This window comes from Vidua macroura, chromosome 29 (genome assembly GCF_024509145.1).
Source record: "Vidua macroura isolate BioBank_ID:100142 chromosome 29, ASM2450914v1, whole genome shotgun sequence".
NCBI lineage: Eukaryota > Metazoa > Chordata > Aves > Passeriformes > Viduidae > Vidua > Vidua macroura.
In genome coordinates, this window is record NC_071599.1 from 799,635 (window position 1) to 860,582 (window position 60,948).

General features: G+C 54.6%; 12 protein-coding genes across 15 annotated transcripts; 4 read left to right on the forward strand and 8 right to left on the reverse strand.

The window, feature by feature from the left end:
* Window positions 1–5,047: 5,047 nt before the first annotated feature.
* LOC128820274 (keratin-associated protein 21-1-like) lies at window positions 5,048–5,401 on the forward strand. Its single transcript, XM_054000928.1, has one exon. The coding sequence runs from the start codon at window positions 5,048–5,050 to the stop codon at window positions 5,399–5,401; it is 354 nt and encodes a 117-aa protein (XP_053856903.1).
* A 14,046-nt stretch (window positions 5,402–19,447) lies between these two features.
* On the reverse strand, window positions 19,448–22,872 carry LOC128820549 (claw keratin-like). Of its 2 annotated transcripts, none has more exons than XM_054001323.1 (2): window positions 22,807–22,872; window positions 19,448–20,305 (listed from the first exon to the last, which is right to left on the reverse strand). In XM_054001323.1, the coding sequence occupies exon 2, from the start codon at window positions 20,282–20,284 to the stop codon at window positions 19,901–19,903; it is 384 nt and encodes a 127-aa protein (XP_053857298.1). In that variant the 5' UTR covers window positions 20,285–20,305; window positions 22,807–22,872; the 3' UTR covers window positions 19,448–19,900. The 2 variants fall into 2 exon arrangements, with proteins under 2 accessions (XP_053857298.1, XP_053857299.1); XM_054001324.1 differs by lacking the exon at window positions 22,807–22,872 and adding an exon at window positions 22,118–22,183.
* Window positions 21,931–22,601, forward strand: LOC128820561 (claw keratin-like). The gene has a single exon (XM_054001334.1). It carries the CDS (start codon window positions 22,168–22,170, stop codon window positions 22,501–22,503), a length of 336 nt encoding a protein of 111 aa, XP_053857309.1. The 5' UTR covers window positions 21,931–22,167; the 3' UTR covers window positions 22,504–22,601.
* Window positions 22,873–24,609: 1,737 nt separating the features above from the next.
* On the reverse strand, window positions 24,610–25,379 carry LOC128820521 (claw keratin-like). The gene has a single exon (XM_054001296.1). It carries the CDS (start codon window positions 25,377–25,379, stop codon window positions 24,912–24,914), a length of 468 nt encoding a protein of 155 aa, XP_053857271.1. The 3' UTR covers window positions 24,610–24,911.
* A 3,211-nt stretch (window positions 25,380–28,590) lies between these two features.
* LOC128820520 (claw keratin-like) lies at window positions 28,591–30,531 on the reverse strand. Its single transcript, XM_054001295.1, has 2 exons — window positions 29,779–30,531; window positions 28,591–29,381 (listed from the first exon to the last, which is right to left on the reverse strand). Exon 2 carries the CDS (start codon window positions 29,358–29,360, stop codon window positions 28,893–28,895), a length of 468 nt encoding a protein of 155 aa, XP_053857270.1. The 5' UTR covers window positions 29,361–29,381; window positions 29,779–30,531; the 3' UTR covers window positions 28,591–28,892.
* Window positions 30,532–32,571: 2,040 nt separating this feature from the next.
* Window positions 32,572–34,512, reverse strand: LOC128820519 (claw keratin-like). The gene is made up of 2 exons (XM_054001294.1): window positions 33,760–34,512; window positions 32,572–33,362 (listed from the first exon to the last, which is right to left on the reverse strand). The coding sequence occupies exon 2, from the start codon at window positions 33,339–33,341 to the stop codon at window positions 32,874–32,876; it is 468 nt and encodes a 155-aa protein (XP_053857269.1). The 5' UTR covers window positions 33,342–33,362; window positions 33,760–34,512; the 3' UTR covers window positions 32,572–32,873.
* Window positions 34,513–43,977: 9,465 nt separating this feature from the next.
* LOC128820518 (claw keratin-like) lies at window positions 43,978–44,940 on the reverse strand. Its single transcript, XM_054001293.1, has 2 exons — window positions 44,864–44,940; window positions 43,978–44,466 (listed from the first exon to the last, which is right to left on the reverse strand). Exon 2 carries the CDS (start codon window positions 44,443–44,445, stop codon window positions 43,978–43,980), a length of 468 nt encoding a protein of 155 aa, XP_053857268.1. The 5' UTR covers window positions 44,446–44,466; window positions 44,864–44,940.
* Window positions 44,941–47,666: 2,726 nt separating this feature from the next.
* LOC128820527 (claw keratin-like) lies at window positions 47,667–48,387 on the reverse strand. The gene has a single exon (XM_054001301.1). It carries the CDS (start codon window positions 48,385–48,387, stop codon window positions 47,968–47,970), a length of 420 nt encoding a protein of 139 aa, XP_053857276.1. The 3' UTR covers window positions 47,667–47,967.
* A 1,120-nt stretch (window positions 48,388–49,507) lies between these two features.
* Window positions 49,508–50,747, forward strand: LOC128820516 (claw keratin-like). Its single transcript, XM_054001292.1, has 2 exons — window positions 49,508–49,861; window positions 50,259–50,747. Exon 2 carries the CDS (start codon window positions 50,280–50,282, stop codon window positions 50,745–50,747), a length of 468 nt encoding a protein of 155 aa, XP_053857267.1. The 5' UTR covers window positions 49,508–49,861; window positions 50,259–50,279.
* A 1,477-nt stretch (window positions 50,748–52,224) lies between these two features.
* LOC128820506 (claw keratin-like) lies at window positions 52,225–55,870 on the forward strand. 2 transcript variants are annotated; one of them, XM_054001281.1, is made up of 2 exons: window positions 52,225–52,852; window positions 55,429–55,870. In XM_054001281.1, the coding sequence occupies exons 1-2, from the start codon at window positions 52,394–52,396 to the stop codon at window positions 55,831–55,833; spliced, it is 864 nt and encodes a 287-aa protein (XP_053857256.1). In that variant the 5' UTR covers window positions 52,225–52,393; the 3' UTR covers window positions 55,834–55,870. The 2 variants fall into 2 exon arrangements, with proteins under 2 accessions (XP_053857256.1, XP_053857257.1); XM_054001282.1 differs by lacking the exon at window positions 52,225–52,852 and adding an exon at window positions 53,476–53,541.
* On the reverse strand, window positions 52,995–53,694 carry LOC128820564 (claw keratin-like). The gene has a single exon (XM_054001337.1). It carries the CDS (start codon window positions 53,489–53,491, stop codon window positions 53,156–53,158), a length of 336 nt encoding a protein of 111 aa, XP_053857312.1. The 5' UTR covers window positions 53,492–53,694; the 3' UTR covers window positions 52,995–53,155.
* Window positions 55,871–56,982: 1,112 nt separating the features above from the next.
* On the reverse strand, window positions 56,983–60,171 carry LOC128820528 (feather beta keratin-like). 2 transcript variants are annotated; one of them, XM_054001302.1, is made up of 2 exons: window positions 60,017–60,171; window positions 56,983–57,879 (listed from the first exon to the last, which is right to left on the reverse strand). In XM_054001302.1, exon 2 carries the CDS (start codon window positions 57,853–57,855, stop codon window positions 57,448–57,450), a length of 408 nt encoding a protein of 135 aa, XP_053857277.1. In that variant the 5' UTR covers window positions 57,856–57,879; window positions 60,017–60,171; the 3' UTR covers window positions 56,983–57,447. The 2 variants fall into 2 exon arrangements, with proteins under 2 accessions (XP_053857277.1, XP_053857278.1); XM_054001303.1 differs by lacking the exon at window positions 60,017–60,171 and adding an exon at window positions 58,958–59,046.
* Window positions 60,172–60,948: the final 777 nt, after the last annotated feature.

A 60,948-nucleotide genomic window follows, 5' to 3' on the forward strand; every position in this document is an offset into this window, starting at 1 on the left:
GGGGGATCCAGGCAGCTCTGCCTGGGCTCTGCTTGTTGAAACACCTATCATCTTTAGTATTCTAAACCTAAATTGTCTTTAGTATTCTAAACCTTAATAATTTTTAATATTAATATTTTTAATATTCTACATCTAAATAATCTTTAGCATTTGAAGTCTAAATAATTTTAAACAATCTAAATCTAAATAATCCTTAGTATTCAAAACCTAAATAATCCTAATTATTCTAAATCTAAATAATCTTTAATATTTTAGACCTAAATAATCTTTAGCTTTCTAAATCTAAATAATCTTTAATATTTTAGATCTAAATCATCTTTAGCATGCCAAACCCAAGCCAGTGCTCCTGCGGGGGCATGGCAGGGGCTGGCAGGACCTCCCTGAAGAACTGGCTGCTCCATCTGCAGAGGAGCTGAACCCTCCAGCAGCTGGCCATGGCTTGGCTGCCTTTGGTCTTTCCTCTTGGATGTCCTTAACCTTGAGCGTCACCGATCTCCTGCCTTGGAAGACCACGAGACTCCCCCTCAATCTCTCGTTTTTGTGGTTTATCACCCAAGCACAAACCCCTTTGCTCCAGGAGCCTCTCTGGGGGCAAAATCAACCAAGCAATGCCTCTTTCTGGTGAAATATTTGGGCAAACCCAAGGTTAAGGGCTAGTTAAGGTTTCTCCTTCTGCTGGGGGAAATGAGTCAGGGCAAAAGCCATTGAGATGGAGGTGTGGTGACAGTCCCTAACATCCGGAATCTGGACTGCCCTCTCATTGCAGGGCTCCTGAGGCTGGCTGGGGGTCCCTTTAAAGTGCCCAGACAAAAGCAGAGCAGACATTTGAAGCTTCTAACCAGAGCAATTTTAATGGAAATGAGAAGCAGTGAGGATCAGAAAGAAGTTGACAGAGATACAAAAGGGGCTTTGGCAAGCAGAGCATTCCCGATGGTGGGCAATGATTTTTCTGGTGGAAATGGTGGAGTTTGCCAGTTCAAATGTGTTTCTTTTTTCGTGTTCACTGTCAGGTGAGGCGCAGCAGGGACAGAGAACAGGTACTCCTCTGCTAAAAGCCAGCTTTGGTCAGAGTCGAACAAAGTGGATTTTGTTGTAGAAACTGCCACTGCTGTGGCAACACAAAGTGGCTGTGGATGAACTTAAAAAGTGCTTTCCTCACACCCACCCAAAAGTCTCTTTCTACTCCACCAAAGTGCTCTAAAGGTGCCTCAGCCCTTTGAGAGTGACAGCTGGAGAGACAGGAGATCTTACAGAGGGTTACACATGCAGTATCCTACACAGCCTGGCGCCCACACATCCCCCAGAGTCGGAGGCGCGAGCGCTCGGCGTTTCTCAGTGTACCAGAACCAAAGCCATGAATCCGTGTCCTGCATTTCATCCTGTGGATGCTACTCCTGCTGGGAACACCTCAGAGGGTTCTGTCCCCAAACTGAACAGAGAAGGGGAGACTTAATCCCAAGTTTCCCAAGTTACCCAAGTTACCCATGCAACCCAGGAGCCCGAGGAGCCCCTTGATCTTCCCCGAGAGCTTCCCAACTATGTCCCCATTGAGGTTGGCGTAGACGGTCCCACGGATGTTCCTAGAGGGGTGGAAGAAGTTCCCAACGTTCCTGAAGCCGGACGGGGGCACATCTTGGCACTGGTCCCGGTAGAAGCTGAAGGAGCGCCTGGGCTGGAAGTTGGAGCTGCCAAAGCCACCAAAGTTGTCACTGCCGGCCTGGGGGGCAGTACGCGTTGTCACAGCACTCCTTGAAGGAATTAATCCCTTGTTGATTTGGAGAGCCTGGAACACACACCCAGAAACAAAATTTATGGGCTGCTGAGGGCAGAGCAAAGGCTCCGACTCGGTCCCACCTGCACATCAGCTTCACCCTCTTAATTAACTCGTTTATTTTTGTAATCTTCTCAATCCCAAACAACATTGCTGCTTTTTTCCCCCGTCAACATTTGGAAACTGCTGACTAAACGTAGCAAATGAGGGTTTTGCCAGCTGAGAGCTGAGCTTTCCCGCCCCAGGAATCAGAGAAATGCAATAAATGAAAGAAAAACCCAATAAATATAACCCAGAACTGAAAATGACTTTTTACTGCAAGATTGTGATAGCAAATTTCCAGTTTTCAGCGTTTTAAAGCCTAATATTAAAAAACCACAGGAAAGAAGAGCAAAAAGCTTTGAGTGGAGCAATTCCTTGGGATTCCAGGGAATTTTGTGTTTGGTGTTGGCTCTAAAATGACAAGAAATTTCTTACAGAATGTCTCTACCTGCACATAGACACAGGTTTGTATTTTTATCTTATAAAAATATATGCAGACGCAGCAGTACTTATTAAATAAATAAATAAATAAATAAATAAACACAATAATTTTATATATATTCATATTCATATCCATATTGATACTTTTAAATAAATTTACTTATAAAGAAATATTTGGAGAAACATATGGAAACATATAGAAGAGTAGAGTCAGTACAGACCTGTGCTTCACCAAGAGAAGTTGAGAGGAGAAGTCGAGAGGTGCGGATGACTTTTGGGATTCGGGGGTCCGTATTTATACCTTCCAAACTGTGTCATCCCACTCCTTATTCCTCCAACCTACGTCACAACCATTTTCATATTTTCCGTGTTTGGCGTTGCGGCGCCAACGCAAACCCTTTAGAATTTCTTTAATCTTAAAGCATTTATAGGGAAATTACCCTGAATTCCTTGTAGCCAAATGGTGAGATACCTGAGATATTAGTTTGGGGAGATATTAATTTGGGGAAATATTCAGATTATTAAGGCGTTGACCTCAGAGGTGGTCCATTGGCTTGGCTTTGGCGCCTCCAGTGCCACTCGTGGAGGAGAGTGAGAGGTTTTGCTTTGGTGTGCTGAGGTTTGAAGAGCCTCCGCTCAGCATCTCTGTGACCTTCCTGGTGGAGGTCTCCCGCTGGGTTTGTATCCCAACTTCTCCAACAACAACCCAAAGACATTTTCCAACCGCCTTGTGGGCTTTCCCAAATATTCCTTCCTATTTTAAATTATTTTTTGGGGATACTTTTTTGGCTTTCATGGAAGAGTATCACCTTAATATGGCTCAGGAAGCAGAGACCTTGAGGAGTTACCATATTATTAAATATGGAGGAGTCTTTTGGTGGCAAACTATTAATATTTAAATCCAGCAACACTTTGCAAATGGAAAACATTAATGAGTGTTTATGAAGTGCTTTGGTATTCAAAATTTGGAGGAAGCCTCAGCATCCTGCTTGCTCATTATTACGCTTATTTTATATTCAAATTAATGCCAGAAATTAGGTGAAGGTCACCCAAGGAGCTCTGCCCTAAACTGCAGAGTTCCTCCCTATCGCAACTTCTACACGTGGTGATTCTTTTTGGAAAAAATACCAGCAGGGTTCTTTTAGCGTTCATTTAATGCTCTTTCAGTGCTAGTCCTGATCATTTCTTTATTTGCAGATCAAGTTGAGGCTTGAATTCTCCACTTTGCTGTGCTGAACTGGGGTCAATCCCTCCAGTGAATGACTCTGCAAAAAATGCAGTGTGATTTTTGTGAAAAACATTCTTCCTGCTCCTGCAGCAGCATGGCTTTGATTCAGGAGCATTTTAGAATTAAGATTTATTTATAGTTCTGTTCCTTTTTCCTGAAGTTGATGAGGTTTAATGTAAAATCCCTGCATTTACATTTCCTTTAAATAAAACCCTGTGGTGCACCTTTCTACTGAACACAAATACTTTCAAACATGTGGGAATGTTTTCCTTTTTTTACTGAAAATTTCTCTCTCTCACCAATGACCTTGAGAAATCAGAAACAGCTTTTCTAGAACACAAAAATAAAATTTCGGATTTGACAACGGAGGCAATAAAATGGTATCAGGAATGTTGCTGGCCCAGAAAGTGTTAAGATGAAAGAAACCGGTAATATATGGGACATACAGGAACACGGTAATAATCCCAAACAATGAAGAAAATTACATTAATTGAAGATATGACGTGTACAGGCAAATTTGTTTGCCAACCAGTAGGGATCCGAACCTTTTGAATCCACAGGGCGTCTGAGATAAGCCAGGAGGGCAAAGCTGGAGTATAAAAAGGGCTCCGAGCTCAGGGCTCCTCATCAGCTCTCCTGCCTTCTCCTCCCAGTGAACTCGGTAAGCTTTTCCTCCTTTCTCTCCCTGGACTGGGAATTTTCCTTTCAGAATTTTGGCTGGGGTTTTGGCTCCTCTCAACTGTCAGGTTTTGCTGTTCCTTTTACCTGGGCTTGCTGGGTTCAACTTTTAAAGCTGTAGGTGGAACTTTCCTGGTCCTGTTGGTACCTGGGTTCCCTGATAAGGGATTTTTAGGACAGCAGAGGCAGGAAAGGGTTTCCCCACCATGACTCTTGGTGGGCTTTTCCTTAAATCTCCTATTTCAAGTAGGATTTTGGGTCTGTTTGGCTGCACAGATGTTCTCATGTGTGTCTACGCTCCGTGGTTTCTTCTGTGGGCTCTCAGCAATTCCAGGTGCAAATTAAAATGGGTGGAAAGCTCTGAAATGAGTCTTAGAGTGATGGACCCAAAACGTGAGGGGTGTTATCACAGGGAAATTCTGGGAAGACTTTCTTGATGGTATCAGGAATGCAGAGCTCCATGAAAAGCTGATATCCTAAAAGAATATTAGGGTTGCTAATTCCTACCCATGTTCTCTCAGAAAAAACCCTGAAGCAGCATCAAGGTTTTGATCTCTGGCCATTAATTCCATCAGGGGTTCCACCAATCTGAGGAGTACAGAAATAGTTTAATATGAATATATTGAATCTACATTAATATGGAATATAAAATAATTTAAAGGCAGTGAGTAGTTGAGCAGATTATACAAATGGGGCTTAAGGAGGAGCTGAGGTCATAATTTTTCCTCTGCTCTTGTTCTCACGGGACCAGTGAGGAAGATTTTGGGCTCTGAGTACTACTACTGAGTACTACTCAGTACTGAGTACTACTACTGAGTACTACTCCTTGGAGTATTTACTACTCTTCCTTTCCTCCCCATTGCAGGTTTTACCTCCATCTCCCAAAGATGACTTTCCTCCAAGGCCAGTGTGACGATGACTGCTACTACGGGGGCCTCTACGGCTACCGAGGCTATGACTGCGGGAGCCCCTGCGGCTACCGGGGCTATGGGGGCCTCTACGGCTCCCGCGGCCTCTACGGCTTCGGGGACCGCTACGGCTACGGCAGCTTGTACGGCTACCGGGGCATCTTCGGCTCTGGGGACTGCTACAGCTCTGGGGGGCTCTATGGGGGCTACCGGGGCTTCTTTGGCTCTGGGGACTGCTATGGATACCCCGGGTTCTACTCCGGCCGCTACGGGTACCCCTTCGGCTCCCGCTACGGCCAAAGGTTTGGCTTCGGGGGCTGCTACAGCTGCTAAAGCTGGAGGGAGCCACCCCAAAACCCAGCCCGGGTTTGGTGGGATCGATGGAGAGTCCGGCAGTGGAGACCACGTGTGGGCAGAGTTTTGGGGACAAGAGGCACGGCCGTGGTGCTCCAAGAGCTCTGCGCTGCTGCTGAAGGGCTAGCGGTGATTCATCCCGCTGCCCCAACTCTCCTCTCGACCCAGACCTTCTCCTCAATCCTCTGAGCAAACCAAACTCTGTGTTTTTGGCAGTGCTGTACAAAACGTTCCCTCTGACTGGATGATGTGGGTGTCATGTGACTTTGGGAGTGTGGTCTTTCCATTCTGTATCCCTTTGAAGTTGTTTCTGCCTTTCATTCTTATTAAAGACTTTTTCTGCATCAATTCAGCATTTCTGGGTTTATTTGTCATTTAAGTTTCTCAAACAGCTTGAAGTCTTTGGTATCCAAAATCCTGAGGATGTTTGCTCTTTTTTTACGCTTTTTCGAAATTCAAATGAATTCCAGAAATTGGGTGGAGATCGCACAAATATGAAATCCTTCGCAGCAAAAGGATTGGGAGGCAAAATTATGAACTTTATGAGTTTAAGGACTGGAAATGTCAAAGGTAACACTGGTGAGGTTGGACCTCAATCCTGTGTCCAGTTCTGGGCCTCTTACGCCAAGGTGGACATGGAGGGGCAGGAGCGTGTCTGGATAAGGGAATGGAGCTAGAGCAGCTGGAAAAGGGAATGGAGAATCCTGAGGGAGCTAGGGGGGTCTCAGCCTGGGGAAAAGGGGGATCCAAGGGGAGTTTTGGGCTCTTCCATAAGGAATTTTAGGATCTGATCCCAGGGAACAGGGCCAGGACAAGAGGAAATGGTGGTGGCTTTGCTTCTGTGGATGTTGGCTTGGAAAACTCAAACCACACCCTTGATCTTCCACACAGAACAGAAGAGAATCCATTTGAGCTGAACAAAATCCATTTTTACAGGTGCAGTTGCAGTAACACTAAATCCAAGGACTAAAAGCCAGAAAATGGGGGGAAAAAGTGGAGGGAAAAAGGCAAATACTCCTAAAGACTAAAAACCAATTGAAATGTCCTCATTCCTCCTGGGCAGCCCCTTCCAAGACCTGACCAGGAGGAAATTTCTCCTTGTGTCCAACCTGAGCCTCCCATGGCACAGCTCGAGGCTGTTCCCTCTTGTCCTGTCCCTGTTTCCTAGGATCAGATCCCAAATCCCCCCTGGAAGAGCCCAAAATCCCCCCTGGATCCCCCTTTTCTCCAGGCTGAGCCCCCCCCCCCCAGCTCCCTCAGGATTTTCCATTCCCTTTTCCAGCTGCTCCAGCCCTGTTCCCTTCCCTGGACATTCTCCAGCCTCTCAATGCCCCCTTGCCATGAGGGACACAGAGTTGGACACGGATTTGAGTCCAGAAAGTCCCTTCAGAATTCCACAGCTCCCAGAATATCCACCCAAACCAAGGACACAAGCAAAAAAACAACTGGATCTCCAGAGTTTTTTTTCTTTTCAAATGCAGAAAGTATTTAATAGAAGAAGAAAAAGAGCTGGCATGGATACAGAAAGATTATAGTTTTGGGATGCTGGAGGCAGCTCCGGGAGATGAGTCACTGCACTCCAGAACATTCCTTTTTGCTGAAGTTGTGTTGTTCATCCTTCAGGTCCTCGTAAATGCAGATCAAAGGCAAGACAGCCGTAATGCTCCCTCACCCAGGGCTGCAGAGCCGTTCTGGAAGTGCTTATTGAAAATGCAGATGACACCAAATCTAATTTCACAGAGGTCCTCCAGCCCCATTGCAGCAACTCTGAGAAGTTTCACATGAATTGCAGATCGCCCCTCCTGTTGCTGAAGGGGTTGTGGGAGGGTTTAAATGCAGAGTATCAGGAGAGTTGAGAAAGGCAGGAAGAAGGAGACAGAGACAACAACAAAACCAGAAATTCCAAGAGGTTTCAGCGCACAGCAAAGCTCCCACTTGTGGTGACTTCACCGTGGTGGCTCCACACTTGTGCAAACATCAACTGCAGGCTCATCTGTTCATCTTCCGTGGGCACGGGTCCGTTCGTGGGGATTTTCGCCTGGGATCAGCAGCAGGGGTAGCAGCAGGAGTAGGAGCAGCACGAGGGGTAGCAGTAGCGCGTGGTGCAGTTCCGGTAGGTGCAGCAGCTGCCGTAGGAGCGGCGGTAGCAGCTCAGGATGCGGGAGATGCAGGGGTTGCAGCTGTAGGTGCGGGTGCAGGTGCGGTAGCAGGGGGAGCAACACAGGGTGTAGCAGCACGGGGAGTAGCAGCACGGGGAGTAGCAGCAGGACATGGTGGGGTGCAGGGGTGGAGGTGAGCCTGGAACAAGACGGGAGAAAAAGGGGGAGAAAAAGGGTTTGTAAGGGCAGAGTTGCGGTGTGAGCGAGGTGCGGTTGGGTGGAAATGTTGAGTGAATCCCTCAGGTTTGCGTGGGATTTTCATTGTCACAGATTCCCAGAATTCCAGAATCCCGGGATTCCAGAACCCTGGGATCCCAAGATTCCAGAACCCCAGGATCCCAGGATTCCAGAGCCCCAGGATCTCAGTATTCCAGAACTCCAGGATCCCAGAATTCCAGAACCCCAGGATCCCAGAATTCCAGAATCCCAGGACCCCAAGATCATTGAGGTTAGAAAAGACCTCCAAGATCGAGTCCAACCTGCACCAATCCCCAGCCCAGAGCAGCGAGTGCCACGTCCAGTCCCTCCTTGGGACGGGGACTCCAAACCTCCCTTCCAAATCCTGAAAACCCTTTCCAAGAAAAAAAAAATCTTCCTGAAGAAGGGATTTGTGGGTGTTTGATGTCCAAGCTCCTGGGACAGGCTGAGGTAAATCCCATCTCAGTGAAGGAGTCCCAGTGTCTGACTGGAATCCCTCCTGGCGTTTTCCGGAGTTCTTGGAAACACATAACTCAAGGAGTTCATTAAATCTCCAACCTCCCTGTCTGCTTTTAATCTTGGCACATAAACAATTCCTTCTCCTGGGCAACACTGGCTTTTGGTGCCAGTTCTAGCAAGGACACTCTGCTGGGCAGAGAAGGTTTAAAACCTGCAGCTCAGAGCTGCCCCAGGGACTCCAGAGGGACAAAAACAATTCCTGGGACTTTTCCATATTCCCCATTGCAACATCCTGGCACAAAAAGCCATTTCCTCCTTGCACAACCACTCTGCCCGGGCCTGAAAATTCCAGGTGTCACCATGGGAAAAAAAGAAACCCAGAGCTTCTAACTCAGCTTCCCATCTTTCCAAAGACATGGGAATGTCCATGGGTCAATATCCCTCAGATTTAAAGCATCCAGGAGAAAACACCCGTGAGCAAAGCATTTCCCCCCAAATTCAAGGATTCTCCAGGAGAACAGGATCTGGACTTACCGAGTTCAGTGGGAAGAGCAAACCAAGAGGAGCCGTGTGAGGAGCACTGGGGTTGGGAGCATTTTTATATTCCCATTGTGGAGGTCAGAGCAGTTCCCCAAGAGCTCCCCTTAGTCACGGGACAAATTTGGGAAGTACATCAGCAGCCCAATTGTTATAATTGTTTTCCTCTGCATTTAGGACAATTTTGGAATTCCTGGGGTTGAGCGCTGTGATTACAGCCTGGGAGATTCTTTCACCTGCAGGCTTTCCAGGACAGAGGGATTTCTGGGAAAGCATCCAGAGGACAACTGGGAATGGGGCTGGAGGCTACACAGAACAGCTCCAGCCCCAATTCCTGGTCAGCTGCAAGCCCATGGATTGGTTCTTTACCTCGTGGCCCCACCAGGGAGGTGGGCACTGCACATTTTGGGGTGACGTAAAACAGCCGGGAAGAGGAGGAGAATTACCCGGAGCACTCCGGGATTTCCGTCACAATTAATGACAGGCATTCCATTGATTCTTTTAGGTCCTTCTCCTGCCTATAATTTGTCCTAGGAGATGTGCAGATCAAGGCATGGGATCAATTAAAGCAGCATCTGAGAAATGTGGTTAATTTTTATGGTATGAGATTTTTGGGGTTCTTTCCTTTTTTTTTCCCCATGATGAAATGATTGGAAAAACTTGTTTGAGCCATGTCTTGTGATATCATTCAGGTGTCTGATATTTATGGGGTTTATATATGGGATCCATAGGCATGAGCTGGCGGTGTGAGCTCAGCCCAGAATCCCTCCCTGTCCTGGGCTGCATCCATGGGCAGGAGGGTGAGGAAGGGGCTTCTCTCCCTCTGCTCTCTCTGGTGGGATCCCACTGGGAATGCTGAGCCCAGTTCTGGTGTCCCAAACATAAAAGGGATGTGGAATCGTTGGAGAGGAGACCACAAAGTTGATAAAGGGACCGGAGCCCCTCCCCGATGGATCCAGGCTGGAATGTTGGGAATGTTGAGCCTGTGAAGACCCCAGAGCCCCTCCAGGATCTGCAGGGGCTCCAGGGAAGCTGGAGAGGGACTTTTCCTCAGGAACTGCAGGGACAGGACACAGGGAATGCGGTCGGGGGAACAGAGGGGGAATTTGGGTAGGATTTTGGGAAGGAATTGTTCCCTGTGAGGGTCTCAGGTTGTTCCATGGATTTCCCATCCCTGGAAGTGTCCAAGGCTGGGCTGGACAGGGCTTGGAGCAACCTGGGATAGTGGGATATGTGGTCCTTCCAACCCAACCCATTCCATGGTTCCATATCTGTAATAATGAGCCAAAGATCTTCTCTTTTCCCTTAAAAAAAAAAACTTCTGGGGTCCTCCTCAGCTTTAGGGATGAAATCCAGGTCTCCAAAACTCATAGGAGTTAAAATGATCAAATTATTTTCCTGCCTCAGGTGGGCTGGAGAGCACAAAGGGCTGGACATTCCCCTCGGGAGGGATTTTCCTGAGGCAGGAATTGCTCCCCGACCTGCTGTGGTGGCATTTTCCAGCAGGATCTCTGTCACTCTGCTCCAGGGGATGGCAGGAATGATAAATAAATATCAATAATTTAAATAAAGAAAAACCTTCCTTGGCCCCAGGGCTCCCTTCTCCACTCTGCTTCTGATACTTGAGGAATTCTTCAAACCGGGAGGATTTAAATAAACCAAACATTGCCAAAGGAACTCCTAATGACTGTTTTGGGAGAGCCCTGATACCAGAAATTCTGATGAGGCTCAGCACTTCCCCGGTGTCTGTCATTATCCTCATTTAATATGCAAATGAGGCTTGGCTCACTGCGGGGAAGGTCATACAGGGAGGTATTTGCTGAATTTTCAAAAAGCCTCTTGATTTGTGCTGGGAAGGGTGAAAATCGGCATTAATAAGATTTGCTGCAAAATGATTTTATCATTTTAAGTCCTCGTTAAATTCCCTTGTCCGTTCTGAAATCTGCATTTCATCACTAAAGCTGAGGAGGAGCCAAAAAGGTTTTTAAGACAGAAAAAAATGTGGCTTTTTATGTTGTCAGGTTGAGCTGAGAACAGATTAATGACCCCTGATGGAGAGGAAACCGATTATTTTAATTGAAGGTGTGACACGGGCAAATAAATTTAATTTTGTTGCTGTTTACATTGGTCTGATAATTTCTGAATGACCAAAGCAAAAGCACCTCCCAAAGTGCTGAGGGACACTGAAAGGCCAGGAATTATCCTGGAAAGTTCAGCAAATGCAGGACATTTTCCAAAGTCCCTTCAACGAGCCAAATTAATGCAAAATTTGGGTGTCCCAAACCCTGAAAATGCGAAATTGAGCAGAAATGGGAATTCACTTCTGTGCCTAAAAACACAGGGAAGAACTGAAGAAAGAGTTTGGTCATTAGGTGGAAATCTAATTTATAGAACCTCTTGTTAATTAGAGAAAGATGGAGTGAAATTCCCAGGGAATAATAAATGGAGGCATTTAATGGAGGGCTCTGATTCATGGGATGGGTTAAGACCTGCTCATCCCCAGGTAACTTCAGTGTTGGTTTTGGTTTTTTTTGGTTTTTTTTTTTTGTTTGTTTTTTTTTTTTTTTTTTTTTTTTTGGTTTTTTTTTTTGGTTTTTTTTTGTTTTTTTTTTTAATATTCTATATAAAATTTAAGTCTGAATATTTAGGAAAAACACATTCTGAAAATACAAATCAATTCCAATTGCTTTCAGACTCTGCAACGGGAAAGTTTATTTTCTGCTCCACCAACACTTAACTCCTTTTAAACTTCTAGACCAACTTCATGCCTAAACCAGAGCAACTTTAAATAAGAAATGAATCCCTTCAGCTGCTGAATTTGCACGCCCTGACCAGCGGAGGGAAACACTGATTTGCATTTTTAGTCTGTTTTGTCAGATCTGAACTCCCGCAGAAAAAGGAAAAGCCCGAATTCCGGGGCTCTCCCGGGATCTCTTTGTCTCGGGAATCCCTCCCTAGAGCTCCTGGAATCTCCCGGGATCGGGAATTCCTCCCCGGAGCTCCTGGGATCTCCCGGGGTTGTGAATCTCTCCCTGGAGCTCCTGGGATCTCCCGGGATCTCCTCGGCTCGGGAATCCCTCCCTGGAGCTCCTGGGGCTCTCCTGGGATTTCCCGGGATCGGAGGGATTCCTCCCTGGAGCTCCTGGGGCTCTCCTGGGATCTCCCAGGATCGGGAATCCCTCCCTGGAGCTCCTGGGGCTCCTGCTGGGCTGCTCAAAGCCGCTTCTCCACCACCTTGGCAGGAGGTGGAGCTGCGGAAAGCTGAGGGACTCTGGAATTCTCTGTGTCCAAACGTCCTGGAGCCTCAAATGGGGCAGAACTTCGGCTGGAAATGCTGCCTGATTCAGTTCCTGATTAATTTTTCCTAAATCTTCACATTTTTCAGCTTGTGCTCTGGAAACAGGAATGGTTTTGGTGAAAGAGGGGCAGACTTGGGACGTGGCAAATGTGAATTTTGGAGCAGACACAAAACGAGGTGCTCAGTGCGCCCTCAGTCCCCTCAGATTCTGTAAAAATCGCAGATCTGAGAAACTGGTCCCTGTCTTGATTTTTTTTCCTATGTGTACCAAATAAATAATTAGCAAAATCAAATATAATATTAAAAAGAGCATTAAAACACAACCGAAGGCAGCGGTGTGATGCAAGATCTTTTAATGAGAGCAAGAAATTACAGCTCGTAGTAGCACAGGAGGTTCACGCCATCATACACTGAAGAGTAGCAGCCCCAGAGCAGAGGTTTGGGGAGTAAAGCTGGTGTTGGAGAGGAGCGGAGCTGTCAGCACAGCCAGACGAGGCTCCCGCTCCTCAGGACAAACAAAAACCTCATCCCAAAAGACTGAGAAGGAAGAGCCAGAAAAGCCAATTAATCAGAGTAGCAGCAGGCATGGAAGAGATCCCAAACCCTCAGGGATCCGCAGCCGCCGCTGCAGCTGAGCCGGAGCAAAATCCACGCAGGAGCAAATTCCACCCAGGAGCAAAATCCACCCAGGAGCCTTCAGGGCGGATTTGGGGGTTCTTCCTGCCTGGGCCGGGCTCAGCACTGGTAGCAGGGGTAGCAGCTGCCGTAGGAGTATCTCTGGAAGTAGCGGGAGGAGTAGGGGGAGCAGTAGCGGGGGCTGAAGGACGGCCGGTAGTCGCGGTAGCCACAGAGCCTCCCGTAGTAGCCCTGGTAGCCACAGGGGCTGCCGCAGTCGTAGCTGCGGGAGCTGAAGACGGTCCCGTAGCTGCAGGGGGAGTAGCAGGAATCCTCACACTGCCGCTGGTAGCAGAAAGTCATCTTGGGGCTCGAGGGAGGCTGGAAGGGCTGGAAGGGAGAAAAAGAGGAATGGGAGAACTGGGGAATGGTTTGGGTTTTAATTAAAGCTCATCCTGTTTCACCCCTGTCACGGGCAGCCACACCTTCCTCCAGCCCAGGGGGCTCCAAGCTGGCCTCGGACGCTTCCAGGGATGCGGAATTCTTGGAGTATCCCGAATTTAGGGCCTCCCCGCCCTCCCAGGGCTCCCACCTGGAGCTGCTCCCTGCTGTTTGAAAGGCGAGCTCAGAGATCACTCGAGCAGAAATTTGCTGCTTCTGGGAAAGCCCATGGGAGGATGGAAAACAGGGAGAGGAGAGAAGGATGAACCCAAGGGAGCGTCTCCATCCACGGCCACCCTCTGTGGGAAGAACCTTGCCCTGATGTCCCACCTAAACCTCCCTGGCACAGCAAATGAGCAATAAATCCTGAAAGAACCCATAATGTCCTCAAAGAAAGTATTTCTCATAGGCATGTGTAGATAAGCCAAATTTATGCGTTTGGTAGCGTACTAAATGTAGAAATTAAAAATTATATATATATATATATATATATATATATATGTAAACCCACATTACAAAATGGGGTATTAACCCATATTTTATATATATATATATATATATGATTTCATGGCCATGCAATCTGGGGTATTTGTTAAAAATGGGGTGTTAACCCATATAATATATATATATATATATATATATATATATATATATATATATATATATATATATAATATAAAAGAATATTTTAAATATATAAAATAGATATTTTATATATTTTAATACATATAAATTATATATATATAAATATATAAAATAGATATTTTACAATATATATATTAAAATTTTTATATATATATATATACATATATATACAAAATATGGGTTAATACCCCATTTTAAACAAACACCCCGAACTGCACGGCCACGAAATTTTAAAGTTCAACCTCCATCCCTACCCCGCTAGGGCAAAACCCAGCAGCAAAGCCCCTTAAGCCCGACTTACCACGCTGAGCAAGAGCCGAGGCTGGAGGTGCGAGTGCAGAGCCTTGAATTTGGCTCGCTTTTATACATTTATCTGGCCCAGCCTGTGATGCTTTAGAGTCCTTCTCATCGCATCCCAAACTCGCCCCGCACGTCATCCCCGCAGCTGCTGGGGTTGTTTTCCTGGCTTTGGGATCCTTACTCAGCTCCCGGCTGCCACAAGGATGACTTCGCGCTGCTCTTCCCTTTCATGTCCAGACTTCCCGGGTCAATTACAAACGGGGAGTGAGGGTGGCGAAATCTGAGTTATAGCAGGAAAAGGAAGGAAGGATATTGAGAGCTGAATTAATGGATGCTCGCAATCCCAATTTGGGATGAATGGACAAATGCCAATATGTGCAACCTGCAATGACGCTGGATTCATTTAGGGAGAAAGAATTGCAATTATTTTTCAAAATGAAAATCCCCGGAAATAATTTATTGTTTGGGTCTATTTCGAAATCGCATTTTTAGGTCAGAATATTTATATTATTTTTATTTATATTTTTTTAAATTATTATTAAGTAATTCGACCCAACTTTGACAAACTCCGAAGTTGTAGAAAGAAATGGGGATCCTTTTCTGTGTAAGACTGGAAATACATTTTAATAAAACCAGACATCAATGACTTAAATGAACCTTAGAGCAGGTAGAAATCCCCAACAAATCTAAATTATTTCAAGCAGAAATAACCATATTTGAAATCTCCAGGTTTATTTTACGATATTTGAAATCTCCAGGCGTGTTTTATGAAATCTGCTAGCAAACTGAATTTCCTGCAGAGCCAACCCAAGCAAGGTGAATTTTGCTGGCTCCAAAAAGATCTGCTTGGTGTTTGTTTTCCCTTCGATCAGAAAACAATTCACTCAGGGGTTCCTGACAAGGACAAAGATAAAAAAACCCCAGGGATTTATCTCTGTAACTACCACAGTTTTCCCGAGAAACCCCCCAAATTCCAAATACGGTTTAATGTAAATTCTTCTTTATATTGTTGAGGTGTTTACTTCGCCCTAATGAAGGTGAATAATGCTGGGGTGACCTTCATCTCCAAACCCTGTTTTGCTGTTTACTCCCATCCCAAGGGAGGATAATGACAGGCAGCACGTCAGGAGTTCTGGACCTTTCTCTAAATTTGGAATATCAAAGCCTTCATTAAGACTTATTAAATATTTTCGGGCACAAAGAGATTTATTATTTCAATATTAACAGCACTTTGCTACGCCCCGCTGTTATGTAACACCAGCTCCAAAAAACGTGGATTGGGGTGTCCTGTTTCCTGGCTTTATTAAAGTTGTAATTTATAGCTTCGGAATTGGGTCTCAGGGAGATTTTTTTCCCCCCTCTAAAAATACATCCTGGACGTGCCATTTCAATGCTTGCAGGCCAATTTTCTGGCTAAATCAATATTTTCTGGCTGAATCAATAATATCCCCTGGCACGGCGGCTCCAAATCAAAGAGCCGCTCCTTCCCCCTTTGGAAGTCACAGGAAATGTTGGCAGGGATGTTCCACGTGTCATTAGGAGTGATGAAATTCGTAAAAAACACAGCTTGTGCGTACCTTCCACGACTATTCCAGGGGAGAAAAAAGCACAACAAAGCACATTCAGCCTCCCAAAACTGCCGCGTTCGGAATTCCGCGGGACTTTGCTGATCCTGAGGAGTCGCCGCTGTCCCCAAAAGCGCAAATTCAGCGCGATGATGGCGAGGCTTAATTGCGCTGAGTGGTTTTGGGATGAAAGGGACGTGGTGGGCGGAGCCTTCCAGTGACAGCGCTGGACCCTGGGGAGCATCGGGATATCGATGAGGGGAGGAAAAGGGGTTGGGAATTGGGGCTGAGCCAGATGCGTGTGGGGTGCGCGGGCGGGACCGGGAGCTCCATAAAAACCCCGCATCCCTGCGGAGAAACCATTCCCTCCTCCGGCCTTCTCCTCATTGCAGCCGAGGGTAAGTGGGAGCAGGTTTGGGAAATCCCAGTGGATGATGAAGGGATGGTTTGGGGGCTCTTCCCCCTTCTTTTTTTTTTCCCTGCTAATCTACAAATTCTGCAGCCAAGAATTGAGATTGTGATTTAGGAGTCCTTCCTGTGCAAAACAATCTTTCCTCCCTGGATTTTGAATGGCTGGGTGTTTGAAGCAGCCTCAGTCCTGCACGGATCCCCTTTTCCCCTCACGTCATTGTCTCAGCGCAGCTCTGAGGATTTTCCAGCCTTGCTTTGCCTCAGGGTCGCATTTCACAGCCCCATTTTTCAGTGGCGCAGTGTGGGAAGGCACAGGATGGAGGATTAGGGGGAAGAACTGGCGCTAAATTCGGGATGGAGCGATGGATGAGGGCATTGGGCAGTGGCTTGCTGCCTCTTCCTTCCCTGCAGCGCTTACTCGGGGTTTACTCATTGTCGGGACTCACCTCACGGGCTTTTTCTCCCTTCCAGCCTCGCCTCCCTCGAGCCCCAAGATGACTTTCTGCTACCAGCGGCAGTGTGAGGATTCCTGCTACTCCCCCTGCAGCTACGGGACCGTCTTCAGCTCCCGCAGCTACGACTGCGGCAGCCCCTGTGGCTACCAGGGCTACTACGGGAGGCTCTGTGGCTACCGCGACTACCGGCCGTCCTTCAGCCCCCGCTACTGCTCCCCCTACTCCTCCCGCTACTTCCAGAGATACTCCTACGGCAGCTGCTACCCCTGCTACCAGTGCTGAGCCCGGCCCAGGCAGGAAGAACCCCCAAATCCGCCCTGAAGGCTCCTGGGTGGATTTTGCTCCTGGGTGGAATTTGCTCCTGCGTGGATTTTGCTCCGGCTCAGCCGCGGCGGCGGCTGCGGATCCCTGAGGGTTTGGGATCTCTTCCATGCCTGCTGCTACTCTGATTAATTGGCTTTTCTAGCTCTTCCTTCTCAGTCTTTTGGGATGAGGTTTTTGTTTGTCCTGAGGAGCGGGAGCCTCGTCTGGCTGTGCTGACAGCTCCGCTCCTCTCCAACACCAGCTTTACTCCCCAAACCTCCAAAACGCTTTCCCCCCCCCCCCCCCTTTTTTTCTCTGCCCTCCCTGGGTTTGGTGGTGTAAAGGAAACTTGGGTTTAATATTTGTAACAAATCGCTCTTTTATAGCCCTTTCCCAGCTCAGTTTAGTGAAACCTGTCCTAGGGATGAATTTCTCACTTAACTGCCTTTGAAACGCTGCCAAAAAACCGAAAAATCATCCAATCAGCTCCATTTCGTTGGGCTGGAAACAAGTGGAAAAGTTTGAAAACAGAAAATCGACAGCTAAATTTGCACCAATGAAACCAGGGGATTTTCTGCGCATATAAATCCCTAAATTCTTTCTGCTCTCTGTGCTATTTTAGATTGTGATTGTGAGCTTTACTCTCATTAAAAACGCTGCAGCATCATGAAATGGCCCTGGTTTGCTTTTTCTGGCTTTCTGCTTTTCCCGGACACAGATTTTTGTCTGCAGCTCGATGATTTACAGGGTCACACCACACCTTGGGGCCTTTCTGAAACTCCTTCCAAGCTCAGCTGGACCTGCGCCCGCATTGTGCACACCAATAGCGATGCAGTAGAACCTCAGAAAATGAATTCCAAATCCCGAATTTCCTAGGAAATATTTGGAAACATTCCTTTAAATTAGCTTTCGCCTCCCAGCGGGTGTGCAGGCATTGGACGCAACAGCAGCTGTAAATCACTGAGGCACGGACCGGCTGCTAATTAATTAAATTTTGGGGGATAACACCAGAAACTGGGGGGAAATCCCCTCTTTCTGCCGAGCTTTTGTGCTGGCCCTGCCTGTGATTTTCCCATCTTTCCGGATGGAGAGACCCGATCTGTTACACAGCAGAAAAATTCAATTTTCAGAGGGGAAAATGTTACTTTCCCTCCACCCCAGGCTCTGTTGGAATGACAATGGAAGTGTGACGTTCCCAGGCTTTTCCACCGCGTCCTGGGGATGAGGAGAGACTCAAATTATTAATCACGGAGGTGTCTCAGAGTCTGGGCACAAAAGAACTTGGAAAGCTCAATTAAACCCTCGAACCGTCATTGTGAGCGTAAGTGAACAGGCAGAGGCAATCTCGGCATCCCAGAATTTGGGATGGGGAGGAACCTCAGGAGACCTCCCCGGGCACAGTCCCGCCAAGGGAACAGAGCTGGATTAGGCTCAGCGCAAAATATGAGTGCAAAACCCATGGAAAACCTTTCCCAGTAAAACTGGGGCTTGTATTCCCAGCAAATTTCTGGGAATTTCTAGGCTGGAGCTTTCCTAAAGCTTTTGGTGAATTTTGTGGAATTTATCCACTCAGAAGCCCAGCTCAAGTTGCTGTTCAAGCCATATCCTGGTCTCTAAATTCAGCTTCAAGCAGTCATAATTTCAGTATTTTCTTTACCTAGCTCTAATCAATAAAGTCCGGGGAGTTACAGAAAAATTCCCGAATAAAAACTGGAAAGCTTTATGTGTCTCAGGATGCACAAGTGAGACCACATGAGAATAAAATAAATTCTACTGTCGCAGCCCTACAGACAGATTTAGCTACTTTAACAAGGGTCCAGTTAAAGAAAGAGTTAAAATTCATGGAATTTTACATATATTTTGTTCACTCCAGGAAGTCTAGGGATAAAACTAGAAATAAATCCAGATTTGGAGGATGAGGAGATGAAGCAGTTCGTGGCTGTTCATGCGGAGCCACAATTGAATGGAAAGTTTGAAAGGTATAAAATAAATTCTGACTAAAGCAAACATCGAACTGCCTCAACTTGTAACTTTGAAGTGACTCTTTCAATAATGAAGCAGCTGAGAAGAGAATGGTGCTTTAAATAGATTAATAACAGCTTATAAATACATAAAACAGTTACGGGCGTCTGCGAGGTGCTTTGAACTGCCAAAATCATCGACTGTGGAGAAAAGTGAAGACATTGTAACTTTTGCTGAAGGAACACAAAGGAATAAATAAATTAATTGATCATTTTCCCTTCAAGCCTGTCCCTTGCAATAGGGATAATGATTCATTTCCATCCTTTGTGTGCTCTCACAAAACACACGCCCTGTCCATTAATGTGTCATTCATGGATGATAAATGTTGGGCCTTGAGCTTCATCTGGGGAAGAATTTCTTCCTGGGAAGGGTGGTCAGGACTAGAAGGGGCTGCCCAGGGAGGTTTGGAGTCCCCACCCCTGGAATTGTCCAAGGAACAAGTGGAAATGGCACTTGGAGCCCTGGGCCAGGTGACACGGTGGGGATAGATCAAAAACTGGATGAAGATCTCGGAGGTTTTTAAAACCTGAATGATTCTGGGATCCTGTGGAGATATCCCAGCTCAACACGGACAATCAGAGGAGCAAACCGAGAAAAATGAACCAAAATCCAAGCGGTTGCAGCAATGCAGATTCTTTATTGTGGATGAAAAGGCCACAGGCGGTGTCAGCAAGAGACAAACCAGCAGCAAGGCATTGGAAACACGAAAATCCCAAGGCAGCAGCGAGGCCCAGCCCAGGGCTCCAACCCAGAGATTGCCCCTTCCCAGGGCAAGTTCGGGGCTCGGAGCAGGGCGGAGCAGGGCAGAGCCTCAGCCCAGGCTGGGCACAGAGGGCTGGTGTGGCAGAGAGGGGGCAGCTTTTGGAGGCAGTGCTGGGAGCCCCAAAGGTGCCAGCCGAGGCTCTGCAGGGTCACCTGGCAGTGACGGGGACCCTGCAGCTCCCGGGGCTGCTGGGCCGGCCCTGAGCAGGGGCTGCAGCTTCACCCCGGCTCAGGCGGCACAAGACAGCAGGGGCTGCTGGAGGAGCCCGCGGGCAGGGGCAGCGCTGAACTCCGCTGGGATTTGGGGCTTAGCAGGGCCCACAGGAGCCCCCGAAGGACCTGGACCCACGGCCACAGATCCCAGAGCCCCCAAAACCGCCAAAGCTGCCATAACCCCCAAAACCTCCATAGCCCCCAAAGCCCCCAAGGCCCCCAAAGGCCCCATAGCCCCCACGGCTTCCAAAGGCGCCCCCGGAGCCGGCTCCCACGTAGGGAGCTCCGGCCGAGCCCACAGTGCTCTGCTGCGGGAAGGAGCTGAGGATGGGCCCGGGGAAGGTGACCACCGAGGCCGGGGGCTGGATGACCACCGTGGAGTCGGGGCACTGCCGCACGCAGGGCTCGTTGCAGGTGTCAGCCAGAGGGGCCGGGGTGACCACCCCGCAGCTGGGGACACACAGGCTGGAGCAGGACATCCTTCGGCTCGGCTGGCAAAGCTGCAAGACAAGGCACAGCCACGGCTCACACCAAGGACTCGGCCCAAAGCCCTGCTGCTCTTGCCCACCTGCTCCCCGTGGCCCAGGACTCGCTCACGATCATCCCAGGCCTTCCCAGCAAGGCCCTGGCACGGCTGGCATGGCTCCTGGAATCCCCTGCTACCCTCACCACCCCCGGCTCTCGCCTGCCCATGGCAATGAAGAAAAACTCCCTCATCCAAATCACCAGGCTCCCAGAGGCCTTGAGCCCACTGGTGTTACCCCAAGCACCCCAACCCTGACCTGGGACAGCTGCTGCAGCACGGGCACAGAGATTCCTCGGGAAATGGCAGCAAAGATTCCCTGGGGAAGGCACAGAGGAGGAAGGGGGGACGGAGGGAAGAGGGAAGGCTCGGACTCACCACAGCGATCAATGAGCAGAGTCAAGTGGGGAGAGCTGGATGGAGCCCTGTGGAGCCCTCGGACCTTTTATACAGCCCGGAGTGCCTGGGGCACTGTCCAGGGGGTTGGGGCAAACCCAAGTAATTAGGAATTCAAGCGGACAAGTAAAGTGACACAGCTAATGATGGGGAACATTTCTTTGTCATCCCCTTTTTGCAGATATTGGTGTGCAAACGTGTCTGGACCGATGAGAGGAACAGCCATGGCCTATCATTACATGACAGCCAGGGTGCTGCTGGAGCTCAGCTCACAGCCCAAATAAACCCTGCTCTGTCCTTAATCCCTCACTTTGCTTACAAAGAATCCCGAGTATCCTTTGGGACGCGATGTGCCCAGCCCCGCCACCCTGAGCCCCAGCTCGGCCGTGCCCGTGAGCCAGCCGAGCCCAGCTGGGCCTGTCCTGGGCCACGGGCAGAGCCAGCCTGGCTCTGGGGGGCTCGGCCAAGAGGCCCTGGGCCAGCCCTTGGGGCCAGCTGGGCAATGCAGCCCCTCCAGGAGGGCTCGGCCAGGGCCCAGCTGGCAGACACGGGGTGGGAGGAGCCGCAGGGACCCGGCCCCGCTGCTGCCCTTCGGCCCCTCCCGTGGTGTCCCCTCTGTCACGGCTCTCCTGGGCTCTCGCCCGCCGCTCTCCACCTTCCCTGGGGGTTTGGGGCTTGCCCACCAGTGGCATCTGCCCCCTCTGCTCTTTGCGGGACCATCAAGGGAAACTGGGACATGGAAACCCTAATGTCCTGCAGAACCTCCGAGGGGCAATTCACAGACATGGCAGGGAACCCCAAAACCTTGCAATGGACATTTCTGCTGGCACGGGCAGTCAGTGGGATTTGGGAGACACCCCGAGAGTGGCTTCTCCTTTGCCCAAGCTGCCGCTGCCTCTGTTTACCAGCCCATAAAAAGTCGGTAATGACAGGGGTGATGGCTGGGGCAGCGCTTCCAAGGTGCAGCCAGATGCCGGGATTTGTTCTCTGTAAGCAAAGTGAGGGATTAGGGACAGAGCAGGGTTTATTGGGGCTGTGGGCTGAGCTCCAGCAGCACCCTGGCTGTCACCTAATGATGGGCCACGGCTGTGCCTGCAAGCGCCTCTCTCTTGTCCACTCATGTCCACACCAATGTCCACAATGGGGGGGGATGGCAGAATTTTCTTGCGTCCCCTCAATTTATGAAGCTTCTCAGCGTGAATTCCAAATTACTGGGGGGGATCTGCCCGCACCCCCCTTCCTGAAGCCCCAGGCTCTCTGGGGTGTATAAAAGGGCTGAGCTCCTTGCACAGCTCCATCCACACTCCAGCACTTGACTCCTCTCATCACTCGGGTAAGTGCAGCTCTGTGAAGCCTCTTGAGGATCTCTCTCAACACCACTCCAGCCTCACACCTTTGCCTCTTTCCCGGGGTGTTTTCCAGAAGCCTCTACCAGTCTCCAGGATGTCCTGCTGTGTCCCCAGCTGCGGCGTGGCCTCCCCGGCCCCTCTGGCTGACACCTGCAACCAGCCCTGCGTGCGGCAGTGCCCCGACTCCACGGTGGTCATCCAGCCCCCGGCCTCGGTGGTCACCTTCCCCGGGCCCATCCTCAGCTCCTTCCCGCAGCAGAGCGCCGTGGGCTCGGCCGGAGCTCCCTACGTCGGAGGCGGCTTCGGCGGCTCCTCCGGACGCCGTGCGGGCTCCGGCGGCTCCGGGGGCTTTGGGGGCTATGGAGGTTTTGGGGGATTCGGAGGTTTTGGGGGCAGCTGCGGCGTCCCCAGAGGCTGCGGGCCCTGCTAAGCCCCAGCCCGAGCGCGCCCCCCGAGCCGGGAGAGCTCCAGGAACGCGCCCGGCCCATCCCCGCTCGCCAAGGCCCGATGGAAGAACAGACCGGCAGACATCCCCCGGCCCCGCTCCGCCACCTTCCTGCCGGGCTCGGAGCCCCGCAGCGATCGCTGACCGTTCCTGGGACGACCCCAACTCGCCTCCGGCTCGGCCGGGGGCCGGGACACGCGGGGAGCCCTCGCCCAGGGCCCCGCTCCGCTGCCGACCCCCCCTTGCCCCCGCACGGCAATAAAACCTGGCTCGCATTGCAATGGTCACCGGCTCTCGGCTGCTCTTTGCTCCGCACCCGCTGCCCAGCCCGGGCTGCTTTCCTCTGGGGTCCCGCCAGCCCCGCTCGGCGACGGCGGTGGAGAAGCCCCGGCAGCTGCCCGGGCTCCTCGTGCCCGTCCTTGGCCAGCCCAGCCCCGCAGCAGAGTCCCCCCGAGCCAGACCCTGCCCGGCCCCTGGCACGGGGCCTCTCCCGCTCCCTGCCCGGCCCCTGCCCGCTGCGGGCCCCTCTCGGCAGCCCCACAGGAGCCCCGGGCCCCACCGCCAGCCCCCTGCCCGTGGGACACTGCCCGAGGGCCACTGGAGCCCCAGGGCCCTGGGCAGTGGGGGGCGAGTGCAGCCCCCCAAGGGAGCCGGCCCCGCTCGGGGCTCTCGGGAGGCCCCGGCTCCGCAGGGAGAGGGAGAGCAGCACCACAACCGCACCCACTGCTCCCTCATCCCCTCCACCATTCCTGCACCGCCGCTGCCTCCTGCTCCCGCTTCTCCCGGGGATTCCAGCGCGGCTCCTCAGAGCGCTGCCGGACCCGCCTCGCCCCCGCTGCGGCTGCAGAAGCCCCTCCTGGCACCGCCGGTGTCACCCAGGCCTCGCCAGGGACACGGCTCTGCCCAGGAGCAGCAGCAGAACTGCCCACAGCCCCGGGCTCCGGGACACACCGGCCTGGCCTTTGCCAACCCTGCTCACGCTGAATGACATGGCCAACATTAAAATATTATTTAATAGATTGGTAATACTGGATACATTGGAACTATTGCCATAATAGGCATACACATTGATAGAATATTGTCTAAAACTGATCTATATGAACTTAAAACAAGTATGGAACCCCAAACCCAGGGAGCTTTTGTTGTTTATTTGATCTGAGGAAGGAATTTTCAGACTGATCAATAGACAAAGGAAGGGACCTCGTGGAGGTGGGAACTCCAAGCTCCTGCTCCAAGAGCTCCACGAGACTGAACCCTGTGGTGGTTCCATGGTGTGGAGAGGAGACTGGGCAAGATCTGCTCGGGTCTGTCTCCTCCCTTCCCAGCTGCCTCCACCTCAAGGCCGACAGGCCAGAACACCTGGGACATGCAGCGGTCATCCTGCATTTCCCTGCACCTTCCATGTGCCCCAGCAATGCCAGCCCAGTGTGGGAGAGGTTTTACAGAGACTTCTGTGAGCCAGAGAGAAGTTTAAGAAGAGGATCCGTGTTCACCCCTGAAAGAATTTCCTACCGAGGTCGTTGACACAGAAACTAAGAAAGAAAGGAGAAATAAGGGAAACCTGCAATTGTCTATTCTATGGATAACTTTATTTGTCTCTCCTGACCAATGTGTAAATTCCTGAGTTTTGTAGGAATGTATAAAAAGCATATGTGCAAGAATAAAACCAGGTTTGAAGCCTTCTGAAAATGCAGTGTGTTGCTCTGTGTTGTGACCATCTCAACTACAACAGCGCAGTCCCAGAGGGGATTTCAGCTTTGCTGCTTCGGCTGAGGATTCGGAAGAGTTTCTGCAGGAGCCTCGTGGTCCATTACTGTGGTCATCGAGGGCTTTGGGGATGTCCTTCAGCTCCTGCTGCTGGGAGAGCACGGGGAGCTGTGAGGGATGTGCTCCCCAGAGGCAGCGGGGTCAGACATGCCCAGCTGGGACACACGGAGCCAGCTGTGCCCGGGCTCCAGGGCACCTCCCAGGGCGATTGCAAGAGCCCAGCAGACAGCCCGGAGATTGGGGCAGCGGGAAAAGGGAGGATGAGGGAAAACCAGGAGTCAACATTGCAATGCAAGAGAGCTTTTATTGCAGGAGGAGGGCAGGAGGGGCTGGGCAGAGGAGCAGGGCCATGGCCAAGGGCTTGCCGTGGCCTGGCCCTGGGCACAGCCGGGCGAGCAGGAGCAGCAGCCCTGGGCCAGTCTTTAGCACCGGGGCACCAGGAGCCCCGCAGGGATGCTCAGGAAGGGCAGGGACAAGGCAGAGCTGGTTCCCAAGCTGGCACGAGGCTGCCGAGGTGCGGAGCCCGGCCATGCCCAAGGGGTTTTGGTCCACAGAGCGTCGGGTCGGGATGTGCCGGGGTTTCTCCTGGAGCACTTCTTGTTCTGAGGCAGCACTGGGGCTGGGGCTTAGCAGGGCCAGCAGTTGCCATTCAGGTAGCGGTGGCCACTGCTCCAGCCGCCGTAGCCACAGCTCCCATAGCCCCCATAGCCCCCAAGGCCTCCATAGCCCCAGCCTCCACAACCCCAGCCCCCGTAGCCCCCACGGCCTCCATAGCCCCAACCCCCGTAGCCACCACGGCTTCCATAGCCCCAGCCTCCATAACCTCCATAGCCCCCAAGGGCCCCGTAGCCCGCACGGCTTCCAAAGGCGCCCCCGGAGCCGGCTCCCACGTAGGGAGCTCCGGCCGAGCCCACGGCGCTCTGCTGCGGGAAGGAGCTGAGGATGGGCCCGGGGAAGGTGACCACCGAGGCCGGGGGCTGGATGACCACCGTGGAGTCGGGGCACTGCCGCACGCAGGGCTCGTTGCAGGTGTCAGCCAGAGGGGCCGGGGTGGCCACCCCGCAGCTGGGGACACACAGGCTGGAGCAGGACATCCTTTGGCTCGGCTGGCAAAGCTGCAAGACAAGGCACAGCCACGGCTCACACCAAGGACTCGGCCCAAAGCCCTGCTGCTCTTGCCCACCTGCTCCCCATGGCCCAGAACTCACTCACGATCATCCCAGCCCTTCTGAACACAGCCCCGTCCCATCGAAATGCCTGCTCACATCCCTTGCTGCCCTCACCATCCCGGAGTCTTGCTTGCCCATGGCAATGAAGAAGACTTTGACATCCGAAGGAGCAAAGTCCTCAAGCTTCCAAAAGCCCTCAGTCACCTGGTGTAGCCCCAGCCTTCCCAGCTCTGCACTGGCAGAGCGAGAGGGGCACACAGCCAAAGGTTCCCCCAGAAAGCCCCAAAGATTCCTTGAGAAAGCCACGGATGGAGAAGGAAAGAGGAGGAAATGCTGGACTTACCAAGTTGACAAGGCGAGTCAAGCAGTGGAAGGTGGATAGAGCTCTGTGAAACCTTTGGGCCTTTTATACATCTCCCCAAGGGCCTGGGGCATCAGGAAAGGGAGCGGTGGCAAAAAAACCCAGGTAATTAGGAATTCACGCTGACAAGCTACATCAGAGAGATAATGACGCAATACAATTATAGACATCAACATCGGGGAGATTGGTGTGGAAACGTGCCCTGGACCCATGGGAGGAACAGCCATGGCCCATCATTACATGACAGCCAGGGTGCTGCTGGAGCTCAGCTCACAGCCCCAATAAACCCTGCTCTGTCCCTAATCCCTCACGTTGCTTACAAAGAATGCCGAGCATCCTTTGGGACGTGCTGTGCCCAGCCCCGCCACCCTGAGCCCCAGCTCGGCCGTGCCTGTGAGCCAGCCGAGCCCAGCTGGGCCTGTCCTGGGCCACGGGCAGAGCCAGCCTGGCTCTGGGGGGCTCGGCCAAGAGGCCCTGGGCCAGCCCTCGGGGCCAGCTGGGCAATGCAGCCCCTCCAGGAGGGCTCGGCCAGGGCCCAGCTGGCAGACACGGGGTGGGAGGAGCCGCAGGGACCCGGCCCCGCTGCTGCCCTTCGGCCCCTCCCGTGGTGTCCCCTCTGTCACGGCTCTCCTGGGCTCTCGCCCGCCCCTTTCCCCCTTCCCTGGGGGTTTGGGGCTTGCCCACCAGTGGCATCTGCCCCCTCTGCTCTTTGCGGGACCATCAAAGGAAACTGGGACACGGAAACCCCAATGTCCTGCAGAACCTCCGAGGGGCAATTCACAGACATGGCAGGGAACCCCAAAACCTTGCAATGGACATATCTGCTGGCACTGGCAGTCGGTGGGATTTGGGACATGGAATGTGCCTGGATGTCCCTGGAACCTTTGATTGTCCCTGGAACCTGGGACATCCCCCGGCCATGCTCCATCGCCTTCCAGCCGCTCTCGGTGCCCCGCAGCGATCGCTGCCGGCTCCCAGCACAGCCCCAGCTCGGCTCCTGCTCTGCCCACGGCCGGGACACGCGGGGAGCCCTCGCCCAGGGCCCCGCTCGGCGACGGCAGAGGAGAAGCCCCGGCAGCTGCCCGGGCTCCTCCTGCCCGTCCTTGGCCAGCCCAGCCCCGCAGCAGAGTCCCCCCGAGCCAGACCCTGCCCGGCCCCTGGCACGGGGCCTCTCCCGCTCCCTGCCCGGCCCCTGCCCGCTGCGGGCCCCTCTCGGCAGCCCCACAGGAGCCCCGGGCCCCACCGCCAGCCCCCTGCCCGTGGGACACTGCCCGAGGGCCGCTGGAGCCCCAGGGCCCTGGGCAGTGGGGGGCGAGTGCAGCCCCCCAAGGGAGCCGGCCCCGCTCGGGGCTCTCGGGAGGCCCCGGCTCCGCAGGGAGAGGGAGAGCAGCACCACAACCGCACCCACTGCTCCCTCATCCCCTCCACCATTCCTGCACCGCCGCTGCCTCCTGCTCCCGCTTCTCCCGGGGATTCCAGCGCGGCTCCTCAGAGCGCTGCCGGACCCGCCTCGCCCCCGCTGCGGCTGCAGAAGCCCCTCCTGGCACCGCCGGTGTCACCCAGGCCTCGCCAGGGACACGGCTCTGCCCAGGAGCAGCAGCAGAACTGCCCACAGCCCCGGGCTCCGGGACACACCGGCCTGGCCTTTGCCAACCCTGCTCACGCTGAATGACATGGCCAACATTAAAATATTATTTAATAGATTGGTAATACTGGATACATTGGAACTATTGCCATAATAGGCATACACATTGATAGAATATTGTCTAAAACTGATCTATATGAACTTAAAACAAGTATGGAACCCCAAACCCAGGGAGCTTTTGTTGTTTATTTGATCTGAGGAAGGAATTTTCAGACTGATCAATAGACAAAGGAAGGGACCTCGTGGAGGTGGGAACTCCAAGCTCCTGCTCCAAGAGCTCCACGAGACTGAACCCTGTGGTGGTTCCATGGCGTGGAGAGGAGACTGGGCAAGATCTGCTCGGGTCTGTCTCCTCCCTTCCCAGCTGCCTCCACCTCAAGGCCGACAGGCCAGAACACCTGGGACATGCAGCGGTCATCCTGCATTTCCCTGCACCTTCCATGTGCCCCAGCAATGCCAGCCCAGTGTGGGAGAGGTTTTACAGAGACTTCTGTGAGCCAGAGAGAAGTTTAAGAAGAGGATCCGTGTTCACCCCTGAAAGAATTTCCTACCGAGGTCGTTGACACAGAAACTAAGAAAGAAAGGAGAAATAAGGGAAACCTGCAATTGTCTATTCTATGGATAACTTTATTTGTCTCTCCTGACCAATGTGTAAATTCCTGAGTTTTGTAGGAATGTATAAAAAGCATATGTGCAAGAATAAAACCAGGTTTGAAGCCTTCTGAAAATGCAGTGTGTTGCTCTGTGTTGTGACCATCTCAACTACAACAGCGCAGTCCCAGAGGGGATTTCAGCTTTGCTGCTTCGGCTGAGGATTCGGAAGAGTTTCTGCAGGAGCCTCGTGGTCCATTACTGTGGTCATCGAGGGCTTTGGGGATGTCCTTCAGCTCCTGCTGCTGGGAGAGCACGGGGAGCTGTGAGGGATGTGCTCCCCAGAGGCAGCGGGGTCAGACATGCCCAGCTGGGACACACGGAGCCAGCTGTGCCCGGGCTCCAGGGCACCTCCCAGGGCGATTGCAAGAGCCCAGCAGACAGCCCGGAGATTGGGGCAGCGGGAAAAGGGAGGATGAGGGAAAACCAGGAGTCAACATTGCAATGCAAGAGAGCTTTTATTGCAGGAGGAGGGCAGGAGGGGCTGGGCAGAGGAGCAGGGCCATGGCCAAGGGCTTGCCGTGGCCTGGCCCTGGGCACAGCCGGGCGAGCAGGAGCAGCAGCCCTGGGCCAGTCTTTAGCACCAGGGCACCAGGAGCCCCGCAGGGATGCTCAGGAAGGGCAGGGACAAGGCAGAGCTGGTTCCCAAGCTGGCACGAGGCTGCCGAGGTGCGGAGCCCGGCCATGCCCAAGGGGTTTTGGTCCACAGAGCGTCGGGTCGGGATGTGCCGGGGTTTCTCCTGGAGCACTTCTTGTTCTGAGGCAGCACTGGGGCTGGGGCTTAGCAGGGCCAGCAGTTGCCATTCAGGTAGCGGTGGCCACTGCTCCAGCCGCCGTAGCCACAGCTCCCATAGCCCCCATAGCCCCCAAGGCCTCCATAGCCCCAGCCTCCACAACCCCAGCCCCCGTAGACTCCACGGCCTCCATAGCCCCAACCCCCGTAGCCACCACGGCTTCCATAGCCCCAGCCTCCATAACCTCCATAGCCCCCAAGGGCCCCGTAGCCCGCACGGCTTCCAAAGGCGCCCCCGGAGCCGGCTCCCACGTAGGGAGCTCCGGCCGAGCCCACGGCGCTCTGCTGCGGGAAGGAGCTGAGGATGGGCCCGGGGAAGGTGACCACCGAGGCCGGGGGCTGGATGACCACCGTGGAGTCGGGGCACTGCCGCACGCAGGGCTCGTTGCAGGTGTCAGCCAGAGGGGCCGGGGTGGCCACCCCGCAGCTGGGGACACACAGGCTGGAGCAGGACATCCTTCGGCTCGGCTGGCAAAGCTGCAAGACAAGGCACAGCCACGGCTCACACCAAGGACTCGGCCCAAAGCCCTGCTGCTCTCGCCCACCTGCTCCCGGTGGCCCAGAACTCACTCACGATCATCCCAGCCCTTCTGAACACAGCCCCGTCCCATCGAAATGCCTGCTCACATCCCTTGCTGCCCTCACCATCCCGGAGTCTTGCTTGCCCATGGCAATGAAGAAGACTTTGACATCCGAAGGAGCAAAGTCCTCAAGCTTCCAAAAGCCCTCAGTCACCTGGTGTAGCCCCAGCCTTCCCAGCTCTGCACTGGCAGAGCGAGAGGGGCACACAGCCAAAGGTTCCCCCAGAAAGCCCCAAAGATTCCTTGAGAAAGCCACGGATGGAGAAGGAAAGAGGAGGAAATGCTGGACTTACCAAGTTGACAAGGCGAGTCAAGCAGTGGAAGGTGGATAGAGCTCTGTGAAACCTTTGGGCCTTTTATACATCTCCCCAAGGGCCTGGGGCATCAGGAAAGGGAGCGGTGGCAAAAAAACCCAGGTAATTAGGAATTCACGCTGACAAGCTACATCAGAGAGATAATGACGCAATACAATTATAGACATCAACATCGGGGAGATTGGTGTGGAAACGTGCCCTGGACCCATGGGAGGAACAGCCATGGCCCATCATTACATGACAGCCAGGGTGCTGCTGGAGCTCAGCTCACAGCCCCAATAAACCCTGCTCTGTCCCTAATCCCTCACGTTGCTTACAAAGAATGCCGAGCATCCTTTGGGACGTGCTGTGCCCAGCCCCGCCACCCTGAGCCCCAGCTCGGCCGTGCCCGTGAGCCAGCCGAGCCCAGCTGGGCCTGTCCTGGGCCACGGGCAGAGCCAGCCTGGCTCTGGGGGGCTCGGCCAAGAGGCCCTGGGCCAGCCCTCGGGGCCAGCTGGGCAATGCAGCCCCTCCAGGAGGGCTCGGCCAGGGCCCAGCTGGCAGACACGGGGTGGGAGGAGCCGCAGGGACCCGGCCCCGCTGCTGCCCTTCGGCCCCTCCCGTGGTGTCCCCTCTGTCACGGCTCTCCTGGGCTCTCGCCCGCCGCTTTCCCCCTTCCCTGGGGGTTTGGGGCTTGCCCACCAGTGGCATCTGCCCCCTCTGCTCTTTGCGGGACCATCAAAGGAAACTGGGACACGGAAACCCCAATGTCCTGCAGAACCTCCGAGGGGCAATTCACAGACATGGCAGGGAACCCCAAAACCTTGCAATGGACATATCTGCTGGCACTGGCAGTCGGTGGGATTTGGGACATGGAATGTGCCTGGATGTCCCTGGAACCTTTGATTGTCCCTGGAACCTGGGACATCCCCCGGCCATGCTCCATCGCCTTCCAGCCGCTCTCGGTGCCCCGCAGCGATCGCTGCCGGCTCCCAGCACAGCCCCAGCTCGGCTCCTGCTCTGCCCACGGCCGGGACACGCGGGGAGCCCTCGCCCAGGGCCCCGCTCGGCGACGGCAGAGGAGAAGCCCCGGCAGCTGCCCGGGCTCCTCCTGCCCGTCCTTGGCCAGCCCAGCCCCGCAGCAGAGTCCCCCCGAGCCAGACCCTGCCCGGCCCCTGGCACGGGGCCTCTCCCGCTCCCTGCCCGGCCCCTGCCCGCTGCGGGCCCCTCTCGGCAGCCCCACAGGAGCCCCGGGCCCCACCGCCAGCCCCCTGCCCGTGGGACACTGCCCGAGGGCCGCTGGAGCCCCAGGGCCCTGGGCAGTGGGGGGCGAGTGCAGCCCCCCAAGGGAGCCGGCCCCGCTCGGGGCTCTCGGGAGGCCCCGGCTCCGCAGGGAGAGGGAGAGCAGCACCACAACCGCACCCACTGCTCCCTTATCCCCTCCACCATTCCTGCACCGCCGCTGCCTCCTGCTCCCGCTTCTCCCGGGGATTCCAGCGCGGCTCCTCAGAGCGCTGCCGGCCCCGCCTCGCCCCCGCTGCGGCTGCAGAAGCCCCTCCTGGCACCGCCGGTGTCACCCAGGCCTCGCCAGGGACACGGCTCTGCCCAGGAGCAGCAGCAGAACTGCCCACAGCCCCGGGCTCCGGGACACACCGGCCTGGCCTTTGCCAACCCTGCTCACGCTGAATGACATGGCCAACATTAAAATATTATTTAATAGATTGGTAATACTGGATACATTGGAAATATTGCCATAATAGGCATACACATTGATAGAATATTGTCTAAAACTGATCTATATGAACTTAAAACAAGTATGGAACCCCAAACCCAGGGAGCTTTTGTTGTTTATTTGATCTGAGGAAGGAGTTTTCAGACTGATCAATAGACAAAGGAAGTGACCTCGTGGAGGTGGGAACTCCAAGCTCCTGCTCCAAGAGCTCCACGAGACTGAACCCTGTGGTGGTTCCATGGCGTGGAGAGGAGACTGGGCAAGATCTGCTCGGGTCTGTCTCCTCCCTTCCCAGCTGCCTCCACCTCAAGGCCGACAGGCCAGAACACCTGGGACATGCAGCGGTCATCCTGCATTTCCCTGCACCTTCCATGTGCCCCAGCAATGCCAGCCCAGTGTGGGAGAGGTTTTACAGAGACTTCTGTGAGCCAGAGAGAAGTTTAAGAAGAGGATCCGTGTTCACCCCTGAAAGAATTTCCTACCGAGGTCGTTGACACAGAAACTAAGAAAGAAAGGAGAAATAAGGGAAACCTGCAATTGTCTATTCTATGGATAACTTTATTTGTCTCTCCTGACCAATGTGTAAATTCCTGAGTTTTGTAGGAATGTATAAAAAGCTTGCGTGCTAGAATAAAACCAGGATTGAAGCCTTCTGAAAATGCAGTGTGTTGCTCTGTGTTGTGACCATCTCAACTACAACAGCGCAGTCCCAGAGGGGATTTCAGCTTTGCTGCTTCGGCTGAGGATTCGGAAGAGTTTCTGCAGGAGCCTCGTGGTCCATTACTGTGGTCATCGAGGGCTTTGGGGATGTCCTTCAGCTCCTGCTGCTGGGAGAGCACGGGGAGCTGTGGGGGATGTGCTCCCCAGAGGCAGCGGGGTCAGACATGCCCAACTGGGACACACGGAGCCAGCTGTGCCCGGGCTCCAGGGCACCTCCCAGGGCGATTGCAAGAGCCCAGCAGACAGCCCAGAGATTGGGGCAGCAGGAAAAGGGAGGATGAAGGAAAACCAGGAGTCAACATTGCAATGCAAGAGAGCTTTTATTGCAGGAGGAGGGCAGGAGGGGCTGGGCAGAGGAGCAGGGCCATGGCCAAGGGCTTGCCGTGGCCTGGCCCTGGGCACAGCCGGGCGAGCAGGAGCAGCAGCCCTGGGCCAGTCTTTAGCACCGGGGCACCAGGAGCCCCGCGGGGATGCTCAGGAAGGGCAGGGACAAGGCAGAGCTGGTTCCCAAGCTGGCACGAGGCTGCCGAGGTGCGGAGCCCGGCCATGCCCAAGGGGTTTTGGTCCACAGAGCGTCGGGTCGGGATGTGCCGGGGTTTCTCCTGGAGCACTTCTTGTTCTGAGGCAGCACTGGGGCTGGGGCTTAGCAGGGCCAGCAGTTGCCATTCAGGTAGCGGTGGCCACTGCTCCAGCCGCCGTAGCCACAGCTCCCATAGCCCCCATAGCCCCCAAGGCCTCCATAGCCCCAGCCTCCACAACCCCAGCCCCCGTAGACTCCACGGCCTCCATAGCCCCAACCCCCGTAGCCACCACGGCTTCCATAGCCCCAGCCTCCATAACCTCCATAGCCCCCAAGGGCCCCGTAGCCCGCACGGCTTCCAAAGGCGCCCCCGGAGCCGGCTCCCACGTAGGGAGCTCCGGCCGAGCCCACGGCGCTCTGCTGCGGGAAGGAGCTGAGGATGGGCCCGGGGAAGGTGACCACCGAGGCCGGGGGCTGGATGACCACCGTGGAGTCGGGGCACTGCCGCACGCAGGGCTCGTTGCAGGTGTCAGCCAGAGGGGCCGGGGTGGCCACCCCGCAGCTGGGGACACACAGGCTGGAGCAGGACATCCTTCGGCTCGGCTGGCAAAGCTGCAAGACAAGGCACAGCCACGGCTCACACCAAGGACTCGGCCCAAAGCCCTGCTGCTCTCGCCCACCTGCTCCCGGTGGCCCAGAACTCACTCACGATCATCCCAGCCCTTCTGAACACAGCCCCGTCCCATCGAAATGCCTGCTCACATCCCTTGCTGCCCTCACCATCCCGGAGTCTTGCTTGCCCATGGCAATGAAGAAGACTTTGACATCCGAAGGAGCAAAGTCCTCAAGCTTCCAAAAGCCCTCAGTCACCTGGTGTAGCCCCAGCCTTCCCAGCTCTGCACTGGCAGAGCGAGAGGGGCACACAGCCAAAGGTTCCCCCAGAAAGCCCCAAAGATTCCTTGAGAAAGCCACGGATGGAGAAGGAAAGAGGAGGAAATGCTGGACTTACCAAGTTGACAAGGCGAGTCAAGCAGTGGAAGGTGGATAGAGCTCTGTGAAACCTTTGGGCCTTTTATACATCTCCCCAAGGGCCTGGGGCATCAGGAAAGGGAGCGGTGGCAAAAAAACCCAGGTAATTAGGAATTCACGCTGACAAGCTACATCAGAGAGATAATGACGCAATACAATTATAGACATCAACATCGGGGAGATTGGTGTGGAAACGTGCCCTGGACCCATGGGAGGAACAGCCATGGCCCATCATTACATGACAGCCAGGGTGCTGCTGGAGCTCAGCTCACAGCCCCAATAAACCCTGCTCTGTCCCTAATCCCTCACGTTGCTTACAAAGAATGCCGAGCATCCTTTGGGACGTGCTGTGCCCAGCCCCGCCACCCTGAGCCCCAGCTCGGCCGTGCCCGTGAGCCAGCCGAGCCCAGCTGGGCCTGTCCTGGGCCACGGGCAGAGCCAGCCTGGCTCTGGGGGGCTCGGCCAAGAGGCCCTGGGCCAGCCCTCGGGGCCAGCTGGGCAATGCAGCCCCTCCAGGAGGGCTCGGCCAGGGCCCAGCTGGCAGACACGGGGTGGGAGGAGCCGCAGGGACCCGGCCCCGCTGCTGCCCTTCGGCCCCTCCCGTGGTGTCCCCTCTGTCACGGCTCTCCTGGGCTCTCGCCCGCCGCTTTCCCCCTTCCCTGGGGGTTTGGGGCTTGCCCACCAGTGGCATCTGCCCCCTCTGCTCTTTGCGGGACCATCAAAGGAAACTGGGACACGGAAACCCCAATGTCCTGCAGAACCTCCGAGGGGCAATTCACAGACATGGCAGGGAACCCCAAAACCTTGCAATGGACATTTCTGCTGGCACTGGCAGTCGGTGGGATTTGGGACATGGAATGTGCCTGGATGTCCCTGGAACCTTTGATTGTCCCTGGAACCTGGGACATCCCCCGGCCATGCTCCGCCGCCTTCCAGCCGCTCTCGGTGCCCCGCAGCGATCGCTGCCGGCTCCCAGCACAGCCCCAGCTCGGCTCCTGCTCTGCCCACGGCCGGGACACGCGGGGAGCCCTCGCCCAGGGCCCCGCTCGGCGACGGCGGAGGAGAAGCCCCGGCAGCTGCCCGGGTTCCTCCTGCCCGTCCTTGGCCAGCTCAGCCCCGCAGCAGAGTCCCCCCGAGCCAGACCCTGCCCGGCCCCTGGCACGGGGCCTCTCCCGCTCCCTGCCCGGCCCCTGCCCGCTGCGGGCCCCTCTCGGCAGCCCCACAGGAGCCCCGGGCCCCACTGCCAGCCCTCTGCCCGTGGGACACTGCCCGAGGGCCGCTGGAGCCCCAGGGCCCTGGGCAGTGGGGGGCGAGTGCAGCCCCCCAAGGGAGCCGGCCCCACTCGGGGCTCTCGGGAGGCCCCGGCTCCGCAGGGAGAGGGAGAGCAGCACCACAACCGCACCCACTGCTCCCTCATCCCCTCCACCATTCCTGCACCGCCGCTGCCTCCTGCTCCCGCTTCTCCCGGGGATTCCAGCACGGCTCCTCAGAGCGCTGCCGGCCCTGCCTCGCCCCCGCTGCGGCTGCAGAAGCCCCTCCTGGCACCGCCGGTGTCACCCAGGCCTCGCCAGGGACACGGCTCTGCCCAGGAGCAGCAGCAGAACTGCCCACAGCCCTGGTGTCCTGGCTTGGAAGATAAGCATATATTCTATTTGCCATCTGTCAGAGGTGGGGCTGGTTTCTTCTGGTAAGTTGGGCATTTTTCTTATCTCTTCCAAGAGCAATGTCTCCCTCCAGGGAGATATCTTCTGTTAATGGGCCATTGAATGGCTCACTGCATGACTGAGAAAGTTACATCATCCCGTTGTAAGATCCTCCACCCTGAGGGAGAAGCCAAGCATCCCTACCTGCATAAAATCAGCATTTCTTGAGGCAGCAACTCTGCCTGTTCACTGGATTCCCAGAGGAAGACCAGGCCCACCTACTCTATCACCAGACCTTCAGAGAAAACTACACCCTTCTACGGAATCATCGCTTCAGCAGCATTTCATCTGCCACTCCAGGAGCAGGAGGAGCAGCCACCATTCAACTGGACGATCACTAACACCCTGACTCCTCAGGGTGTCAGGTTTCTGACTCTATCAGTAGTTTTGTTTGTACTAATTACATTTTTTTTTTAAAATTTAGTTTTTTCCTAGTAAAGAACTGTTATTGCCATTCCCATATCTTTGCCTCAGATCCTTTTTATTTTGGAATTGTGGTAATTTGGAGGGAGGGGTTTTACCTTTTCCATTTCACGGGAGGCCCTTGCCTTCCTTCACAGACTCTTCTCTTTTCAAGTGAAGACAGATTTTGGCGCCCAACGTTGCGTACGAGGGCATTGAGAGGAAAAAAGGATTACCAGTTCTTAAGTAATCTAAATTTTTTTTTTTGTGTGTGTGTGTGCTGATCTAGACACATCTTTAAGTATCACCATGTGGTCTAGCTTACCCTGGTTTGATTGGCACGTGGTTGTGGCTATATTTCTCCCATTTGTAGGCCCTTATCTAGACATGGGTGACCTAGTTTAGGGCAAAATTTGGGAGAAGACCTCTGGAAGGAGCCCCTGAAAGCAAACCCCCACGGCCCCTCCCCCACCTGGTTCAGGAAGGATTTCCTCAGAGAGAAATGGAAAAACCCTGTTTATTTAACAAGCAAAACAGTCCCCAATACAAAAAAACAACACCAGATGACAAAACCCTTTCACCATTCTGAAGAGATGACAAATTCAGAAAGTCTCTCCTGGGAGTGGTCACCCAGCTATCAGTCTCTGGCGCTGGGGATGGCTGCTGCAGGTCACAAAAATGCAGGCTGTCAGTGTTTCTTGGTGTTTCCCAGGTCCAGGTCCAGAGCAGGTTCAGTTGATATTCAGGAAAGGGAAAGGGAAGGGAAAAAGAAGCAGTCCAGGGTAAAAATTGGACTGCCTAGCTAAACTAAATAATAAGCAAAAGCAAAAGCAAAAGCAAGCGAGCAAGCAAGCAAAGCCCAGCCAGCCAAGCCTCTCCCAGACACAGACCATGGGGGGAGGTGAGCCGACTGATAACAAGACAAAACAATCCTTCACTTTCAGAGTCAGTCCTGAAGGCACAGAATATAATATCAGGCATTAACAGAACACACGATTTGGGATACAAGCACCATACTGTCACCCTAGGATAATGGGTCCTATAACTAAGGCTGCTGTGGCTGTTACCCAGTTTGGCTTATGGGTTAGTAAGGTGAGGAATTCATGGATCTTTAACTTCCTCTGGAAGGCAGGTACATGGATTCAGAGCTATCACACACTAACTGTACTTTTTTAGGTTACTTTAATAATAGTACCTACTGTGAGGAAATGACACCAGGGGAAATTTTCTCCCAACCTTTTAACCATCTTTTTGGGTCTGCTCCACCAGTTTTTGAAGGGTTAAGATCCACTCTAAATGCTAATGACATCATACAATGGGTGGTGTTGCTGATAGGCCTGTTCTATTTAGCACTCAGAGATAAGGGAAGATTAACCTGGATAACTACCTTAACACCTACACCAGAGACTAGGGATACTGCTGCAGAGCCTGACCCTGCCCTGCAGCCCACCTCAGAAATGAACCACCCAGATTGGGTGAGGGTTCTGGTTAAGGAGATACGTGAGATGCTGAAGGAGTGCATTTCCCCAGCTGGTGAGAAACCCTCCCTTTGCCTTGAAGAGGGATAGTCTAATAGTACAGCTGTGGAACCCACAGATGTTACAGCTGTCCAGGTTCCAGCTGAACCACAAAGGCAGTCCCAGCCAGCAGCAGTTGCCCCAGTAGAAACAAGGAAGTCTAAGATGAAAGCAGAGCACCCAGATAGGGATAGGAATGGAGGAACCTCACAACCCACAGGAGAGCCAGAGGTTGCGATCATCACCGAGTCCCTGACGTATGAAAGTCTCTGTAACCTGCACAAAGACATTGTGCGACGAGGACGTGAGGCTTATACTACCTAGTTACTCTGGGTCTGGGACCTTATGGGTACAGGCATGCAGCTGGATGGTAGTGAGGCAAGGAACTTGGGACCCTTGACCCAGGACTCAGGTATGAATCAGATTTTTGTAAGGGAGCCAGGGTCCCTTTCTCTCTGGGAGCGGCTTTTATTGAGTGTCAGAGAGAGGTTTGTCCACAGGGAGAGAATGTAGGAGCACCATCATAGAATGCGCTGGAAGACCCTTGAGGAAGGGATCCAACAGCTGAGGGAAGTGGCAGTATTGAGGTACTCTTTGGGAGGGATGGAAAGCATGATAATGACCCTGACAAGGTCAGGTGCACAGGGCAAATGCTGTGGAGTCTAGCAAATCTTGGGCCATCTCAGTACACCACTTTCATCGCAACAATCGATGCTGACACTAACTGAGAGACAGTGGGTTCTGTTGCTAACAAACTTAGGAATTATGAGAGTATGATTAATGGCCCAATGCAGGCTCATATCTCAGCTGTGATTAAAGAGTTCAAAGAGGAGATGAGGGAGGAGATGAGGAAGGTTAATGCAGCACCTGTGCGAGTCACAGGCCCCAAAGTCAGAGCCCAACATTCCCCAGATAAAGAGAGAGGGTACACCCCAAAGGCTAGTCTGTGGTTCTTCCTGCGTGACCATAGAAAAGACATGGGAAGGTGGGATGGGAAACCCACTTCTGTCCTGGCAGCACGGGTGTGTCAACTCAAAGAGGGAAACTCTAACCGGGGGAGTTCCACCAAAGTGAAGGTAGCCTCAACCTCCCATGACCAAGCTGTCAGGTACGATCTGTCAGACCCCCTTGAAAGAACCTCTAGTATATATGCCCAGGAAAAGAATAATAACCACGGTTAGAGAGGCCCTGTCCCTAGCCAGGGAGAGGCATGGGAAAACCGGAGCTTCTAGACAGTGTAGATCTGATGGCCTGGCACATCAGAACCACAAAAATATGATGCTTTAGTTGATACTGGTGCGCAGTGTACTCTGATACCATCGAGACATGTAGGGGCAGAGCCTGTTTCCATTGCTGGTGTGACAGGGGGATCGCAGCAATTGACCCTAGTGGAAGCCGAGGTGAGCCTAACTGGGAAGGAGTGGAAAAAACATCCTATAGTGACTGGCCCAAATGCTCCGTGTATTCTAGGCATAGACTGCCTCCGGAACGGCTATTACAAAGACCCAAAGGGACTCAGGTGGGCTTTTAGAATAGCTGCTGTAGAAGCAGAGGACATTAAGCAATTAAACACCTTGCCTGGACTGTCAGAAAACCCGTCTGCAGTAGGACTCCTAAGGGTAGAAGAGCAACGCGTGCCAATTGCGACCTCAACAGTGCACCACCAGTAGTATCAGACAGATCGAGATGCTGTAATCCCCATCCACAGAATGATTCGTGAGCTGGAGACCCAAGGGGTGGTCAGCAAAACCCACTCACCCTTCAACAGCCCCATCTGGCCTGTGTGCAAATCTGACAGAGAATGGAGATTGGCTGTGGACTATCGTGGCTTAAATGAAGTGACTCCACTGCTGAGCGCTGCTGTACCAGGTATGCTGGAACTCCAGTACGAGCTGGAGTCCAAGGCAGTAAATGGTATGCCACTATTGATATTGCTAATACGTTTTTCTCCATTCCTCTGGCAGCAGAATGCAGGCCTCAATTTGCTTTCACCTGGAAGGGCGTGCAGTACACCTGGAACCGACTGCCCTAGGGGTGGAAACACAGCCCCACCATCTGCCATGGACTGATCCAGGCTGCACTAGAAAAGGGTGAGGCTCCAGAACACCTACAACACATCAATGATATCATTGTGTGGGGGAGCACAGCGGCAGAAGTGTTTGAAAGAGGTAAGAGGATCATCCAGATATTGCTAGAAGCTGGCTTCGCCATCAAGAAAAGCAAAGTCAAGGGACCTACCCGAGAGATCCAGTTCCTGGGAGTGAAATGGCAAGATGGACAGCGTCAGATTCCCACTGAAGTCGTCAACAAGATCACAGCGATGTCTCCACCAACCAGCAAAAAGGAAACACAAGCTTTCCTAGGTGCCATAGGTTTTTAGAGAATGCACATTCCTGAGTATAGCCAGACTGTGAGCCCTCTTTACCTGGTCACCTGCAAAAAGAACAATTTCCACTGGGGCTCTAAGCAGCAACAAGCATTCACCCAGATTGAGCAGAAGATTGCTCATGCTGTAGCCCTTGGCCCAGTCAAGATGGGACCAGAAGTCAAGAATGTGCTCTACTCTGCAGCTGGGAACAATGGTTTGTCCTGGAGCCTTTAGCAGAAAGTGCCTGGTGAGACTCGAGGCCGACCACTGGGATTCTGGAGCTGAAGTTACAGATAGTCCAAAGCCAACTACACCCCCACAGAGAAGGAAATCTTGGCTGCCTATGAAGGAGTTCAAGCAGCCTCAAAGGGGATTGGCACAGAAGCACAACTCCTCCTGGCACCCTGACTCCCGGTGCTGGGGTGAATGTTCAAAAGAAAGGTTCCTACTACCCACCATGCCACTGACGCCACATGGAGCAAATGGATTGCCCTCATCACCCAGCACGCCTGTATTGGAAACCTGAATTGCCCTGAGATTTTAGAGATAATTACGAACTGGCCAGAAGGTGAAAACTTTAGTATCAGTGACAATGAGAAGCAGGTACAAGTGACAAGGGCTGAAGAAGCTCCACCATATAACCAACTACCAGCAGAGGAAACACGCTACGCCCTTTTCACTGATGGTTCCTGTCACATCGTAGAGATGAACCGGAAGTGGAAAGCAGTTGTATGGAGCCCCACACGACAAGTTGCACAAGCTACTGAAGGGGAAGGTGGATCGAGCCAACTCGCTGAACTCAAGGCCATTCAGCTGGCCCTGGACATTGCTAAAAGGGAGAAGTGGCCAAAGCTCTACCTTTATACTGATTCATAGATAGTAGCCAATGCTCTGTGGGGCTGGCTAGGAAGGTGGAGAAAGGCCAACTAGCAACGTAGAAGAAAACCAATCTGGGCTGCTAATATATAGAAAGACATTGCCTCTCGGGTAGAGAAACTAACAGTGAAAGTCCGTCATGTAGATGCCCATGTCCCCAAAAGTCGGGCTAATGAGGAGCACCGAAACAACGAGCAAGTAGATCAGGCATCAAGAATAGAAGTGTCAAAGATAGACTTAGATTGGCACCATAAGGGGGAGTTGTTCCTGGCTCAATGGGCTCATGATGCCTCAAGTCATCAGGGCAGAGATGACACCTACAAGTAGGCACGAGACCGAGGAGTAAATCTAACCATAGACAGCATTTCCCAGGTTGTCCATGACTGTGAAATGTGTGCTGCCATCAAACAGGCCAAGCGAGTGAAGCCCCTGTGGTATGGTGGACGGTGGTCCAAGTACAAGTATGGAGAGGCCTGGCAGATTGACTACATCACACTGCCCCAGACACGCCAAGGCAAGCGCTATGTGCTGACCATGGTGGAAGCCACCACTGGATGGCTAGAGACCTACCCTGTGCCTCATGCCACTGCCTGGAACACCATCTCAAGCCTAGAAAAGCAAGTCCTGTAGAGACATGGCACACCTGAGAGAATTGAGTCTGACAATGGCACCCATTTCAAGAACGGCCTTATCAACACCTGGGCCAGAGAACATGGTATCGAATGGATATATCATATTCCCTATCAAACTCCAGCTGCCGGCAAAGTTGAATGGTACAACAGACTCCTTACACTACCCTGAAGACACTTGGTGGGGAACATTTAGAAACTGGGAAATGAACCTGGCAAAAGCAACCTCGATGGTCAACACCCGAGGGTCCATCAATCAAGCTAGTCCTGCCCAGTCAGAACCCTTGCACACGGTAAATAGAGATAAAATCCCTGTGTTACATCTGAAAGGTATTTTAGGAAAAACTGTTTAGCTTAATCCCACCTCAGGCAAAGACAAACCCATTCGTGAGATTGTTTTTGCTCAAAGACGTGGTTACACTTAGTGGGTAATGCAGAAAGATGGAGAAACCCGTTGCGTACCACAGGGAAACCGAGTCTTAAGTGAGAACTGAGTGTAAGATTTCATTGTGATGCAGATGGAAATAGAATAAGGGGTGGATAATGTCCTGGCTTGTAAGATAAACATATATTCTATTTGCCATCTGTCAGAGGTGGGGCTGGTTTCTTCTGGTAAGTTGGGCAGTTTTCTTATCTCTTCCAAGAGCAATGTCTCCCTCCAGGGAGATATCTTCTGTTAATGGGCCATTGAATGGCTCACTGCATGACTGAGAAAGTTACATCATCCCGTTGTAAGATCCTCCACCCTGAGGGAGGAGCCAAGCATCCCTACCTGCATAAAATCAGCATTTCTTGAGGCAGCAACTCTGCCTGTTCACTGGATTCCCAGAGGAAGACCAGGCCCATCTACTCTATCACCAGACCTTCAGAGAAGGTCTGAGAAAAGGTCAGAGAAGGTCAGAGAAAACTACACCCTTCTACGGGATCATCGCTTCAGCAGCATTTCATCTGCCACTCCAGGAGCAGGAGGAGCAGCCATCATTCAACTGGACGATCACTAACACCCTGACTCCTCAGGGTGTCAGGTTTTTGACTCTATCAGTAGTTTTGTTTGTACTAATTACATTTTTTTTTTTAATTTCGTTTTTTCCTAGTAAAGAACTGTTATTGCCATTCCCATATCTTTGCCTCAGATCCTTTTTATTTTGAAATTGTGGTAATTTGGAGGGAGGGGTTTTACCTTTTCCATTTCACGGGAGGCCCTTGCCTTCCTTCACAGATTCCTCGCTATACAAACAAAGACACCTCGGCTCCACGACACACCGGCCTGGCCTTTGCCAACCCTGCTCACATTGAATGACATGGCCAACATTAAAATATTATTTAATAGATTAGTAATACTGGATACATTGGAACTATTGCCATAATAGGCATACACATTGATAGAATATTGTCTAAAACTGATCTATATGAACTTAAAACAAGTATGGAACCCCAAACCCAGGGAGCTTTTGTTGTTTATTTGATCTGAGGAAGGAATTTTCAGACTGATCAATAGACAAAGGAAGGGACCTCGTGGAGGTGGGAACTCCAAGCTCCTGCTCCACGAGACTGAAACCTGTGGTGGTTCCATGGCGTGGAGAGGAGACTGGGCAAGATCTGCTCGGGTCTGTCTCCTCCCTTCCCAGCTGCCTCCACCTCAAGGCCGACAGGCCAGAACACCTGGGACATGCAGCGGTCATCCTGCATTTCCCTGCACCTTCCATGTGCCCCAGCAATGCCAGCCCAGTGTGGGAGAGGTTTTACAGCGACTTCTGTGAGCCAGAGAGAAGTTTAAGAAGAGGATCCGTGTTCACCCCTGAAAGAATTTCCTACCGAGGTCGTTGACACAGAAACCAAGAAAGAAAGGAGAAATAAGAGACACCTGCAGCTACCTCTTCCAATGCGCACTTTGTTTGTCTCTCCTGACCAATGAGAAAAGTGTAAATTCCTGAGTTTTGTAGGAATGTATAAAAAGCTTGCGTGCTAGAATAAAATCAGGTTTGAAGCCTTCTGAAAATGCAGTGTGTTGCTCTGTGTTGTGACCATCTCAACTGCAACAGCGCAGTCCCAGAGGTGATTTCAGCTTTTCTGCTTCGGCTGAGGATTCGGAAGAGTTTCTGTAGGAGCCTCGTGGTCCATTCCCGTGGTCAGTGAGGGCATTGGGGATGTCCTGCGGCTCCTGCTGCTGGGAGAGCACGGGGAGCTGTGAGGGATGTGCTCCCCAGAGGCAGCGGGGTCAGACATGCCCAGCTGGGACACACGGAGCCAGCTGTGCCCGGGCTCCAGGGCACCTCCCAGGGCGATTGCAAGAGCCCAGCAGACAGCCCAGAGATTGGGGCAGCGGGAAAAGGGAGGATGAAGGAAAACCAGGAGTCAACATTGCAATGCAAGAGAGCTTTTATTGCAGGGGGAGGGCAGGAGGGGCTGGGCAGAGGAGCAGGGCCATGGCCAAGGACTTGCCGTGGCCTGGCCCTGGGCACAGCCGGGCGAGCAGGAGCAGCAGCCCTGGGCCAGTCTTTAGCACCGGGGCACCAGGAGCCCCGCGGGGATGCTCAGGAAGGGCAGGGACAAGGCAGAGCTGGTTCCCAAGCTGGCACGAGGCTGCCGAGGTGCGGAGCCCGGCCATGCCCAAGGGGTTTTGGTCCACAGAGCGTCGGGACGGGATGTGCCGGGGTTTCTCCTGGAGCCCTTCTTGTTCTGAGGCAGCACTGGGGCTGGGGCTTAGCAGGGCCAGCAGTTGCCATTCAGGTAGCGGTGGCCACTGCTCCAGCCGCCGTAGCCACAGCTCCCATAGCCCCCATAGCCCCCAAGGCCTCCATAGCCCCAGCCTCCACAACCCCAGCCCCCGTAGCCCCCACGGCCTCCATAGCCCCAACCCCCGTAGCCACCACGGCTTCCATAGCCCCAGCCTCCATAACCTCCATAGCCCCCAAGGGCCCCGTAGCCCGCACGGCTTCCAAAGGCGCCCCCGGAGCCGGCTCCCACATAGGGAGCTCCGGCCGAGCCCACGGCGCTCTGCTGCGGGAAGGAGCTGAGGATGGGCCCGGGGAAGGTGACCACCGAGGCCGGGGGCTGGATGACCACCGTGGAGTCGGGGCACTGCCGCACGCAGGGCTCGTTGCAGGTGTCAGCCAGAGGGGCCGGGGTGGCCACCCCGCAGCTGGGGACACACAGGCTGGAGCAGGACATCCTTCGGCTCGGCTGGCAAAGCTGCAAGACAAGGCACAGCCACGGCTCACACCAAGGACTCGGCCCAAAGCCCTGCTGCTCTTGCCCACCTGCTCCCCATGGCCCAGAACTCACTCACGATCATCCCAGCCCTTCTGAACACAGCCCCGTCCCATCGAAATGCCTGCTCACATCCCTTGCTGCCCTCACCATCCCGGAGTCTTGCTTGCCCATGGCAATGAAGAAGACTTTGACATCCGAAGGAGCAAAGTCCTCAAGCTTCCAAAAGCCCTCAGTCACCTGGTGTAGCCCCAGCCTTCCCAGCTCTGCACTGGCAGAGCAAGAGGGGCACACAGCCAAAGGTTCCCCCAGAAAGCCCCAAAGATTCCTTGAGAAAGCCACGGATGGAGAAGGAAAGAGGAGGAAATGCTGGACTTACCAAGTTGACAAGGCGAGTCAAGCAGTGGAAGGTGGATAGAGCTCTGTGAAACCTTTGGGCCTTTTATACATCTCCCCAAGGGCCTGGGGCATCAGGAAAGGGAGCGGTGGCAAAAAAACCCAGGTAATTAGGAATTCTCGCTGACAAGCTACATCAGAGAGATAATGACGCAATACAATTATAGACATCAACATCGGGGAGATTGGTGTGGAAACGTGCCCTGGACCCATGGGAGGAACAGCCATGGCCCATCATTACATGACAGCCAGGGTGCTGCTGGAGCTCAGCTCACAGCCCCAGTAAACCCTGCTCTGTCCCTAATCCCTCACGTTGCTTACAAAGAATGCCGAGCATCCTTTGGGACGTGCTGTGCCCAGCCCCGCCACCCTGAGCCCCAGCTCGGCCGTGCCCGTGAGCCAGCCGAGCCCAGCTGGGCCTGTCCTGGGCCACGGGCAGAGCCAGCCTGGCTCTGGGGGGCTCGGCCAAGAGGCCCTGGGCCAGCCCTCGGGGCCAGCTGGGCAATGCAGCCCCTCCAGGAGGGCTCGGCCAGGGCCCAGTTGGCAGACACGGGGCGGGAGGAGCCGCAGGGACCCGGCCCCGCTGCTGCCCTTCGGCCCCTCCCGTGGTGTCCCCTCTGTCACGGCTCTCCCGGGCTCTGTCCCGCCGCTCTCCACCTTCCCTGGGGGTTTGGGGCTTGCCCACCAGTGGCATCTGCCCCCTCTGCTCTTTGCGGGACCATCAAAGGAAACTGGGACACGGAAACCCCAATGTCCTGCAGAACCTCCGAGGGGCAATTCACAGACATGGCAGGGAACCCCAAAACCTTGCAATGAACATTTCTGCTGGCACTGGCAGTCGGTGGGATTTGGGACATGGAATGTGCCTGGATGTCCCTAGAACCTTTGATTGTCCCTGGAACCTGGGACATCCCCCGGCCATGCTCCATCGCCTTCCAGCCGCTCTCGGTGCCCCGCAGCGATCGCTGCCGGCTCCCAGCACAGCCCCAGCTCGGCTCCTGCTCTGCCCACGGCCGGGACACGCGGGGAGCCCTCGCCCAGGGCCCCGCTCGGCGACGGCGGAGGAGAAGCCCCGGCAGCTGCCCGGGCTCCTCCTGCCCGTCCTTGGCCAGCCCAGCCCCGCAGCAGAGTCCCCCCGAGCCAGACCCTGCCCGGCCCCTGGCACGGGGCCTCTCCCGCTCCCTGCCCGGCCCCTGCCCGCTGCGGGCCCCTCTCGGCAGCCCCACAGGAGCCCCGGGCCCCACCGCCAGCCCCCTGCCCGTGGGACACTGCCCGAGGGCCGCTGGAGCCCCAGGGCCCTGGGCAGTGGGGGGCGAGTGCAGCCCCCCAAGGGAGCCGGCCCCGCTCGGGGCTCTCGGGAGGCCCCGGCTCCGCAGGGAGAGGGAGAGCAGCACCACAACCGCACCCACTGCTCCCTCATCCCCTCCACCATTCCTGCACCGCCGCTGCCTCCTGCTCCCGCTTCTCCCGGGGATTCCAGCGCGGCTCCTCAGAGCGCTGCCGGCCCCGCCTCGCCCCCGCTGCGGCTGCAGAAGCCCCTCCTGGCACCGCCGGTGTCACCCAGGCCTCGCCAGGGACACGGCTCTGCCCAGGAGCAGCAGCAGAACTGCCCACAGCCCCGGGCTCCGGGACACACCGGCCTGGCCTTTGCCAACCCTGCTCACGCTGAATGACATGGCCAACATTAAAATATTATTTAATAGATTGGTAATACTGGATACATTGGAACTATTGCCATAATAGGCATACACATTCATAGAATATTGTCTAAAACTGATCTATATGAACTTAAAACAAGTATGGAACCCCAAACCCAGGGAGCTTTTGTTGTTTATTTGATCTGAGGAAGGAATTTTCAGACTGATCAATAGACAAAGGAAGGGACCTCGTGGAGGTGGGAACTCCAAGCTCCTGCTCCAAGAGCTCCACGAGACTGAACCCTGTGGTGGTTCCATGGCGTGGAGAGGAGACTGGGCAAGATCTGCTCGGGTCTGTCTCCTCCCTTCCCAGCTGCCTCCACCTCAAGGCCGACAGGCCAGAACACCTGGGACATGCAGCAGTCATCCTGCATTTCCCTGCACCTTCCATGTGCCCCAGCAATGCCAGCCCAGTGTGGGAGAGGTTTTACAGCGACTTCTGTGAGCCAGAGAGAAGTTTAAGAAGAGGATCCGTGTTCACCCCTGAAAGAATTTCCTACCGAGGTCGTTGACACAGAAACCAAGAAAGAAAGAAGGAGAAATAAGAGACACCTGCGGCTACCTCTTCCAATGCGCACTTTGTTTGTCTCTCCTGACCAATGAGAAAAGTGAAATTCCTGAGTTTTGTAGGAATGTATAAAAAGCATATGTGCAAGAATAAAACCAGGTTTGAAGCCTTCTGAAAATGCAGTGTGTTGCTCTGCGTTGTGACCATCTCAACTGCAACAGTGCAGTCCCAGAGGCGATTTCCGCTTTGCTGCTTTGGCTGAGGATTCGGAAGAGTTTCTGCAGGAGCCTCGTGGTCCTTTCCCATGGTCAGTGAGGGCATTGGGGATGTCCTACGGGTCCTGCTGCTGGGAGAGCACGGGGAGCTGTGAGGGATGTGCTCCCCAGAGGCAGCGGGGTCAGACATGCCCAGCTGGGACACACGGAGCCAGCTGTGCCCGGGCTCCAGGGCACCTCCCAGGGCGATTGCAAGAGCCCAGCAGACAGCCCGGAGATTGGGGCAGCGGGAAAAGGGAGGATGAAGGAAAACCAGGAGTCAACATTGCAATGCAAGAGAGCTTTTATTGCAGGGGGAGGGCAGGAGGGGCTGGGCAGAGGAGCAGGGCCATGGCCAAGGGCTTGCCGTGGCCTGGCCCTGGGCACAGCCGGGCGAGTAGGAGCAGCAGCCCCAGGCCAGTCTCTAGCACCGGGGCACCAGGAGCCCCACGGGGATGCTCAGGAAGGGCAGGGACAAGGCAGAGCTGGTTCCCAAGCTGGCACGAGGCTGCCGAGGTGCGGAGCCCGGCCATGCCCAAGGGGTTTTGGTCCACAGAGCGTCGGGTCGGGATGTGCCAGGGTTTCTCCTGGAGCCCTTCTTGTTCTGAGGCAGCACTGGGGCTGGGGCTTAGCAGGGCCAGCAGTTGCCATTCAGGTAGCGGTGGCCACTGCTCCAGCCGCCGTAGCCACAGCTCCCATAGCCCCCATAGCCCCCAAGGCCTCCATAGCCCCAACCCCCGTAGCCACCACGGCTTCCATAGCCCCAGCCTCCATAACCTCCATAGCCCCCAAGGGCCCCGTAGCCCGCACGGCTTCCAAAGGCGCCCCCGGAGCCGGCTCCCACATAGGGAGCTCCGGCCGAGCCCACGGCGCTCTGCTGCGGGAAGGAGCTGAGGATGGGCCCAGGGAAGGTGACCACCGAGGCCGGGGGCTGGATGACCACCGTGGAGTCGGGGCACTGCCGCACGCAGGGCTCGTTGCAGGTGTCAGCCAGAGGGGCCGGGGTGGCCACCCCGCAGCTGGGGACACACAGGCTGGAGCAGGACATCCTTGAGACTGGTGAAGGCTTCTGGAAAACGCCCTGGGAAGAAGCAAATGTGTAAGGAAGGAATTCCCTGGAAGGGGACCAAGAGAGATCCCCAACAGACTTCGGAGATCTGCACTTACCCAGATGATGAGAGGAGTCAAGTGGAGAAGTGCGGATGGAGCTCTGCATGCAGCTCTGCCCTTTTATACACCCCAGAGAGCCTGGGGCTTCAGGAAAAGGGTGGTGACAAAAAACCCGAGTAATCAGGAATTCAGGGTGACGAGCGTCATCAGAGCGATAATGTTGCAAGATAATTCCATGGCATCCCCTCATTGGGGACACAGGTGTGAAAACATGTCCTGGACATGAAGGAAGTGATCAGAGGGACAGCCGTGGCCCATTATTAGGTGACAGCCAGGGTGCTGCTGGAGCTCAGCTCACAGCCCCAATAAATCCTGCTCTGTCCCTAATCCCTCACTTTGCTTACAGAGAACAATTCCCGGCATCTGGCAGCACCTTGGAAGCGCTGCCCCAGCCATCACCCCTGTCATTACCGACCTTTTATGGGCTGGTAAACAGAGGCAGCGGCAGCTTGGGCAAAGGAGAAGCCATTCTCGGGATGTCTCCCAAATCCCACCGACTGCCAGTCCCAGCAGAAATGTCCATTGCAAGGTTTTGGGGTTCCCTGCCATGTCTGTGAATTGCCCCTCGGAGGTTCTGCAGAACATTGGGGTTTCCGTGTCCCAGTTTCCTTTGATGGTCCCGCAAAGAGCAGAGGGGGCAGATGCCACTGGTGGGCAAGCCCCAAACCCCCAGGGAAGGGGGAAAGCGGCGGGCGAGAGCCCAGGAGAGCCGTGACAGAGGGGACACCACGGGAGGGGCCGAAGGGCAGCAGCGGGGCCGGGTCCCTGCGGCTCCTCCCGCCCCGTGTCTGCCAGCTGGGCCCTGGCCGAGCCCTCCTGGAGGGGCTGCATTGCCCAGCTGGCCCCGAGGGCTGGCCCAGGGCCTCTTGGCCGAGCCCCCCAGAGCCAGGCTGGCTCTGCCCGTGGCCCAGGAGAGGCCCAGCTGGGCTCGGCTGGCTCACGGGCACGGCCGAGCTGGGGCTCAGGGTGGCGGGGCTGGGCACAGCACGTCCCAAAGGATGCTCGGCATTCTTTGTAGGCAACGTGAGGGATTAGGGACAGAGCAGGGTTTATTGGGGCTGTGAGCTGAGCTCCAGCAGCACCCTGGCTGTCATGTAATGATGGGCCATGGCTGTTCCTCCCATGGGTCCAGGGCACGTTTCCACACCAATCTCCCCGATGTTGATGTCTATAATTGTATTGCGTCATTATCTCTCTGATGTAGCTTGTCAGCGTGAATTCCTAATTACCTGGGTTTTTTTGCCACCGCTCCCTTTCCTGATGCCCCAGGCCCTTGGGGAGATGTATAAAAGGCCCAAAGGTTTCACAGAGCTCTATCCACCTTCCACTGCTTGACTCGCCTTGTCAACTTGGTAAGTCCAGCATTTCCTCCTCTTTCCTTCTCCATCCGTGGCTTTCTCAAGGAATCTTTGGGGCTTTCTGGGGGAACCTTTGGCTGTGTGCCCCTCTCGCTCTGCCAGTGCAGAGCTGGGAAGGCTGGGGCTACACCAGGTGACTGAGGGCTTTTGGAAGCTTGAGGACTTTGCTCCTTCGGATGTCAAAGTCTTCTTCATTGCCATGGGCAAGCAAGACTCCGGGATGGTGAGGGCAGCAAGGGATGTGAGCAGGCATTTCGATGGGACGGGGCTGTGTTCAGAAGGGCTGGGATGATCGTGAGTGAGTTCTGGGCCACCGGGAGCAGGTGGGCGAGAGCAGCAGGGCTTTGGGCCGAGTCCTTGGTGTGAGCCGTGGCTGTGCCTTGTCTTGCAGCTTTGCCAGCCGAGCCGAAGGATGTCCTGCTCCAGCCTGTGTGTCCCCAGCTGCGGGGTGGCCACCCCGGCCCCTCTGGCTGACACCTGCAACGAGCCCTGCGTGCGGCAGTGCCCCGACTCCACGGTGGTCATCCAGCCCCCGGCCTCGGTGGTCACCTTCCCTGGGCCCATCCTCAGCTCCTTCCCGCAGCAGAGCGCCGTGGGCTCGGCCGGAGCTCCCTACGTGGGAGCCGGCTCCGGGGGCGCCTTTGGAAGCCGTGCGGGCTACGGGGCCCTTGGGGGCTATGGAGGTTATGGAGGCTGGGGCTATGGAAGCCGTGGTGGCTACGGGGGTTGGGGCTATGGAGGCCGTGGGGGCTACGGGGGCTGGGGTTGTGGAGGCTGGGGCTATGGAGGCCTTGGGGGCTATGGGGGCTATGGGAGCTGTGGCTACGGCGGCTGGAGCAGTGGCCACCGCTACCTGAATGGCAACTGCTGGCCCTGCTAAGCCCCAGCCCCAGTGCTGCCTCAGAACAAGAAGGGCTCCAGGAGAAACCCCGGCACATCCCGTCCCGACGCTCTGTGGACCAAAACCCCTTGGGCATGGCCGGGCTCCGCACCTCGGCAGCCTCGTGCCAGCTTGGGAACCAGCTCTGCCTTGTCCCTGACCTTCCTGAGCATCCCCGCGGGGCTCCTGGTGCCCTGGTGCGAAAGACTGGCCCAGGGCTGCTGCTCCTGCTCGCCCGGCTGTGCCCAGGGCCAGGCCACGGCAAGCCCTTGGCCATGGCCCTGCTCCTCTGCCCAGCCCCTCCTGCCCTCCCCCTGCAATAAAAGCTCTCTTGCATTGCAATGTTGACTCCTGGTTTTCCTTCATCCTCCCTTTTCCCGCTGCCCCAATCTCTGGGCTGTCTGCTGGGCTCTTGCAATCGCCCTGGGAGGTGCCCTGGAGCCCGGGCACAGCTGGCTCCGTGTGTCCCAGCTGGGCATGTCTGACCCCGCTGCCTCTGGGGAGCACATCCCTCACAGCTCCCCGTGCTCTCCCAGCAGCAGGAGCCGCAGGACATCCCCAATGCCCTCATTGACCACGGGAAAGGACCACGAGGCTCCTGCAGAAACTCTTCCGAATCCTCAGCCGAAGCAGCAAAGCTAAAATCGCCTCTGGGACTGCGCTGTTGCAGTTGAGATGGTCATAACACAGAGCAACACACTGCATTTTCAGAAGGCTGCAAACCTGGTTTTATTCTAGCACGCAAGCTTTTTATACATTCCTACAAAACTCAGGAATTTACACATTGGTCAGGAGAGACAAATAAAGTTATCCATAGAATAGACAATTGCAGGTTTCCCTTATTTCTCCTTTCTTTCTTAGTTTCTGTGTCAACGACCTCGGTAGGAAATTCTTTCAGGGGTGAACACGGATCCTCTTCTTAAACTTCTCTCTGGCTCACAGAAGTCGCTGTAAAACCTCTCCCACACTGGGCTGGCATTGCTGTGGCACATGGAAGGTGCAGGGAAATGCAGGATGACCGCTGCATGTCCCAGGTGTTCTGGCCTGTCGGCCTTGAGGTGGAGGCAGCTGGGAAGGGAGGAGACAGACCCGAGCAGATCTTGCCCAGTCTCCTCTCCACGCCATGGAACCACCACAGGGTTCAGTCTCGTGGAGCTCTTGGAGCAGGAGCTTGGAGTTCCCACCTCCACGAGGTCCCTTCCTTTGTCTATTGATCAGTCTGAAAATTCCTTCCTCAGATCAAATAAACAACAAAAGCTCCCTGGGTTTGGGGTTCCATACTTGTTTTAAGTTCATATAGATCAGTTTTAGACAATATTCTATGAATGTGTATGCCTATTATGGCAATAGTTCCAATGTATCCAGTATTACCAATCTATTAAATAATATTTTAATGTTGGCCATGTCATTCAGCGTGAGCAGGGTTGGCAAAGGCCAGGCCGGTGTGTCCCGGAGCCCGGGGCTGTGGGCAGTTCTGCTGCTGCTCCTGGGCAGAGCCGTGTCCCTGGCGAGGCCTGGGTGACACCGGCGGTGCCAGGAGGGGCTTCTGCAGCCGCAGCGGGGGCGAGGCGGGGCCGGCAGCGCTCTGAGGAGCCGCGCTGGAATCCCCGGGAGAAGCGGGAGCAGGAGGCAGCGGCGGTGCAGGAATGGTGGAGGGGATGAGGGAGCAGTGGGTGCGGTTGTGGTGCTGCTCTCCCTCTCCCTGCGGAGCCGGGGCCTCCCGAGAGCCCCGAGCGGGGCCGGCTCCCTTGGGGGGCTGCACTCGCCCCCCACTGCCCAGGGCCCTGGGGCTCCAGCGGCCCTCGGGCAGTGTCCCACGGGCAGGGGGCTGGCGGTGGGGCCCGGGGCTCCTGTGGGGCTGCCGAGAGGGGCCCGCAGCGGGCAGGGGCCGGGCAGGGAGCGGGAGAGGCCCCGTGCCAGGGGCCGGGCAGGGTCTGGCTCGGGGGGACTCTGCTGCGGGGCTGGGCTGGCCAAGGACGGGCAGGAGGAGCCCGGGCAGCTGCCGGGGCTTCTCCTCCGCCGTCGCCGAGCGGGGCTGGCGGGACCCCAGAGGAAAGCGGCCCGGGCTGGGCAGCGGTTGCGGAGCAAAGAGCAGCCGAGAGCCGGTGACCATTGCAATGCGAGCCAGGTTTTATTGCCGTGCGGGGGCAAGGGGGGGTCTGCAGCGGAGCGGGGCCCTGGGCGAGGGCTCCCCGCGTGTCCCGGCCCCCGGCAGAGCCGGAGGCGAGTTGGGGTCGTGCCAGGAGCGGTCAGCGATCGCTGCGGGGCTCCGAGCCCGGCAGGAAGGCGGCGGAGCGGGGCCGGGGGATGTCTGCCGGTCTGTTCTTCCATCGGGCCTTGGCGAGCGGGGATGGGCCGGGCGCGTTCCTGGAGCTCTCCCGGCTCGGGGGGCGCGCTCGGGCTGGGGCTTAGCAGGGCCCGCAGCCTCTGGGGACGCCGCAGCTGCCCCCAAAACCTCCGAATCCCCCAAAACCTCCATAGCCCCCAAAGCCCCCGGAGCCGCCGGAGCCCGCACGGCGTCCGGAGGAGCCGCCGAAGCCGCCTCCGACGTAGGGAGCTCCGGCCGAGCCCACGGCGCTCTGCTGCGGGAAGGAGCTGAGGATGGGCCCGGGGAAGGTGACCACCGAGGCCGGGGGCTGGATGACCACCGTGGAGTCGGGGCACTGCCGCACGCAGGGCTGGTTGCAGGTGTCAGCCAGAGGGGCCGGGGAGGCCACGCCGCAGCTGGGGACACAGCAGGACATCCTGGAGACTGGTAGAGGCTTCTGGAAAACACCCCGGGAAAGAGGCAAAGGTGTGAGGCTGGAGTGGTGTTGAGAGAGATCCTCAAGAGGCTTCACAGAGCTGCACTTACCCGAGTGATGAGAGGAGTCAAGTGCTGGAGTGTGGATGGAGCTGTGCAAGGAGCTCAGCCCTTTTATACACCCCAGAGAGCCTGGGGCTTCAGGAAGGGGGGTGCGGGCAGATCACCCCCAGTAATTTGGAATTCACGCTGAGAAGCTTCATAAATTGAGGGGACGCAGGAAAATTCTGTCATTCCCCCCCATTGTGGACATTGGTGTGGACATGAGTGGACAAGAGAGAGGCGCTTGCAGGCACAGCCGTGGCCCATCATTAGGTGACAGCCAGGGTGCTGCTGGAGCTCAGCCCACAGCCCCAATAAACCCTGCTCTGTCCCTAATCCCTCACTTTGCTTACAAAGAATCCTGAGCATCTTCTGGGACACGGCTGTGCCCAGCCCCCCCACCCTGAGCCCCAGCCCGGCCGTGCCCGTGAGCCAGCCGAGCCCAGCTGGGCCTGTCCTGGGCCACGGGCAGAGCCAGCCTGGCTCTGGGGGGCTCGGCCAAGAGGCCCTGGGCCAGCCCTCGGGGCCAGCTGGGCAATCAGAGGAGGGCTGGGCAAGCACCCAGGCTGGAGGGTCTGGGTGGTTCTTGGTCCTCTCTCTGCTTTCCTTGCTTCTCTCTGTATGTGTTCCCTTACTCTGAGGAGTTTATCCGACTGCTCATCCCACCCGTGTCAGGCCCACATCCGTGCCAAGGTGGATTGTTGGTGAAGCTTCATCTGATACGGGATCTCCCCCTCTTTTTGCACTGCCATGCGGTGAATCGGGGACTTAACAAATCCCCCAGTGGCACAAAAAATTCCTTAGGGATTCTCCCTCCCAGAACACCCTGTGCCCAGCCCTGTGCCAGGTGGGGTGGCCCTCCTCAGGCAGGACATGGGGGCTGCTGTCCCCCTGTGCTCCCCCCAGCCTGCCCCACTCCAGGACTCTGGTCCTGCCACGTTTGGCGTTTGGGATGTGCCCCGAGTGGGTGGGATGGCTTCTCCCTCCCGGCGTCCCTATTTAACAGCCCGTAAAAAGGAATTAATGACAGATGTGCCGGCTGTGCCCAGGATTTCAAAGCGCTCCTGAGTGATGCCCAAAATTCCCATGCATGAGCAAAGCGGGGGATTAGTGACAAACCAGGGTTTATTGGGGCTGTGAGCTCGGCTTCAGCAACAAATTATCTTACACGCAGAGACTGGTCACGGTCTGTCCCTTCAGGGCCTGGTAGCTCTCCAGGGCACCTTTACTCGTTCCTAGCCCCAATTAGGATCAATGTAATTACCCCACGTTTCAGTTTGTGTCATGAATTTTGTCTGCTTGATTCCATGGTTTGCTGGGGCTCTGTCACCACCCTGGACGGTGCCCCAGGCACTCCGGGCTGTATAAAAGGTCCGAGGGCTCCACAGGGCTCCATCCAGCTCTCCCCACTTGACTCTGCTCATTGATTGCTGTGGTGAGTCCGAGCCTTCCCTCTTCCCTCCGTCCCCCCTTCCTCCTCTGTGCCTTCCCCAGGGAATCTTTGCTGCCATTTCCCGAGGAATCTCTGTGCCCGTGCTGCAGCAGCTGTCCCAGGTCAGGGTTGGGGTGCTTGGGGTAACACCAGTGGGCTCAAGGCCTCTGGGAGCCTGGTGATTTGGATGAGGGAGTTTTTCTTCATTGCCATGGGCAGGCGAGAGCCGGGGGTGGTGAGGGTAGCAGGGGATCCCAGGAGCCGTGCCAGCCGTGCCAGGGCCTTGCTGGGAAGGCCTGGGATGATCGTGAGCGAATCCTGGGCCACGGGGAGCAGGTGGGCAAGAGCAGCAGGGCTTTGGGCCGAGTCCTTGGTGTGAGCCGTGGCTGTGCCTTGTCTTGCAGCTTTGCCAGCCGAGCCGAAGGATGTCCTGCTCCAGCCTGTGTGTCCCCAGCTGCGGGGTGGCCACCCCGGCCCCTCTGGCTGACACCTGCAACGAGCCCTGCGTGCGGCAGTGCCCCGACTCCACAGTGGTCATCCAGCCCCCGGCCTCGGTGGTCACCTTCCCCGGGCCCATCCTCAGCTCCTTCCCGCAGCAGAGCACTGTGGGCTCGGCCGGAGCTCCCTACGTGGGAGCCGGCTCCGGGGGCGCCTTTGGAAGCCGTGGGGGCTATGGGGCCTTTGGGGGCCTTGGGGGCTTTGGGGGCTATGGAGGTTTTGGGGGTTATGGCAGCTTTGGCGGTTTTGGGGGCTCTGGGATCTGTGGCCGTGGGTCCAGGTCCTTCGGGGGCTCCTGTGGGCCCTGCTAAGCCCCAAATCCCAGCGGAGCTCAGCGCTGCCCCTGCCCGCGGGCTCCTCCAGCAGCCCCTGCTGTCTTGTGCCGCCTGAGCCGGGGTGAAGCTGCAGCCCCTGCTCAGGGCCGGCCCAGCAGCCCCGGGAGCTGCAGGGTCCCCGTCACTGCCAGGTGACCCTGCAGAGCCTCGGCTGGCACCTTTGGGGCTCCCAGCACTGCCTCCAAAAGCTGCCCCCTCTCTGCCACACCAGCCCTCTGTGCCCAGCCTGGGCTGAGGCTCTGCCCTGCTCCGAGCCCCGAACTTGCCCTGGGAAGGGGCAATCTCTGGGTTGGAGCCCTGAGCTGGGCCTCGCTGCTGCCTTGGGATTTTCGTGTTTCCAACGCCTTGCTGCTGGTTTGTCTCTTGCTGACACCGCCTGTGGCCTTTTCATCCACAATAAAGAATCTGCATTGCATGAATGATTTCTTTTGGTGTGGATTTCTTCATCATGGCTGTAAATACGTCTCTAACTGAGCGGTGGTGTGGAATGTCCCATCATGGAATCACAGGGTGGTTTGGGTTGGGAGGGACCTTAAAACTCATCCCGTTCCACCCCCTGCCGTGGGCAGGGGCACCTTCCCCTGTCCCAGGGTGCTCCAAGCCCTGTCCTGACTTTGGACACTACCAGAGATGGGGCAGCCCCAGCTTCTCTGGGAAATCCATCCCAGGGGCTCTGCACCCTCACAGGGGACCATTCCTGCCCAATGTCCCACCTAAACCTCCTCTCCTTGGGTCTGAGCCCATTCCCCCTTGTTCTGGCACCCCATCCCTTATGAATTGTCTCTCCCCGTGGTCCTTGAAGCCCCTTCAGGTCCTGCAAGGCCACAACTGGGTCATCCCAAAGCTTCTCAAGGGTAAAAATTCCCAGCTCTCCCAGCAGAGCTGCTCCATCCCTCGGATCCCATCCTGGAGCCTCCTCTGGGCTCTCTCCTCTCCTCTCCCTGAGGGGGTTTTCCAAATGCTCCTGGAGCTCTGGCAGCCCTGGGGCCGTGCCCATTCCCTGGGGAGCCTGGTCAGTGCCCAGCAACCTCTGGGGGAAGATTTTCCCTGATCTCCCACCCAAACCTTCCTTTTTTATTTTTTTTTATTTTTTTTTTAATGTGATAAAGGAAAACAGAAAATGTATTTTGGTAGAGAAAATTTATTTGGAAAGAGAAGCTTTCCTCCAATTGTGGAACAAGACTGTACAGGAAACAAAGAGCATCGTTCCAGGGGTTCAGCGAGGCTCTGGCAAATCACCAGCATCCAAATGATGCCGCTTGTAAAAACGGGGAATTTCCCTTTTTGGCAGCGTTGCCGCGTGCAATTCCGAGTATTTCAAGTCACCTCTCTAAGCTCAGTGCCAGTAAAAAATCCGGGATAAGCCAAAGCACGGCGGAAGCAGACGACTGCGCTGCAAAGCTGCGGGAGAACAGCTCTAAATTAAGGGAAAAAAACCGAGGAATTGCAACAGGAGCCCGCCTGTCCCGGGGGCTGAGCTCCCGCAGCTCTCGGGAGGAGCCGGAGCAGCCCGGGGGCCGCTGCCGCAGCCGCACCGCCAACGACAGCTCGGATTTCACCCGGAATTTCCCTTGCTGCCCGTTCCGGGGCTCAGCACGTCCAGCGCTTCCCGGAGCGGTAGGAATTGCAGGGATGAGTCCATTGCGAGGAGTAGCTGTAGGAATATTTGGGGGCGCAGCGCGGCTCGGCACGGGCCATCACCGGCGTTGCCACTTTGTCCCCCGCCGCCTCCAGCCTGGCCGTGACCTCGGTAGGCAGCGCGGCCGCGGCCGGGGGCTCGCCCAGGGCCACTTCCGAGGGCTCCGAGGCTCCCACGACGGTTTGCTGCGGGTACGTGGTGAGGATGGGCCCCGGGAAGGTGACCACCACGGGCGGGGGGTAGATGATGACCCGCGAGTCGCCGCAGGCCACCACGCACGGCTCGTTGGTGCTGCTGGCCAACGGCTGGGGACACTTGGGCTCGCAGGGGGTGGCACAGGCCAGCTGAGTGGAAGCCATCGCTCGGCGGTGCTGGGGGAGAGCCTGCGGGGTTAAAAAAAAAAACAAACAAAGCTCCAAAAGCGAAACGAACGACTCCCGGCGGCTCTTGGCTGTTGGCGTTTGGCTCTAAGAGATGAAATTGGGATGGAGACAGAATTTGAGCGCTGGTTTATTGACATTTGGCTCTAAAAGATCGTCAGAGAAAATTGGGATACAGACAAACCTGAGCTCTTGTTTATTGACATTTGGTTCTAAGGGTCGTTAGAGATAATCGAGATAAAGACACGAGCCGAGCGCAGGTTTGTTGGCATTTGGCTCTAAGTGGTTTTTAGAGATAATCGAGATATCTCTAAAAGGATATTGTGTTCCTAAACTCGGGAAAAGACAAGAATTGAGCACATGACTACTGACATTCTTAACTCGGGTAAGAACAACAGCTGATCGCTTGTTTGTTGACATTTGGCTCTAAGACCTCGTTAGAGATAATTTATATAAAAACCAGAATTGCTCTCTTGGCTATTGACATTTCGCTTTGAGATCTTTTTAGGGATAATTGAGAAAAAGACAAGAACTGATCTCTTGGTTATTGACATTTGTCTTTAAGAGATCCTGGGAGGTAATTTAGATATTTTTATGTCCCACCTTTAACTTCAACCCCCCGATTTGTTCTGAATTCCTGTTAAATTTTCCTTTTCTCCTCTTCCCCGGGAGCAGAACTCCTCCTCTTTCCTTCCGTGCCACCTCCAAGCCCCGGCCCTGCCCCAAACCCTCCCGGCCCTTTGGAGGAATTCCCGAGGACGCGCTCGAACTGGTTCCCACAGCGCCTCTGTTCTTCCCACACGGGAATAAAAGCAAAAAACAAACAAACAAACAAACAAAAAAAACCAAAAAAACCCCAAAAAAACCAAACCACAAAACAAAACAAAACAAAACAAAACAAAACAAAAAAAACCCAAACAAAACAACAACAACAACAACAAAAAAACAACAAACAAAAGAACCCAAAAAACCACAACACCCCCCCCCAAAAAAAAAAAAAAACAAAACAACAAACAAACCCAAACCAAAACAAAAAAATCCGGATTTGGATTTTCCACTTATTTAAGCGTGGAATAATCACCTTAGCACCCTGCTTAGTTTTTGTATTATTTTTCTTGCAGATTCCTGTTGTTTTCAGGCAGGAAAATATTCTGCTAAAACACAGGGGAAAAAAGCAAAAGGCTGAGAATAAGTGGGAGTGTTAAGTGCTCGTTTAATAAATGAAATGTATAATTAAAATATTTATATAATATAATATATATATTAAAATATTTATGTAGTGATAAGTCAAGCCAAATAAGAAAATTACATTTTCACCTAGGGGAAATTCATTCAATAATGTTTACTTCTTCAGGTTAAATCCTCACATAAAAGCCTGGTGCAGCATCAGAATATTTTTAAAGCTTGTAAATCAAATTTATCCTTTTGATAATTAAATTAAAAAATCGTAAAAACCCATGCAGGGCATTTTCCTCCAAATTCCCTCAAGTTAGAACGCAGCACTGACCTACAGAAATGCTGAATTTAATTTCTGTGAAAGCGCTTTAGGATTGTAAATCAGTTTTAAGAGTTAAAAATGAAAGTTATTGGCACAGTTATGTTAATAGTCCGTAATAATCGCTTGGTGTAGTGGCTCCAATTAAATTAAGGATGGGCTGATCCAAACAGCAGCAGAGCTGCACCGAGCTCACTTCCAAGCAGGATTTTCCACAGTTTTCCATGAATCCCACCTCCCTGACCGCGCCTCACAACCAAACGCGATGTTAAATCCATTCCCGAAACTTTCCCAAATATTTCTGCAGAATCAAGAGACGGAAATCCCTCATTCATTTATCTCCCACCTTTAACTTTCCCGCCCCGATTTGTTCTGAATTCCTGTTAAATTTTCCTTTTCTCTTCTTCGCGGGAGCAGAACTCCTCCTCTTTCCTTCCGTGCCACCTCCAGATTAATAAATTCCAAAGCCCCGGGAAAGCTCCGCTTGGATTTTTGCACCCTTTGCCCAAGCACGGAAAGCACCAGCGGGACAGCGCTCCTAAATCCCTCAGAACCAGAACATTCAGGCAAGCTTCAGCCCCGATTTTGAGGAGAAATCCACGCAAAAGCAGAAGGAAACTGGAGAGTTTTAGAGTCCAAACTTACTCAGAGAGGCGGAGAGAAGGAGTCGGGAGAGGCAGTGAGGAGATGCCAGGCTGCAGAGGGGTTTTATATCCTGCCCCGATGGCCGGGGGCGGCTGAGCCACCCTTTGTTAAAGCGCTTTAATGACTCGGGAGCGCAGCCCGGTGCACGGATCGCTCCTGGAGCCGCGGGAATTGTTTTGCTCGCTGTTTATGATTATCTAAAGCCGCGTTGGGCAATAACCCCAAAAATGCAGCTGGCAATCCGCCAGGTCTTTTCATCTCGGAATTTCCTGCTTTTCCTCTCCCGGTTTCATTAAGAGGTGAAAATGCAGCGAGAATTAATGAGGTTTTTTTAGCTTATCTTGGCTAAGAGCTGGAGTGTGCAGGGGATCTTGGAGTGCCAGGGTGATTTTCCTTACGGAAGCAAAACCTAACACAGGGAATTGTGTTCGTGCCTCGTTTATCAAATGATGGATTCTTTGCCATAATATTGGTGGGATTTACAGATATGCTCCGAAATCAGAGGAAGGATCTGGCGCAAATCTGAAGAGCAAAGCTCGGGGTTATCTTTGGAATAAAAACGAAGCCGTTCATGAATTATACCAATTGGGGAAGTTTAAAATGAGGGGTTTGATGGAACACTTTCCATAATTTATTCTTTGTGAGCTCACAGCAGCCCGTATCCTCTAGGATGTCATTACCATGATTGCCACGAACTGATTTCCCTGGATGACAAACTCGCAGAGGTTTTGAGATCCTCTTTGAAATCTCATTTTCTGATGTCTCCGGAATATTCCCGATATGCTCCAAAGCCCTGAGGGATCTCTGGAGGTGCCTCATAAAATCAGAATAATTCCTGGCATGCCACAAACCCCGGGATGGTTTTACCTCGTCTCAAGGTGGGCATTTCCAGGCTCAAAGGTTCCCTCTGGAGGGAAGAGGGAGTGAAAAGG

What these genes read in the sequence shown, in the direction of transcription:
- LOC128820527 (XM_054001301.1), bottom strand. Translation starts at nt 48,387, where the DNA reads ATGTCCTGCTCCAGCCTGTGTGTCCCCAGCTGCGGGGTGGCCACCCCG.
- LOC128820521 (XM_054001296.1), bottom strand. Translation starts at nt 25,379, where the DNA reads ATGTCCTGCTCCAGCCTGTGTGTCCCCAGCTGCGGGGTGGCCACCCCG.
- LOC128820274 (XM_054000928.1), top strand. Translation starts at nt 5,048, where the DNA reads ATGACTTTCCTCCAAGGCCAGTGTGACGATGACTGCTACTACGGGGGC.
- LOC128820516 (XM_054001292.1), top strand. Translation starts at nt 50,280, where the DNA reads ATGTCCTGCTCCAGCCTGTGTGTCCCCAGCTGCGGGGTGGCCACCCCG.
- LOC128820520 (XM_054001295.1), bottom strand. Translation starts at nt 29,360, where the DNA reads ATGTCCTGCTCCAGCCTGTGTGTCCCCAGCTGCGGGGTGGCCACCCCG.
- LOC128820549 (XM_054001323.1), bottom strand. Translation starts at nt 20,284, where the DNA reads ATGTCCTGCTCCAGCCTGTGTGTCCCCAGCTGCGGGGTGGTCACCCCG.
- LOC128820528 (XM_054001302.1), bottom strand. Translation starts at nt 57,855, where the DNA reads ATGGCTTCCACTCAGCTGGCCTGTGCCACCCCCTGCGAGCCCAAGTGT.
- LOC128820506 (XM_054001281.1), top strand. Translation starts at nt 52,394, where the DNA reads ATGGTGGAGGGGATGAGGGAGCAGTGGGTGCGGTTGTGGTGCTGCTCT. An exon ending in CAAAGAGCAGCCGAGAGCCG is followed by an intron (nt 52,853 to 55,428) that starts GTGACCATTGCA and finishes CTTGTCTTGCAG; the next exon opens with CTTTGCCAGCCGAGCCGAAG.
- LOC128820519 (XM_054001294.1), bottom strand. Translation starts at nt 33,341, where the DNA reads ATGTCCTGCTCCAGCCTGTGTGTCCCCAGCTGCGGGGTGGCCACCCCG.
- LOC128820561 (XM_054001334.1), top strand. Translation starts at nt 22,168, where the DNA reads ATGTCCTGCTGTGTCCCCAGCTGCGGCGTGGCCTCCCCGGCCCCTCTG.
- LOC128820518 (XM_054001293.1), bottom strand. Translation starts at nt 44,445, where the DNA reads ATGTCCTGCTCCAGCCTGTGTGTCCCCAGCTGCGGGGTGGCCACCCCG.
- LOC128820564 (XM_054001337.1), bottom strand. Translation starts at nt 53,491, where the DNA reads ATGTCCTGCTGTGTCCCCAGCTGCGGCGTGGCCTCCCCGGCCCCTCTG.